At 41.0% G+C, this 70535-nt stretch overlaps 5 protein-coding genes across 13 annotated transcripts; 3 read left to right on the top strand and 2 right to left on the bottom strand.

Annotated features, from left to right (window-relative positions):
- Nucleotides 1-4599: 4599 nt before the first annotated feature.
- On the bottom strand, nucleotides 4600-56651 carry LOC133883231 (protein REVEILLE 6-like). Of its 4 annotated transcripts, XM_062322480.1 has the most exons (10): nucleotides 56647-56651; nucleotides 10336-10729; nucleotides 9225-9282; nucleotides 8963-9086; nucleotides 8717-8887; nucleotides 8525-8629; nucleotides 7315-7424; nucleotides 6638-6697; nucleotides 5087-5187; nucleotides 4600-5004 (listed from the first exon to the last, which is right to left on the bottom strand). In XM_062322480.1, exons 2-10 carry the CDS (start codon nucleotides 10590-10592, stop codon nucleotides 4989-4991), a joined length of 1002 nt encoding a protein of 333 aa, XP_062178464.1. In that variant the 5' UTR covers nucleotides 10593-10729; nucleotides 56647-56651; the 3' UTR covers nucleotides 4600-4988. The 4 variants fall into 4 exon arrangements, 3 of the variants coding, with proteins under 3 accessions (XP_062178464.1, XP_062178462.1, XP_062178463.1); XR_009902842.1 differs by lacking the exons at nucleotides 6638-6697; nucleotides 56647-56651 and adding an exon at nucleotides 6698-7166; XM_062322478.1 differs by lacking the exon at nucleotides 56647-56651 and having other exon boundaries at nucleotides 8717-8878.
- LOC133883387 (OVARIAN TUMOR DOMAIN-containing deubiquitinating enzyme 11-like) lies at nucleotides 13596-18856 on the top strand. Of its 2 annotated transcripts, none has more exons than XM_062322700.1 (10): nucleotides 13596-13750; nucleotides 14710-14972; nucleotides 16388-16461; nucleotides 16636-16690; nucleotides 16993-17067; nucleotides 17180-17253; nucleotides 17362-17410; nucleotides 17830-17914; nucleotides 18164-18220; nucleotides 18366-18856. In XM_062322700.1, exons 2-10 carry the CDS (start codon nucleotides 14802-14804, stop codon nucleotides 18407-18409), a joined length of 684 nt encoding a protein of 227 aa, XP_062178684.1. In that variant the 5' UTR covers nucleotides 13596-13750; nucleotides 14710-14801; the 3' UTR covers nucleotides 18410-18856. The 2 variants fall into 2 exon arrangements, with proteins under 2 accessions (XP_062178684.1, XP_062178685.1); XM_062322701.1 differs by having other exon boundaries at nucleotides 13602-13750; nucleotides 14757-14972.
- Nucleotides 21707-24727, bottom strand: LOC133930494 (protein JASON-like). Of its 2 annotated transcripts, XM_062377151.1 has the most exons (8): nucleotides 24564-24727; nucleotides 24427-24481; nucleotides 24242-24318; nucleotides 23309-23379; nucleotides 23156-23223; nucleotides 22407-23050; nucleotides 22232-22314; nucleotides 21707-22071 (listed from the first exon to the last, which is right to left on the bottom strand). In XM_062377151.1, the coding sequence occupies exons 1-8, from the start codon at nucleotides 24672-24674 to the stop codon at nucleotides 22023-22025; spliced, it is 1158 nt and encodes a 385-aa protein (XP_062233135.1). In that variant the 5' UTR covers nucleotides 24675-24727; the 3' UTR covers nucleotides 21707-22022. The 2 variants fall into 2 exon arrangements, with proteins under 2 accessions (XP_062233135.1, XP_062233134.1); XM_062377150.1 differs by having other exon boundaries at nucleotides 22407-23223.
- On the top strand, nucleotides 41994-44967 carry LOC133883424 (myb family transcription factor MPH1-like). The gene is made up of 5 exons (XM_062322752.1): nucleotides 41994-42346; nucleotides 43231-43307; nucleotides 43448-43650; nucleotides 43765-43849; nucleotides 44195-44967. The coding sequence occupies exons 1-5, from the start codon at nucleotides 42217-42219 to the stop codon at nucleotides 44456-44458; spliced, it is 759 nt and encodes a 252-aa protein (XP_062178736.1). The 5' UTR covers nucleotides 41994-42216; the 3' UTR covers nucleotides 44459-44967.
- LOC133883232 (peptidyl-prolyl cis-trans isomerase CYP59-like) lies at nucleotides 49570-55175 on the top strand. Of its 4 annotated transcripts, none has more exons than XM_062322482.1 (14): nucleotides 49570-49804; nucleotides 50503-50607; nucleotides 50907-51024; nucleotides 51130-51180; nucleotides 51276-51367; nucleotides 51476-51575; nucleotides 52082-52201; nucleotides 52299-52376; nucleotides 52461-52507; nucleotides 52596-52651; nucleotides 53217-53257; nucleotides 54049-54154; nucleotides 54297-54429; nucleotides 54511-55175. In XM_062322482.1, exons 1-14 carry the CDS (start codon nucleotides 49707-49709, stop codon nucleotides 55040-55042), a joined length of 1677 nt encoding a protein of 558 aa, XP_062178466.1. In that variant the 5' UTR covers nucleotides 49570-49706; the 3' UTR covers nucleotides 55043-55175. The 4 variants fall into 4 exon arrangements, with proteins under 4 accessions (XP_062178466.1, XP_062178465.1, XP_062178468.1 ...); XM_062322481.1 differs by having other exon boundaries at nucleotides 51276-51366; nucleotides 51472-51575; XM_062322484.1 differs by having other exon boundaries at nucleotides 51276-51366; nucleotides 51472-51575; nucleotides 54297-54410; nucleotides 54511-54658.
- Nucleotides 56652-70535: the final 13884 nt, after the last annotated feature.

A 70535-nucleotide genomic window follows, 5' to 3' on the forward strand; every position in this document is an offset into this window, starting at 1 on the left:
ATCTCATAGAAGCACCTAGAGCCAATATTCTTACCGATCTAATTATGTCTAAGATGTCAATTCTCAACAATGGAATAACCTTTGTCACAAATCTGCTACAAATCGACTCCAAGGGGATAAATATCATTTTTGGAATGAATTGGCTTGCCAAGAATAAGGACGTTATTGATTGTGCTCGGAGGACTATCACACTTGATGAACTATCTGGCACCCAAGTCCATCTGAAGTTTAAGAAAGTTGATCCTTGTCTTAATGCTCTGAAGGTTGTCACCACCATGGATCTCCTGAATATTCTCGTTGTGTGTGAGTTTCTTGATGTCTTTTCGAAAGAATAGCCGAAAATATCACCCGACCGAGAAGTGGAATTCTCTATTGAGCTTTTGTCTGGAACAACCTCAATTTCAAAGAGGTCTTACTGGATGCCTCCTAATGAGTTGGCAGAGATGAAGAAGCAAATTCAGGAGTTGCTCTCAAAGGGTTTCATTCGCCAGAGCTCCTCACCGTGGAGATGTTTGATGCTCTTTGTAAAGAAGAATGATTAAACTCTACAAATGTGTGTTGATTACCATTGGTTGAATGAGGTCACTGTCAAGAACAAGTATCTGCTCCCTCGGATTGATATTTTGTTCGATCAATTAACCGGTGTTCGGGTTTTCTCCAATATTGATTTGAGATTGGGCTACCACCAAATAAAGATCCGACCGGATGACATTCCAAAGACGGCTTTCTCTATTTGTTATGGGCTCTACGAGTATATCGTTATGTCTTTCACCTGCATTCTTCATGTATTTGATGAACGCGATCTTCATGGAAGATCTCGACAAGTTTGTTGTGGTTTTCATTGATGATATTCTCATATACTCTAAGACTGAAGAAGAACATTCTAAGCACCTCCGAGTTGTTCTTGGCCAACTTTGAGTTTTGGCTCAAAGAGGTTGCTTTTTTAGTCATATCCTATTCAAGAACAGTGTTGTCATTGACCCGAGTATAGTACAAGAGGTTCTCAACTGGGTTCAACCCAAGAGTGTCATCGGCATCATGAGTTTTCTTGGACTTGTGGAGAACTTCTCTAAGACCTCTAAGCCCATGAGCTTTTGAAAAAAGGAAGTGTATTCAAGTGATCAAATGAATGTGAGTCAGCTTTCCAAACCTTGAAGAACCTGCTCATGACCACTCTTGTTCTTGCTCAGCTTGAAGTTGACAAAGGTTTTAACATCTATTGCGATACTTCCCGCGTAGGCCTCGGATGTTTCCTCATGCAAGAAGGTCGAGTTGTTGCCTATGCTTCATACCAATTGAATTGTCATGAAGAGAACTACCCAACTCACGACTTAGACCTTGCAACAGTTGTGCACGCTTTTAAGATTTGCCGTCACTATCTGTTGGGTAATCTTTGTCATATCTATATAGATCACAAGAGTCTCAAATATATCTTTACTCAAGCAATCTTGAATATAAGACAGAAAAGATGGTTCGAGCTGATCAAAGACTATGAGCTGGAAGTTCATTGTCATCCCAGTAAAGCGAATGTTATCGCCGATGTACTGAGCCAAAAGGCTCGATTCTCACTCAAGCCTAGAGTTATCACGCTTTGTGATGATTTCTGAAGGTTTGAACTTGAGATGGTTTTAGAGGGATTTCTTGCTAACCTGGAGATCAGAACCATCCTCCTGGATCAAATCAAAGAAGCTCAAAGAGACGAAAAGGGCATGGCCCAAATTCGAAATAAATGAAGGAAGGCAAGGCTACCTATTTTTCTGAAGATAATCAAGGCATCTTGTGGTTTGGAAAGAGGCTAGTGGTTCCGAGGGTTGATGCATTGAGAAAAAAGATTCTGAATGAAGCTCATGATTCTTTGTTATCTATTCATCCGGGGAGTACCAAGATGTACCAAGATCTCAAGCCAAGATTTTGGTGGACCTGCATAAAGCGTGAAATCACTTAACATGTAGCTGAGTGTGATGTTTGCCGGAGAGTGAAAGCTGAAGATCTCAAGCCAACCGGTACACTCTAGCCCTTGCATCTTCCCTCCTGGAAGTAGGACGAGATCAGTATGAATTTCATTATCAGATTACCTATGACCTCTTAAGGGTGTGACTCGATCTGGGTCATTATGGATCGATTAACCAAGTCAGCTTATTTCTTTCCCATCAAGACCATATACTCGGTCAAGCAGTATGCGGAGCTATACCTCACTCGAGTTGTTTTCCTTCATGGAATTCTGAAGAATACTGTCTCTGATAGAGGCACCCAGTTCACCTCTCATTTCTGGAAGAGTCTTCATGAAGCCATGGGAACTAAACTCTTTCATAGTACCGTCTACCATCATCAAACCGATTGTCAAACAGAGAGGGTGAATCAAATCCTAGAAAACGTTTTGCAAGCTTGTGCTCTCACATATGGGAAGAAGTGAGAGATTTGCTTTCCATTTGCAGAGTTCTCATACAACAACAGTTATCAATCGAGCATTAAAATGTCATCATTCAAAACTCTCTATGGCCGAAGGCACCAAACTCCGTTGAATTGGTTTGAGTCCGATAAAAAAGCTTTTCTAGACCCAGATTTGATCAAAGAGGTTGAAGAGCATGTTCTAACTATTCGCAAGTGCCTTCTCACGACTCAATCTCGTCAGAAGAGCCATGCGGATCACTGCTGACGAGAACTTATGTTCACTATTGGGGTTTCGTCTATCTCAAAGTGTCTCCTCTCAAGAGGATTCGACGCTTTCAAGTCAAAGGAAAGTTAGCATATTAATATGTGGGACCTTTATAAATCATCGCTCGGCAAGAAGAGGTGGCCTATCAGTTGGACTTACCTCTATCCCTCTTCGCCGTTCACAATGTGTTCCACGTTTCGCAATTAAAGAAAATATCTTCGAGTCCCAACCGAAGTCTTTGATGTTGCAAACCAATATTTGCAGCCAGATCTGGATCTCTCTTATTGCGAGCGACCCATACGAATTTTGGATGAAGCGAAATGCAAAACCCGATGTCACTCTATCAAGTTTGTTAAAGTGCAATGGAGCAATCGCTCGGAAGATGAGGCTACTTGGAGTGCGATGATCGAATCCGCTCTGATTTTCTCGATCTTTCTGAAAACTCATGAGTACCGTTTCAACTATGCATATGTTGAGCATCTCACATGTCTATAGTTCATTATCATGTTGATCAAAAACTTTGTTCACAAAGGAAACTACTTAGAAACTATTTCAGTCGGAAAATACACTCCTGGTGGTCCAACCACGTCTCCACCAGTCTGACCTCCAGAAGTGTTCAGAACCCATTTCACTCTCTGTTCCCGGGCGATCTGACCACCCCAGCCTCACGGTCCGACAGTTAGAGCCAAAAAAATCTCGATATGATTTGCAGTCTAATCGTCGTACCTGTGGTCCAACTGTGCCATGGTCTGACCGGGCTTAGCTCCGGTCTGACTTCCAGTGCACGTGAAGGTCTGATGGTCATCTTTTCGTCCTGTCTATGAAAATCGACATAACTTTTTCCAATTATGGAAAATTCCACTGCACTTCATCGCCATCACCTTCTCCCTGAGTTTGCTGAATCTCAGGACAAAATTCTTTTAAGGGGAGAAGGTTTGTCACATCCTAAGGCATTAATTACATAATTAAATATACATAATTATTATGGTATTATGTTTTACATGTATAATTATTATTTTAAACGTTCAATCGGATGTCAAAGGTTTTGCGTTTTTGGAACCTTTATGCATTTTCCCCGTCTCAATGTGAGCATATTTCTGATTAATTATTGTGGTCATGATTATATAAATAATTGACTTAATTATTAATTAGAGTAGTATTTAGATGTTTTCTCATACTATGCAAATTTAGATGTTTTCTCATACTACGCGATTCACTGGATAATACATTTTGGATTATAGGCCTGTGAAATTAAGATCAATGACCAGTACTAATCGTTCCACTTCGTGAGATTCTAGTATATATATATTATTCTAGTCTGATCGAGTGGATACAAATATACATATGCAACCTGATTCGGGATTTGAGCTTTCCTCCATAGTCTAGCATGATGGATATAAAATCTGCATCTACTCGCACAGACAAACTCACTTATCAGTATCATAAAATTATTTGTACGTAAACAATTAATCATAATCTCAACACTTATATCCATTTATACAACCTCAGATTTAATCAACCAAATAGAATCACAGCTCAACCTTTTATACATACAATCAACAAACATTCTCCTCAAACTACATATATACGATCTATACAGACCAAACCCATATAAACAACCAATCACACCACAGACTTTTCGACAGACCCAAGGAATGGCGTCCGGACTCGCTTATCGGCAGATCTGCAGAATGCGCACAGATTCTGAATTCTTATCGGGCTTACGGAATCCAAATGCCACCAACAAGACCAGCAACGCGTGCGGCTGTAACTTCCAAACCCAGCTATAGATATTAAAAAAACCAAGTATGGCGTTAACCGATTAACATTTCTCAACAAATCGATCCATAATCAAGATAACAATGTATGCAACTTCCTTCGAGAAAAGAAAAAAAGTTTTACACAAATCCACAATTGAAAAACTCTGGTCTACAAAGATCCACTATTGAAAAACTCTTCATTCCCGTCCTTGTTTATTTAGTATATCTTGTCTTAATCAAAGACTCCCAGTACCTCAAGCATTACATGATCAGACATATTTACATACACGCATACACTGACGTGTACAAAAACACATCGATCTAGGCCCCACACGAGGAAAAAAAATTGCACGAGCACACAAATCTGGCTATCTACATGAACATGATGGGCAAAACTAGCCTAGGGTTAGACCATTATTGGAAGCTATACAGATGTCACTGCCACAACACGTTTCTAGCATTTATAAACTGTCATACCAGTCGTCCGCAACTCCAGTACAGGGAGCACACAAGAACGTCTCGTGGTCTCGTGGAAACAACTGAAGCTTCGACTGCAAACGGGCAGTGTTCTCTCATTCACTTGTTACCCTGGAAATTGCAAATTGACCTAGTCAAGATGCAGTATATCAGGTCATAAGCACATGAACAGGGAGAGTGACTGAAGGTTTACATGAACGGGAGATGGCAACTCTGAGGAGATCCAAGATTTTCCATGCCTTCAGATTTAATGTGGTCCCCACGACCATAGCTATATGATGATAACAACCTCCGCTGCAATCGGAGAGTGAATCAGTCAGGATTTCAGAAAACAGCGGTAGAACAAATCAAGTACTATCACAAAGAGTCATGTAAAACAGAAGTTATGCCCCTTATCAACATCAGAAATGCTCCCCTTCACACGTCCGATCGAATGGACGGCGCACTCAACCTACAGTATCATTGGGCCGGCCAAAAATATTTTCGCATCTCCAATATTTCAGATGTTCAAATTTAATGTTTCAGACGTTATAAAAATTTATTGTCATAGTTATTTCCGTACATTACATCCCGAAAATCTCTTGCGTATAGGCCCGGACCTGAAAAAATTATCCATTCGAGTTAATTACTATATATCTCCAATGTTTCAGCCGTTCAAATTTAATGTTTCAAACGTTATGAAAATTTGTTACAGAAGTTCTTCGAGAATGTTGCATCCCGGAATCTCTCATGTACAGATCCGGACCCGAAAAATTTATCCATTCGAGTTAATTCCTATATTTTCGCATCTCTAATGTTTCAGACGTTCAAATTGAATATTTCAGACGTTATGGAATTTTGTTGCAGAAGTTATTTTCGTATGTTGCATCTCGGAATATAAGAATTAACTCAAATGGATAATTTTTTCGGGTCCGGATCTGTATACTTTTTTGGTGCTTTTTTTTTTTATGTTGAGAATGTTGATTTCAAATGTTGCAGACGTTAGTCTTTGATGTTGCGATGAGCATTGCAACATCCGATATATCGGACGTCCGGGCGCTAGCTTTGCCGTATCACATAGGTATGCATTATAAGCTATCTATAGAACCACAGTAATAACTGTTTTGAAGTTATTTACTATACAGGGAAAAATATTTCATATATGGTTAGTATGATCAACTCAACAATGGAAAGCTTGAAAAAGATTAATGCGGTTCAGTTCATGCTAGGGGAGGGAGGATAATTTATCACAGCTGAAGCTTTCACCTCTAAGAAATAAACTTGCAATTACGGAGTACAATCTAGATCACACTGACAATAACCAAACTATAAAGATAACTATTGGTGATTGAAAATTTTACATACTAACACGATTGTTTTTAACAAAATCATTAACTGTGCACTAGCCAAAAAGGCCATGTTATGTCAGACATAATTGTTATGAAGCACATGCTGCAATTTCAAGTAGTTCAAGAGTAACATAACAGTGATCACAACGGCTGGAACACAATCTGAAAGAACTACATTATCATCAGCAATGTTTTAAAAAGTGCTAGGTGCTGGGGGGACAGCGGGGTGACACCTAGCACGTAATCGCTGCCTAGGTGGGCTATGTGACCGTACTGGACAAAATTATGGTGAACCTAATGATAGTATAATACAAAAATTGGAAATATCATTCATAACATGCTTACACAACTAGAAGCTGCTAGAGTTTCAAGAGGAATGTGAGAGGATCAGAGGAAAGAAGAAACAAATAACTTACATGTTCCTCAAAATCAGGACATGTAAGGTTTGTCGATAGATTTCTCATAAGCAGTAGTACCTGTAGATCAGTCAATCCGACCAATGTTCATTGTAAGTCACAAATCACATTTGCATGGGCCAATACTAATAAAGTTAAGGAAATCAATCAAGATTTCACAAATTCTGAAAAATAAATGGAAGAAAACAGAAGAGGAGGCTTAGGGCAATTCAAAGTTAAACAACATAATATCTGAACTTCTTATTGGGAAGAAAAACAAATGGAGTTAAAAAGGCTTGCCGCTTGTTCTATTTTTAAAGATAGCAAGACTCAAGCAGAATTTTGGTGAAACTTAACTAACACCTATCCGACAGGTATGACTGATGGTTAATTATTTTTATTAAACACTGCTGGATTAAGAATATTTAGAAACTACATCTCAAACTCAAGAATGTATTCAGTTTATCATGTAAATCAAAGGACGTGGCTATTAGAGTCTCCTGTTGAGCCACCAGCTACTTTTAATAAAGACTGAAGACTGTAGTCAAGACTGCAGGAGCAGAAGATAGCAGATAGAGACGATAGTTAGACATAGAAAAGTGTAAACCATTGAAATGGGAGACATGCCAAATGAAAAAGGTAACATGAACATGAAATGAAAAATCAGATTCATGAAGTAGAATTCATAGAGAACATACCGTCTCAACGTCAATTGGATCCATCGCCTTTAACCTCTGCAGTTGCCCACTAGTATCAGGATCAAATATGCTTCCCAGAAAGCTGTATACTCGGGCAAAATCCGGCATGGCTGCATGTGTAATCAGGGAGAAGCTAAAGTTAGGATACACTTGCAGAGCAAAAAATGCATTCACACCAATATATCTACTCTAAATATATGACGACGATATATAACTAAGATACAAGGTGATCACGTTTCATAAAATTGTTAGGAACCAACGAAAGGTCCCTACTGGAAGATATTCAGGGATTATAAAATGATTTTTTTATGTTGTCCTGTGTAACCAAAAGGTCAGGCTGTCTAAACTCCAGTTCTCTATTTGAGATGACGCACTCGGACATAATTATAAGCCTGTGAGGGCTATGTTCTCAGTTGCACATACAATGTGCAAATGACAACTCAGGTCCTCAGGGATTTCTCCTTCAAAATCATGTTTTTTCTCTAAAAACCACATGCAAGAAGATCACATCAAATATTCCCTAGGGAAATAAACTTGATGACCTAAAATTATGTTTTTCTCTAAAAACCCACACGCAAGATCACAGAAAAATATTTCTAGGGAAATAGACTTAAAGAGTCAGAATATGAACCCAATCCCAAATAATGTAGTGTGCTACCTAGTATGATGTGCATGTCAGGAACTCAGGATGACTATAATGGCATAATGCTGCTGCCATTAAACAGTAGTGCCCTCACAGATTTACTATTCCTATAGTGGAACAGGGAAGAACACTACATATCTCTTACAACAGAGAGCATAGAGCACTAGGGGACCTCAGCAGGGTTGCCGATTACTTCATAGTATTATAAAAAAGCATGCAATTAAGCCCTCACACCATAGCGCCATGCCGGCATCTTAATCTAGAAATGGCTTGAATGAGAAGAGATTATCAACGCATATTAATTTGACAAACTTAATTTCCATTGGCCATAGAAGATTCACTCTTCCAACTGCCCAACATAGATGATCAATTACAAAAGAGATGCCCTTGTAGAACTCAATATTAACCAAGTGCAACATAATTTAATTTAATCTGATGGGAGAAAGGAAAATGCTGTTGGCAATGGTTTCTATTTTTTGTAAGACCATAACACCTAGGCCACGACTACAACAGTTGCAAAGGTAGATTTGCAGAGTATATGCTGCGGAAGCCAGAAATAAGTCTCACCACGGAGTGGTGGAACCGCATTTTCTTGCTCAACTCCTTCAGAAGTTTGCCATGTCCCGGATGGGCCCTCTATGCTACTAGAGCAGTTATTTGTTGCAACAGCACCTGTGCCACTCAGTATGTGAAAATTTAGAACCTCCTTCACAAATCATTAATTTTCTATGCAGGCTGCGACGTGGTAAAATAACAGACCTTGCACATGACTTGCACTGAACGGCTGCACAAGAGCATTGTCCCGGGAAGGCACCACTGCATCTGCATTTGTGTTTCTAACAACAGTAGATGTATCCATACACACAACAGAGCCTTGCTCCCTCAGAGCAGGGAGTTGTTGGGAGAAAACAGCTTGAGAAACTGCAGGAGCTAAATAAATTCTGGTTACCACTCGTCAACTAGAAAAAGTTCATGCTAATGAGTAGGCTGTTGAACAATACAAACCATTTTTAGAAGCCTTCTGTGGATATGGATGAGCTGCCTTTCGCTTTGGCCGGGGTGGGGGCAGATGCTCACCTGTACCATTCTTCTGAACCTTCAAAAAGTACTTCTGTGCATGGCTTCTTATCTGTCAAATAAACATTTTTATAGATTGAACACATTATAATCCGCACATTGTCTACCATCTAACTATGGAATGACTCAAGTCAAAGCATCATAGGCACTTCGAGAACTAGTGTTTAAGTTAGGTGGCAATGGACCGTACCTGTATGACAGTCTTTGAGCCAACATATGCTTCAATCTTTTTCCAATCACGATCAAAACTACAGCAATAAAAAGGCTGAGGTAAGTATGTCGATCATCCTAGCTCTCACACAAAACATTCCCAACGTGTAGTCGCTTTTTTTTTGGGAAAACCAAAGTATACTTAATTCACAGTAGCATTACTTAGGAAAAAGATATAAATATTCAAATCAACCATCCATGTTCGGTTTCTTGGCAAGTGGAAAAGAAAGCCTTGCTAGTGGTCAGTGGAGGAGAGCTAATTTGGCTCTCAATCAAAAGTAATGAAATCGTTGCTCACCTTGCCCAAAAGCAAGGCTAGATGGCTAGGCAAGGGAACCAAACATGCACGCTCCCTCCTAGCCTTGCTAGGCAAGATTAGGCAAAGGATCCAAATATACTGATAATATGTAGCTTGAAAGTTCAGAAGCAAGATCAGAATTACAAGATCATACCATGCTCAACAAGTTCACAAAAAATATTTCACTGAAATCTTTGCTAAGGCATAAGAATAATGTTTTTGCTCAGACAAAACTTGTAGTCCTAAATATAGAAAATGGTATTTGAGTAACTTTCTTAGACAGGCAGAAGCAGCAAGCAACTTAACATTAAACCTAGTTACAAGATTAGCTACATAGCTCTAGTGTTACACATACGCCCACAGATAACAAGTTACCTCCCAAACTTTTTTTAATGGAAGAGTTCCTTCCCACTTATAATCATATAGTACGAGTTTAAACAACTAAAAAAAGCCAGCATAAAATACCTTAGCAAAATTACGGGAACCCTAAAAAGTCACATTTTTTCAACAAACTGGAATCAAACCCAATCACACAATCCCATTGTTATACCAACCATCGAACTCGACCCAACAGGCATAAACGATGCGGAATTGATCACCTCCGCCTACAAACGCCTCCTAAACTATCTGGAATTAGCATTTGCAGGACCCGCCGCACACAACAAATCCAACTGCACAACGGCACAGGCGGCGCACAGAGGAAAAAAAAACACACCAATCTCCACTAACACTATCGTAAACACCTCTAATTTCTCCCAAATCAGAGACGGGGAGGGTGGAATCGGGCACTCACAGCTGCAGCGCCTCGAGGAACTTGTCGTGCTCCGGCTCCGTCCAGCTCTCCCGCGACTTGGTGATGGTGTACGGCTTCCTGGCCTTCCTGGCCTCCTCCCCCTCCGCCGGCGCCGGCACCGCCATCGGCGGCGGCGCCATCACGACCGCCCCCTGCGTCCGCTGCTGCTTCCCGCCTCCCCCGCCACCATCCCCGCCTCCGCCCGCGACGGCGGCGGCATGGTCGAGCGGGTTGGGCGTCGTGCTCATCGAAACCATCAGCCGGGGGGCGCGTCTCTCGGTGGCTCGGTGTGGGCTAGGGTTTCGCCTTCTCTGTCTTCTCTCCCTCGGGTGCGAGTTGAGTTGGCGGCTTGCGGCTTGCGAGGTTGTGAGGTGAGACTGCGAGGAGAGGAGAGGTGTCGAGGCGAAATGGGACCGCGCGCTGCGCGAAGTTTCTTTACGCTTCGGGGCGGTTCGCCCCTGGCCACAAGCGCCGCGTGAGGCTGGCAAATGGGGTCCACATGCCAGTGTCCCAGGTGGCTCGCAACTCTGACGGGTAGGTGCCCCGGGAGCGGAAGTTGGTTGGGTTCCGTGTCGGCCTCCCATGATGGGTCGTCGCCCTCGCCCCACGGGGCACGCCCCTCGCGTTTCCTGATCTGCCGCTGCCGTGGACTAGTGGCGTCTGGCGTGTGGTTCAGGGGGCTCAACGCCCTGCCCTCGGCGGTGCTCCACCGAGAGGAGGGAGAGATAGGAAAGAGAAACGAGGGAGAAGAAGAGTGAGGCTGAGGAGCAAGGAAGAGAGAGTCTCTGTAAGATCATCTCCAACGGTTTTTCTTAAGGGACCAAAATCCCTTCACGACGGGATTTTCGTTCCCTTCAACGCTCCAACGGTTTCTCTTTACGGTTCTCGTCACGACGGGATTTTCAGAGTCATTCCCTTCAGGACGGGATTCTCTCTCCTTTCCCTTCGCGATTCCCCTCGAGGAGAAGCTGTTGGAGATGAGAGGAAATAAAAGAAATGAGAACGGGGAAAGGAATCAGGAAAGGAACGAAATGAAGGAAATATGGTTGGAGATGGTCTAACAATTCATCCTGCATCCACTACTATGTGCTGTGATAGTAGTGATATGACTTGATATCATATTTCTCTTTGCAACTACCGGTTCAAGCTGGAGATGAGGGAAAAGAGTGTCAAAACAAGACCACAGTTCACCTGAAGGGGCATCCGGTTCCTAATGTTGACAGTTTTTGCTTTCTTTCCAAAAATGCCGACTGCAGTCACCTCGTCGTAAGAGCAATTGCGAAAGGATTATGGGTGGAAGTGTCTGAGAAGTTCAAATAGTTCATGCACAATCACATGCTATGACTGACCATCCGTTAGAGTAGCTTGCATGAGAATGAGGCGACATGTTCATGTGCTTCATTTGCTTGGCAACTACTACTATATGAGCAAGTTATACCTGCTCTGGCAATGAATTGCCAGGTAACACTGAGATCTGCATTACGTATTGTTCAGGAGGGACTGTTTATCGGATGTCAGCCAACGTAACCACGTAGTCAGTCAATCGATGGGCGATGGCTTCTACACATTGCTGTACCACACTGCTCACGGAAAGCTAGCAGGACTTCAGTTGCTGGGCGTTGCCGTCGGGCCACCGGCTGTTAAGTTTTGCATCCTTGCTGTTGCTAGACAGCTCCAGAAAAGTACTGACAAATCATGTCGGAAGCTTGCTCAAAAAGCAATGAAGTTGATTGCTCCAGGTCGATCCGTTTACTGTCGGATCAGCTTGGAGAGAGAGAGAGAGATGCAAGTGGTGAAAGCCTGAAAAGGAAGACAGACGAAAGCTGCCGCTTACATCCTAATCCCAAGAATAAATTATCGGTGTGGTGCTGAGGCCTGAGCAGATAAAGGGTGCTCTGTCGACGCAGGCACGGTGAAATGCTCGTGCGGTGAAGGTCAGGTTTGGGATAAGCACGGGAACGCTTCCGGGTTTGGCTCCCAGAAGCAGGCAACAGTTTTCTGCATTTTTAATTGCCGGTTTGCAGGTTTGGTGGTCGACCCACAGGAAATGGGTCACAAAAAAGCATCTTTTTGGGCTTTGGCCACTCTTGCTCCAGTCCTAGAGAATGTTTGTTATTGCGGACTGGTCCCTGTAAGTCATATCAAGATAAAGATTATATTACCGATTTAGGACCCGTTTGGAACTTATAAATTCCAAAAAAAAATTGCAGGAGTTTCATATGAAATGTTCTAAATGGATTAGCTTCATGTGGGTGTTTTTGATTGTCAATATCTATTAGGGATCCTTTGGACTGTAGGATTCTTCCTAGGAATTCGGGGATTCCAATTCTTATAAACTTTTTCACATAATGGTTATTTTGAAACAAAGTAATGAACCTGCCAATATCCTATGGAATGCACTTCTACGTGCCAATTCTGTAAAAAAACCTACAATTGTGCTCAAACCTCATTTTTATAAGTCCAATACACTCTCTCTCTCTTCTTTCATCCAAAATTCTTGCGTCATTTTGGGTGGTTCTGGTGGACCATTCAAATACGATACCTTAGCATCCCCGTGTTTTGAAGTCCCAAGGATTCTATAGCATGGGCGTCACATTCCTACCTTTCTTTTTTCTATTCCTATGTTTTCTACTTTCTTTTTTCTATACCTACGTTTTCTAATCCCTATACCGGAGAGGCCCAAAATACATTTTGAATTAAACACCTTAATTATACCCAAAATGATTTGAACAAGTATAGCTTGACGAAGTATTTAATAACAATATGGCTATAACCTAACATGATCGTACCCATTTTGAGCTAGTTGGTATATGTGCAATTGGGTTTCATATCCTCGCACATTCTAGCACCTAGTTATTTTATGGTTGTGTGGCATGATGCGCTTTTTTGGCACCAAAAATGGCCGCAACAAGCTATACTACTCTTGGTAAGAAATTGTGTCTCTGAGTCTATGATGAGATGCCATTGTGCTACAATCTATGGATTGTCTAAATTACGACGGTGGACTAAATAACTGCGTAAAAAAATCAATTTTGTCTAACATAATTGTAGCAAAATTTGAGAAGTAGCCAAATCATACCCTAAGAAACTTGGACCCAACCTTAAACTGACACACGCTAGGTTCTATGTGTCGTGCTTGGGCCTGACTTTGTTAAATTTCGTTAGCTTTTCGTAAATCATGGAGGATGGAGCTGTAGTGGATTTGCATATTGAAATTCTTCGCACCGATGGGTTCTTTTGGAAATATGGCGGACTCTTTGGGAAGGTCTATAATTTTCGCAAAAATAAGCTCGACAGGAAAAAGAAAAGAAAGGCGACGTTCCTCTTTCCTCGTTCTCGCGTCCGACAGTGAGAGTGAGCAGCTGAATTCGAGCGCCGCTCGCCGCGCGCACCACGGCCCCGATCCGACAAGCTAGTAAGTTCCCCTTCTCACTTCGATCAGTTCATCCTATTCGCGAGCTGGGGTTTTCGCGATCACGATTGCGCTCCATGAGCGGCGTGCGTCCTTCCGTCCAACTAGTGAAGTTCTGCTTCTTCCCTGGTTCTTGGATGGCTTCTTCACTTGATTGTAGCGCTTGATAATTTTCTTTCTGATTAATAGCTCCCATCCCTCAACTTCTGATTTGCCCAATTTTGACTGAAGAGTAAATATGGCCATATAGTTGGTTCTGAGTTCTGACTGACATATAGGGGGAAAACATTTTTTAGATTGATTAACCCAAGATCCGATAGTCGATTGGTGAAACAAATTTTGGAGCTAATTATTTACGCTGGTGAGGCTACTGGGTGAAAAAGATTGGTTCTTTGATCCTGAAATGCTAGGATGACTGAAATTTAGCTTCTTTGGAGCTATTTATTTCTTTTCTCATTTGTTTATTCGTTGGCTGATCAGTTCGGTTCCTTTGAAAAAAGCATTTCTTGAATGTTTCTTCAATCCTTTAAAAGAAAATAGTTTAGTTATTGTTATTGGTTATGGAGTAAAGAAGTTTTGGGAGCTGGAAATGTCTGATATTATGAAAGAGGAATTACTGTGAAAACATACACACTTATGAGTGTGTTGAGGGGACCCTCCTTTGCTATACTGCTCTATTGTTTGCTTCTTGTTGGAATTGAATATAGTATCTGGAGCAATCCTATGCGTTACCCATGGGATATAAGGACATGGAGGAATGGTTACGATCTGCATAAGTTTCTTTCTTGTATTATAAGTAGTACGGATTCTTTGATAACGTTTGATGTAATTCCCATTTCCTGGTAGAAATCATGCAAACAGTGAAATTTTCTGATGTGCAATGCTAGGAAAATGAGCTTGTTGGTTGCTACTTATTGCTTTGAAAGCTGTGTGTATAATTTCTTTCTATCGTGTGAATGCAGGTTGCCTGACTCTTACAATAATCTATTGTTACTTACTTTCTTTGAAGACTATCGTTGGTCTGAGATCTTGTCAATGTTCATTTGGAGATAGCATGTCCGGACAACAGGATCATGTTAGTAAAAGCTCTAGCTCTAGCATCAGCAGCAGTACTCAGGAGAGCGAGGAGGAAGTAAGTATAACTATTGGTAGCCTCTTAGCCCAAGCAAAGAGCAACAGTGGACACAAACTTGGGAATCGCCTGTCCCATTTGGATTCCATCCCGGTAATCAAGAGTCCATCAATGTTTATTTCTCTATACGGTTTTGCTTCTATTTGCTGTTCCTGAACTTTCCTTCTAGCTGTGCTAGAACTGCATCTATGAATTGTCTACTACAACAACAACAACAACAACAATATTTGTCCCAGGCAAGTTGGGGTAGGCTAGAGATGAAACCCATAAGATCCAACTAAAAAGATAATGAGAAAACAATAATGATAATAAAGGTACTGGTAATAGTAAAAAAATAAAAGTAATAACGGTACAAAGAGACTAATGCATAAGTTATGATTCTGGTGGATTGCTAACTTCCACACGTTTCTATCCATAGATAGTTCTTTAGGGGATATTCTATTCCTTCAAGTATCTTTTTACAGACTCCTCCCATATTAAGATTGGTCGACTCCTGCCTCTCTTTGTATTATCAGCGCGTCTCAGTATCCCGCTATGCACAGGTGACTCTGAATGCTTCTGTTGGATATGTCCAAACTATAGTTTGACAAGCTTTTCTTCAACTGATGCTACCCCTACCCTATCACGTATATCATTATTTCGGATTCGATCCTTTCTTGTATGGCCACAAATCTATCACAACATACGCGTCTCTGCTACACTTAACTGTTGGATATGTCGTCTTTTAGTTGGCCAATATTCGGCACTATACAACATCACGGATCAAATCGTCGTCCTATAGAACTTACCTTTCAACTTTTGTGGCACTCTCTTGTCATAGAGGATACCAGAAGCTTGGCCATTTCATCCATCCGGCTTTGATTCTATGACTAATATCTTCATCAATATCACCATCCCTCTGTAGCATCGATCCCAAATATTGAAATGTATCTTTCTTGGGAACTACCTTTCCACCGAGACTAACATCTTCTCCCTCATGTCTAGTAGCACCGAAATTGCACTTCATATACTCCGCTTTGATTCTATGAATTGTCTCTCAACCGAATATAACTCTCTTTTGGTGATTTATTACTCAACCTCTAGCTGATGTATTACTCATACTACCTCGATTGTTTTTTATAAGGTCCACATGCATTGCAAGAGTTAAAAACATTGTAAATCTGATCAACACTTTGTCAAACAATGTACATGTTGATGACACAAAAGTGGTACTCTTAATTTTTTTTTTCTGAAAGTATTTTCATTTTATCATGATTTTGTAGTTCACGACAATGTATCATGAACCACAATTCAGTTTTGATGTTCGTTCAATATTGGAGATTGTGCCAAGTCAGTTTGCGTCTGCTCATTACATTTGTAATGGATTAATAACTAACATTAGCAATTTATCTAATTTTGAATTGTGCATTTTTAAATCAAAGAATAATGCTGTAAAGTTCTTAGCTTTCAAATAGTAGGTTTTCTCCTAAGTTTTATGATCAAGTTACTAACACCCTCCTTTATGGCAGCACATTCCCCGAGTTAATGGGAAAATCCCTAATGTTGATAATGCAACCTTGGATCATGAAAGATTGCTGGAAAGGTGAAAATCAGATCTCTCTCTCTCTCTCTCTCTCTCTCTCTCTCTCTCTCTCACACACACACACACACACACACACACACAGAGGTAGATTTTGCTAGAATGAGCCTTATAGAAGTACAAATGTTATTGCACTATCTTTTTTAGTTAATTTACCATTACCTTCTCTTATGTCAGGCTGGGCAATTACGGTTTGGCTGAGTTTCAAATAGAGGGAGATGGCAATTGTCAGGTTTGTTTTACAATAATTAGCTGAAACTACCGTTCCATTTATAGAAGACATTATGCCACATCATTACCACTGTTTCAGACTACTATTTCGAGACTGCCAGCTTGTTTGTGATTCAATGTTGTAAAAGACTATTACCATTATCTCATAATAAATATTAATTGGCCTCCATCAATTGAGCGTGAAGCTATTTAGCAACTCACGCATCCTCTTTAACAAATGAACAGGATTACACTTGGCTTCGTTACTTCTTTAGTCTGTTCCCTTAATTTTACGTTTTTTTTCTTAATGCCATACTGTTACAGTTCCGAGCTTTGGCGGACCAGATATTTCACAACCCTGACTATCACAAACATGTCCGAAAGGCAGTCATGAAACAGGTAGATTTTTTGCCTTCACTGGTAGACTTCCTTTGGTAAATAATTACCACACTACATACTCGATCATCTAGTTTCACGATATGTAAATGTGCTGGAACTCCCTGTTTTTCAGCTGAAGGAATTCAGAAAACAGTATGAAGGCCATGTACCAATGGAATATAAGGTGTACTTGAAGAAAATGAAAAGGTTCCGACTGAACACAGATCTGAGTTGCGTATCATGCTCATTATCCAGAGAGATAACGCTCAATTTTTTGAGTTACTAATTCATATGTTCGTATGTATTTTTCTGCAGATCTGGGGAATGGGGTGATCATCTGACCTTACAAGCGGCTGCAGACCGGGTAACATAGCACTTCCTTTTTCAAGATGGGTGATTGGTTTCTTTGAGTAAAACTTTTACACTGCAGTTTCTTCTGCATAAATTTTCTTGTGGTTTTACTAATTCTGAATTTATCTTAAAATATATAATTGTTTTGAGGAGGTTGGCCTTGTTACAGTAATAGTATGTCTCACTAATAAAAATGGTTGGTATTGGTACCATTGGTGCACTTTTGAGGAGGTTAGCATTGCGTTGTCAAAGATGCCTGAAATTATTGTCTTGAGTCGTACACTATGAAGTTTGGCATTATCTCATAGTTGATCACTCATGTTTTTCTCACGCATCAATGTCTCATCAGCACTCAATGTTACAGTATCAGTATGTCTCATGTCTGTAAGTTGTCTAACACCTCTTTTCTTTTGTATCTCTAATTGCTCACAGTTTGGTGCCAAAATTTGTCTGCTGACATCATTTAGAGACACTTGCTTAATTGAAATAGTCCCCAGGGATCTGACTCCCACGAGAGGTGAGAGCTTGGAACTTGGAAGCTGTGCTGCTCCATTGAACATATATTTGGTTTTGTCAAGTTTTTATCTCATGAAAGCCTACTAGGCTCTTTTACTTCACACCCAAAAAGAAAATTACTTCCCAAAGCCTACTATGCTCTTGAGATAATCCTGCATTCGGAAAAAAAGAGAGTTTTCCGTTGTCGTGACATTGTCCATAGGTTCCGGATTAAATATGACATCTAATCCTTAAATGTACGCATTTGCAGAGATTTGGCTAAGCTTCTGGTGTGAAGTGCACTATAATTCCTTATATGCAATTGACGGTGAGTGTTTTTCCCCTAGACCTGTTGAGCCACCAATTTTCATTTACAAGTTTACATCATCAAATTTAACAATACCTACTTCTATGTTTCTGTATTTTTCGGTCGCTGTTTAGTTCTAACTGAGTTCCTTCTCTGCACACCGCAGATCTCCTGACTCGCAAAACCAAGAAGAAGCACTGGCTGTTCTAGGGTGGTTCTGACGCATCTCCGAGTAGCCGCTGTCCGTTTCGTTCCCAGTCGGTGCAGTGCAGCCCCGTAGTAGTACTTACCGTCATGATCAAACGTTGTACTAGCATCCTAAGCTGAGTACATGTAGGCTTACTCTCTTATGTACAGTCAGCGTAAATCTTGTAAAACTTCTCGAGAAACAGAACATGGAGCTGCACGACTTTCAGATCCATGAGCCTTATGTTCCTTCTACACGGCGACGCAGTTTTGCCTTTGCAGTGTACATTATGTTGTTATGATCTCTTCAGGTGATTGCTTAGTAAGCACCCTGACAGTGCTTGGCTAGGTTATTCTGTATAAGAGTCACATTGTAAGACGTACTGATGCTACTAAGGTGCCATTTGGCCCTCTTTTGAAGCGGCGCTCCTTTTGCCGGAGTGGAATAAAACTGCCGAGCATCTTGGGTTCCGAAGCCCGGCTCATCTATAGCGCAAAATGAACCGCGAGAGAGAGACACCTAGTTTAGAGATCTGCTAAACCGGAGCCGGGGATGAGCTATATTTGCAATAGCATACTTGGAGAGCGTAGAACACAAGAAAGGAGCTGCAAATCTCGCAGCATGTCCACTTTTTTTTTCTTTTTTCTTGATTTTTTAAAAGAAAAACTTACGGCATGCATGTGTGCTGACTTTTTTTCGAGGAAGGAGCATGTGTTCAGATTATTATTATTATTTTCAAAAAAATTATAAAAATCCACTTGTATGATAAGAGGTTCTCATTTATCCATTCATAATAACTTTAAGTTTAGTCTTACATTGCAAATTAAAAGTGTTTTTAAATACCTCTTAGATCCATATGTCACTTTGACCGTTACACATTTGCGTCACATGATCATGGATCCTGCTGCGTGATCAACATTGGCTCATCCAGTGTAGCGGGTGTGTGGATTGGCTCATCACCATAGCTCTCATGGCTTACCTCCACTGCATCGCTCCCCTTTCAACTCCCGAGCTCGTCGCCACAGTGCCCCTTTGCCCAACGCTGATCTGCCTAGCGTTGAATTGGCCAGCACATGGATAAGGACGATATTTATATGAAAATTGTAGCTCTTAACGAGATCTACAAGTTTGTAGTTGGTATTTTTTATATTTGAAGTTATTAATATGTTCAAATAATTAATTAAAGTTTCAGCCAACATATTAGGCATTCGTAAGTTTACCGATTTCATTCTATATAACTCCTTTTATGGGAGTATATTACTGATTTGCTTGATAAATTTATAATATAGTTGAGTTTTAGATACATGGAATGGTCGAACAATCTTAACATATGTGATATGTATGGTAGTTGTTTTTACTCAATATCCGAATAAATATTCGTGACCGACATTATCTGCATATGACTTGTCACATATTCGCATCCGTATATGTATCTGACACAATCCGTGCTCGGCTCCGATTCCAATAAAAAAATGTGAGATCGGATACAGGATGACAATATCCGTCCGTATCTGATCCGATTACACCCCTAGTGTCTAGTTTTACACTTCAAATTTATAGTGCACAATAATGACAGGTAAATTGCTTCAGGTATGAGGTACAAAGTTATTGTTACAAGGTAAACACCTGGTTCAGTGTAGCTATTGGACGTCCTTGTACCTTTATGAGATGCTCAAGCTCCGAGTACCGTTCCTGCACAATAACTGGCAGGAGAGATCGCCTATGTAGGGATACTCGAAGCAAACTTAGTTTTGTCAACGAAGGACAACTGCTACTAATATCCGAAGAGAGCATCTCTTATCTCAACAGTCGGCTAAGTTCAAGTTTGCAATCTTTGATCCCTCTTTTCCCTCAAAAAAGGAACCAAAATTCCTCTATTCTGTTCTCTTTTTTACTACAAAAGGATCAACATGCCTCTGATTACTCGTGGAACCAATCTGTTAAGATAAACATCCATCAGGAGGATAACTGGGTGGTGTCGACTGTTAGAGGAGAGAATAGACTATAGATTGGAGAGCTAGGATATTAGAAGAGACTAAAGAAGAAAACCGAGAACTAGATTAATTCTTCTTACTTGATTACAATGATGCACGGCTATCCTTTTATATAGATAGAGGAGATTACAATCCAAATCCTAACTTACCTAATTTATCTCTAGCTAAATTGAAAACTAATCAAACTCTATCTCTTAATCTAAATCAAATTTAACTTCTACCAAACTTATCTAAACTGAATATCTCCTACCAAACTAATATTCTAATTAAAGATAAGCCTTGATCTCCTACCATAACATCTACAAAACTTCCGCTATAGCACCGCTGGGACTGTTCACTCGCGGGAACAATAATTCCTGTCTGTGAACAGTAATATCTGCACATAACACAACCAGTATAAGTCTTGAGATGCAGATTTCTTGACATAATCAGTACATAATGTGTAGTTGCACACCATTTTCTTGGATAATCTTATTAGGACAACTCACATTGTAGTCACACTTTCCAGGCAATGGAAATGGTAAGCAGCGGGTGGTTGTTGATGCAATGAGATTTCGTCCGAACATTGTTATCTCTGGGGCAACACCATACAATGAGGATAACTGGAAAAGGCTTCACATTGGGGAGGCCTATTTTACTGTAAGTGTTTTTGCCCCTTCGGATTCCATTGTCAGAAGGGACTTTTTGATCATTTGTGTGGCTCTCGAGTTATTAAGGTTATAATAGCAAAGGTAAAATTAGCTTATGGACATATTTGCAGAGACATACTACATAATCGATAATTCGCTGATGTACACTGTAAAAATAATGCTAATTTGCCAGACCACACTCAGACGATTAAAATATTATCATTGCAAGATTTAGGAGATAGGAGAGTGAAAAGTCCTACTTACCATTTGACAGAGAGAAGAGGAGTGAGAAATAGATGAGAAGTGATGGGGAGGGCACTAACGGGCAGTTGATTCTAAGGGCAGTAAGATATTTTACACTCATCTTTCTCCTAAAATTCAAAATAATAAAATTTTAATCAGCGCAATATTCTCTAGAAATGACCACTATTTTCCAGGGTGTATCAAGAAAATATCGATGTTGCCGTGTTTCTCGGTAAATGATGGTGTCCAAGGGCTAATTTTGCCAATAGTAAAATCACAAAAGACTAATCTCCTTCGTAAATAACTCCTAAGACCAGCTTTTCGGACATATTTGGCTCGTTTGCTGATTTCTGAATCACTTTCATTTCCCGAAACTGTCGATGTGCAGTCCATGGGAGGATGCAACCGTTGTCAGATGATCAACCTATATCAGAACTCAGGGCAGGTGATCAAGTCGAAGGAACCACTGGCAACTTTAGCATCGTATAGACGACAAAAGGTGGGTTCGTGTGCTAGCTCGTCTTGATTTTTCAGCAGTTGATGTTCGTAGCAGATATAGTCTATTGCCTATACCATTTGTACATAGCATCGCATCCCACAAACAGGAAACAGAGACAAGCTCAGCGACAGGTATACGGCGGTACGAGAGATACCAAGTTTTCTTCAGATCCACCTCGTGCAAATGCCACCGAGATTCACAATGTGCAGCTTCAAGGGTTGACGACAAATTTCTCAGCAGTTGGGCTGAAAAATTTCTGCCACGCCACTCACTATTTGGCTTTCTCCTCAAGATGGAACAACTTCCCACGGACAACGTTACTGCGTTCAACACATGATATTATGATTAGTCGTACTTACAGCGGGTTTTAGAGTAAATAGCATGATGCATAAGAAGGAGGTGCATAAACAAATTTGGGTTATGTGCACGGCACGTCAATTGACAAGGAGACTTTTCGTGAATGTATAGTCAGGAATAAACCTTGGTGGGTGCAGTTCTTCCTCAGATAAAACCTTCAGCAGTCTTTTCTCAAATGGTGTAGTGTGCCAGCTGACCTTTTGGTCCTAAAAGCATCCATATCTTAGAACAGTATAGCGCAAAAAACCACGTGTTTAAAACAAAAAAACTAGACAAGTTATAAGTGACAAATGCATACTTCTTTGTATCTGGTGGTTGTGTTCGGAATACCATTGCCATCCCATGTTTTGGGCAACCTAGGAGTCGGGTTCTCAACATCCCATTTCAGATCAGAAGCCATGAAGACAGGTCTCTCGGTTAGAAGGTTGCACTCATCATACGATTGATCACCCGCTGCACACTTGACATCACCTTGATTCTCAACATCTGAGGATGAAGGTTTCAACCAGTGAGACAGACTCAATGCAGCATGCTTTTCATTTGAGTTGGATTTTGATAATTCTCCATCATCCAATAGGTCTACACTGCCAACCTGACACTTTGTCTCCTCCAGAGAGGGTGCTTCTTTTACATGGTATGAAGCATTATCATCAGGAGAAGAAAATGAGGGAGATTTGGACAATCCTTGTTTAGCCACCGAAGGTGAAGATATTTGCTTTGGCTTCTTGATAAAATCTGCCCCCAAGTTTCTCCTTTTTGGAGGATTGGATGATGACAATGGTGAAAAATCTTCTGCCAGTTCCATCCGCTGAGGGCTGTTCTCAATGGGTCTCAGGACAGGGTAGATGAATTGTTTCCGGGTCCGCACACGCTTTGCAGACATAGAAGCCCCTCTATGTGAAGTATAAATTGTTCCGGGAGTCTGCATATCATCCCTGATAACTGAAGGAGTTGGAAAGGGTGAACCATTGCGATCAAGCAGCTTGTGCTTCATGTTCTGAAATGGGGTATTTTCCAGGAAAGCTGAATGAGGAACTGGTTCAACACCTGGAATATGATGTGTATATTCGATGTTCAGTTCAGGCCTCAGAGTATGATGCTCCTCGCATTTGCAGCTGTATGGTACAGTAGGTGTCAAATTATTATCACATGATAATGTCCAAAGAATTTCAGACACATGAAAATGGGGGCATTTCTTACCCTTCAGATGAATTAGCTTCAAATAGCGATGTACAGTTTGTTGCTGGTGCATTGATGGGCATGTTATCACACTGCAATTCAAATATGAAGGTTTCAGATGATCGAATTAATAAGAATAAGGTTTTGGGAAGTGCACTCCCACCTCATTAGCATTTTCCAAACTGATTTCTTGTGATTCATTTCGAAGTTCAGCTGGGGTTTCAGATATCGTGCCACATAACACGAGGTAATTTGCTTGGGTAGAGTTAAGAGTACCTTAAAAGTTTGACTTAGAAGAGATTCAACTTGTAACGCAGAAGATGAAAATTAGTAAGACAGTACACGTAGGAAAAAATATAGCACCAGCGAACTTTTGAATTAACTAGCATGGAAAATTTGGTCATCCATATGAACAAAGCTTAGAACATAAAAAAGTATTATCGTAAAGTACAAAGTTAACCGTTCTCCTTAAAAAAAAATCAAAATCACTTATAATAAGCTACGAGCTACACGGCACTTGAGAACCCTTCCTTATAAGACAGACCTTACTACAACATATCAATGATTGCTCTAACCCTGTCAAAAAAAGAAGGGAATGCTCTAACCATTTAGAACACCACTTCAAGAGATTTCAGAACCACACTGGTCTTGTCATAACATAAAAGTACAGCTAATCAGCACCTACGTTTTCACAGTTAACACTTGTAAAAGAATACTTTGTGAAGCAACTTTAGACCAACAACCAGTAGAAAACTATCTACATCTGCAGCACGCACATCACAATCACCGGCCTTGTAGTTTGTAGAAAGCTAAAAATATTTTGCAAACAATAGGAAGTTCAACTTGCAACTAGAATGTGGCAGTAGCCACGTGTTTCAATAACTGCGCGACGATCTCAACCCACTTGAGCAAAAATGGAACATCATTGAGCAGCAATCTGGCACGCACGCATACCTGGAATCTAAGCTCCTCCTCATCAATGCCGGCACCATCGGCCAAATCCTCACACGATCTTCCACTCCTTCCTAGCCCTTCCACAATTCAACAGTGATACATAAACACAGAACACCCAAGCTAACCAAAACTACACCGCAAATCCGATCCAGAAAACCGAAAAATAATCAAATGCAAAGCACTACCTTGCTCACCATCCCAGAGCACCTCCCCGACCCGATCCCTGTGCACGAGCGCATCCTACACGAAGGCACCAAAACGATTACCATCTCTATCCAAACCGATCGTCGCGAAGGAGGCGGGAGGGTGGGGGTTTCCTTACGCTGCGGCCGGAGCCTGGGTGGGTGCGGAACAAGGATCGGAAGCAGCCCACGAGGACGGCGTAGAGGAAGGCCACCGCCACCCTCGCGATCGCCGCGGCGCACCGGCACATCGCGGGTCGCGCGCCCGCGGCGAGCGCGCTGCGGGGGCTTAGGGTTTAGCGGCTCAGCGCCTGCGGGGACTGGGGAGCGAGGCGTGGGGAGCGTTTGAAATGGGAGGGGAAGCGGCGAGGTGGGGAGAGTGGAGGAAGGGAGATGGGCTGGGCTTTGGTTGCTTCGGCCTGGTGCGTTCATGGGCTAATTTTTGGGTGTTTCGAGCTGGTATGTTCATGGGCTGATTTTTTGGGTGTTTCGGCCTGGTTGTGATACAGGACTCTCTTTTTCCAATTTGGGTCTCCTTTTGTTCTTTTTTTTAGAGGAGGGCCTGCTTTATTTATGAGTTGGTATTTGTATTCATGATTTTTTTATTCGAAAATAAAATATTACAAAAACAATTTTTTTAAATAGATGCCTATTTTTACAATTTTTGGATATTCTAAATACATAATGTAAAATATTATGTGGAACACCTAGGTTTACGAAGAATATGGCTAGTTCTGCATGTTTTTTCCAAATGGATGCCTATTTTGTAATTTTTGGATATTCGAAGTATAAAAATAAAAAAAAATCTTTTGATAGGTTATGAAGGAACACCTATGCTTACGAAGAATATGGGCCTTGTAATTTATTTTGGTAGGCCTAACTTAGTAGGCCTCTATTTGGAGCAAGTTGCACGAGTCCAGGACACGATTCGTTGGATTGGATCCTTGGCAAATCGCAGTGGGAAAAGGGATCGCTTTACTTTATTCCGGCCGCAAGAATTGGGCGCTGCGTAGAAAATTCTTTTCGCCGCGCCGATTTCCTGGATCTCCGCGACACGCTAGGCTAAGGCTTGGCACCGCCTCCTTGACAGGCGGAGCCGCGCGAGACGAAGAAAACAGCAGCATACGCGGCAGCGGAACGATCAATCAAAACACCGCATCCGCATGAAGGAACACCTTGCCAATCGCTCAATCCTACTGCAGCAAACCAAAGAACACGCCGCCTAGTACGCGCGCGTCACAGTGCAAGTCGGGACGGGAAAATTCAAGTAGCATTTACGCACGCGTGATACCGTTTATTTATATTAATATTCATGCTAAAAAATTAGATGAAAAAAATCATAATCTCTACTATTTAAAAAATATGTACTGCAATATATCTTCACGCATAGTTTGTTCATGTCCCTGTTCCGCTCGAACATAATCCCATTCCTCCTCATCCCGTGTGCGTCGACAGGTGGGCCTCCAAACTGCATGACCGTGTCCACCCCCACACCCGTCCCCATAGCGTCTCTGCCCCCACCCTCACCCAGAGCAGTCTTAAGAAGAAGGTGAATTAGGATGCTTAGAATATATTCGGCTTCAAAAACTATACAAGATAAATTTATATCAATTTTTATCTAAATATGCTCTAAGTTTATCTAATGTGTCTAATCTACCGTCCAAAAGATTTGCAACCTATAGTCAATCATAGCAAACTACTCTAGGAAGTTAAATGCGTAAAGATAGATTGCAAGTATGTAAACACGGAAACGTAAATAAGGTAGAGAAAGTAAACTCGGCACAAAAGATTTTTATCACATGATATCGATGGCATAAACGTCACCCTTAATCCATATTGAAGCTCCACCAAAGATATACTCCTGATCACCAAGACTCTTTCGATCACAGCTCTTGAGCCACCAAATCACAAAGATAATGCCTCAATCCGGATGAGCCACCAATCCACAAATGTAAGGTCTCGCCACTAGCCTCTCTTTTAGTCAATTGTTGTCATCTTCATTTAAGAGCTTGAGTCACCAAGGAAAAGATCTCCGTGTCCCCATACACGTGTCTTATCGCCGCTCCACACCAAATGGGAGGGTCAACAAGCTTGAACAACTATGGCTCAAGGTGTCGATAAGTCACCAAGACTCTAAAGCACTGATGTACCACCCGCTACAAGTTAGGATTACTCTTTGATCCACTCTCTAGGCAGGAATCATCTAGCGACACTCATGAATCATGTGCTTAATTGCCTTGGATAATTACATTAAGCACTTTGGTAGCTTAGATGTCTTCTTAAGTGTCTATGTATTTCTCTGTACTTCAACACCTTCAAATGACCAAGTGGAGTGGTATTTACAGCCTTAAATCTGCCAACTAGTCGTTGCCCCAACGGCTCAACTTTATGTTAACACCAGATAATCTGGTGAAAACAATGGTACAAACACCAGACCATCCGATGTGTTCATCAGTAGAAAATAGCAGTTGGACTCCCACTCAAAGTCATTGTGAACACCGGACACTTCGATGTATACTTCATTTGCATCACAGAACTATCCGGTGAGTTATCCTGAGCCAATCCACGGCTTCACAACATCCCCGTGTAAAATGCTCTGGTGTAAGCATTCGATATTCATCTCATTCACACCGGACCATCCGGTGAGTTGAACATTCTCTTCTTTTTCCTAAAAATTCTCCCGTTGCAACTATCTCTGTGATCACCGGACTATCCAGTGAGTTGTTCTTCAATCTTTAATAGTTGCAACCTTCTCTAGTAGAAATACTCCGGTGTGTATCCTCGTCTGATCAACAGATCATCCGGTGGATTGTTTCATTTTACCTTTTGAGCAGAAATACTCCGGTGAGTACTCGGGCTCAGCATCCGATGAGGTATTTCTCCTTTGCTGAAAATACTCCTATGAGTATATTCTTCAGTGCACTAGACTATTCTGGGATTTCTCCAATTCAACTAAATTTTATATCGGCTACGATAATTTCTTTATGTATTGCATCTACGAGGCTTACTAAAACATATACTTAACAAATATATTAATCTTCTTGATTATATTATTATTAATAATTAAAATCATAATTATGATCTAATAGGACTATTTTCACTATACAAGCATAACCAAATTTATGCCAACCAAATTTAACTCAAATCTAACAGTATCAACGACTCAACACAAACCAAGACGCATCTCAAACTTATTTCTCACTTAGGTTCGTTTGTTATGACAAAATACTCCCCTATATCTTTTGTTGAGTTATGGTACCGAAAGCTTTTGCTGCAATTAATAAAGATCCAACGAAATAGATACCACAGTACAGCACAGACATGCAGGGTTTTTTTTTTTTTTTTTTTTTTTTTTTTTGAGATTACAAACCTGAACCGCGGGCGGGCTGCGGCATGCAGACATGCAGTTAGGCAGCACAACAACTAGCTACTAAAAATCAACTGGTTCTTAGCTACTGGTAAAAGATTTCTTTTTCATAGTGGCCTCGCGATCGGTGCACAGTACCCCCGGTTCCCTTCAGAGGTCGTCATATCCGGCATCTCGCAACCTCACCGGCCGGAAAAACCCACGCACGGTCCCCATCGCCGTCACAATCCGCGATACTTGAACTGGCAGTGCATTCTACTTCTACACCGTCTTCCGAGACCGACAGCAACCTGGTGCGTCCGGACACGTACTCGCAGTCACAGAGCTGTTAACCCTCCAACCCCGAGAAGAAGAATTCCAATTCCGAGTGTCAAGTGACGATCGGGTGTGCGTGCCATGTAACTCGAGGGGAGGAGAAAGACTCGCCATGCATATCGATCGAGATGGGGAGATCGATGGAGAAGAGGAAGAAGAATTCAACTGTAACTTTGGCCGTACGTCTGGTTGACTTGTTAGCCTCTTCTCCGATCGAATGATGTTCAGATTGGCTTCGAAGTTTTGGTGTCGACTGGATCAGTTGTAGCCACAGGATAGCTGCTTTGACAAATACTAGTAAAAGGCAGATCGAGGGCAATAATTTCTGGGAAGCTTGGAGCGATCGCTGTTGTTAGTTTCAGGTAACTGTCGCAAACACCGGGCGTTGAAAAAAAAATCCTGGTATTTAACGTACTTACGTATACGTCCTATTCACTAGTCCTAGTTCATACGGCAACAAATAGTTGTAAACTTAGTTGATGTCAGGAGGACACGGTACGTACTGTTTTTTTTTTTATACTCCAGCATTTCTAGAAAATGGTAAAAAAGATGTGTCCACACAAGTTTAAAGGGAATTCGCCATCAGCTCATGCGCAAATTCTGTAGCAAAAATAAAGTAGTAAATTTGCTTTTTGCACGGTACACGCATACGAAATCACACGGAAGTACACTGTGTGCAATATTGTGTACAGTACACACGCGGCGGCCGGCGCACAAGTTTTTTGGGGTCTGCGATGCCGGCCGGTACATGAACACATGTATACGACACTGCACACGCGGCTTTAGTTTGTGAGCCAACACTTTTCGGCTTTTGGGTCATGGACAAACCTTTTTCATTCGATTCGGCAGGAGAAAGTCGAGTAGGTGAGAATGTGAGATTGAGATTGAGATTGAGAATTCAGATAGAACACACAACCGGTCAGTACAACGTGTGCACCTAAAAGAAATTAGAAAAAAAGAAGAAGCTGTGATCAAACTCGAACAAAAGTTACGTGTGTGCACGAGCAACCAGCTCAGGATTTTGCACACGCTTCAGCTTTTCGAGCACAAGTTTCTATAAAGGAATTGGAAGACAATCGACGTGCATGCTAACTGCATCGTCTAATCGCTCGAAACGTCGAGCTCGAGAGAAGCTTGCGGTACACGTTTGCAGACTTTGCGAAAAAGCGCGTGACGGCCGAAAAGTATGTATGAGCGGCCGCTGTCACATTGAAAATAACAATGTGAAGTTAACAACTAACTGAATAATCAACATAGAGTGTCTAGCTGATACTCTCTGATTATAAATACATATTGTTTTGAAAAAAAATTAATTAAATTTAAAATTTAAGTAACAATAGTTTTTAAAATATTTAGTTTGAAAATCTTAAAATTATATGTGTAAATTTGTCTTGACTAAACTTTTCATAATATCATAAAATTTAATAAACTTTATAAATATTTTTATAATAAAAAGTGATGAAAGTTATATATTAGAGATTATTTTTTATTTAAAATAACTTGTATTTATAATCGGAGGAAGCGGTGATAAGGTGTGCACCTCATATGCCCAGTTGATAGGGCTTATCCCTATTTGATCGATATATAATATAGCTTTCACTTGCTATAATACTGTTGTTTTCGTCTTGGATAAAAGTATCGTATCTACTCCTCCAAATTCATTCACTTACGTATTGCATACATGTGAACTGACATAGGCACGTCTTCTGTTCATTTGATGCATCGACTTTTGTAGTAATATAATATATGTATTTAGACGGAGGAGTATGACATCTGATTAAAGTTATATATTGAGTACAAATATTTTGAGAAAGTTCTGTGCATGTTGATCTAATTAAGTTTGCACAGTCAGGCATGCATTTACATGGGCCGCGCACCGGGTGGAATGTTGGAACTCCTTTTCTTTATCTTACTTAGAAAAATAAGTAAATTTAGAACTTGTGTTTACATATATGGATATTTTCGTGACCAATTTCTCTGTTCACAAATAAGTATATATCTTTGGCCGTATACGGGCTTCAGAATATTAATTTGATAGTTTGGCCACAAGTTTTTATATTCTAAAACAAAATAAATTCACAATATTATTAAGTATTTTTCAAGATGAATCTGGTCATCATATTGTTTCCATGCAGCCGTACCTGAAGCAAGTTTCACTGCATGAATGGTAAAACAACACTTATCCTTTACTAGAGAAAGCACATGATTAATGCATTATTGATTGGCCAATTGTTCGAACTTAAATTAAAATGACACTCCACCAAACAAATTGATGGGTCAATAAAGGCTTTGTAAACATCCATGAAACTATATACAGTTGAGTTTACAAAAAGTCACAAGTTTACTTCGTCCTACATGTTCAGATCGATGTGGAGATTAATTTGTATTGTAGAGTTAAGAATGTGGTTGTTTGTCACAGCTTGTCACGTGTATACATCTTTAGACATGTGTTTGATTTAGCATTATAATTGTGGCTCATCTAACTTTCTTATTCTCTTATCCCACATGTCATAAACTTATTTTCTGGCTAAACTTTATCACAAGTTGGTGGTTATTTTGTTCTACATACTTTTTATGACAGTCATATTTTGTCAAACCTTAATTGTGGCAAAGTTAGGTGCCAATCAAACAGGTGTTGTAGCTTAAATTTTCAAACATCCATTTCACAATTTTTCTCCATTTCACCGCGCTACTACAGAATTAGTCATAAGTGTCAGCTCATCAGTATAAATTTGGCCAAAATCGACATTGATAAGGTATCATTGCCGGTTCGTAGTAAAGCCAGATATCCACTCATACATTCAGACAAAAATCGACACTGATAACTAGTCACTACCTGTTCGTATTACGAACCGGCAGTAATACTACTCTGGACCCGAAGTTTTATTTCAATGTCGTTTTGGCTCATCAATCTCCGTGTCTGCCGGCTCTCTCTTCCTCATCTCTTTTTGTACTGACGTTCAGCTCTCTCTCCATTTTCTCTCGCTCTCCCCCACCATAGCCGATCCTGCTCCTCTTCCACCCCCACTGTAGCTAGCCACCCCCTTCTCCCTCCCACCGTGGCTGAGCTATGGCCAAGCGTGGCGATTGAGCGGTGGCTGAGGGCCGGCCGAGCGGCAATCAAGTCGCCGCGTTATCTTATATATGTGATGGTGTGGCGGCCTTCGAGCCGCTGCGTTATCGTGTTTTGTAGATGTGCCTGGCAGTGTCCAGTGGCAGCGATGACGGAGTGGCATCCCTGCCGCTAATTCTCCTTTTTTATTCTATAAAAATAGCAACAGTGCCGAGTGGTCAACTGACACTGATAATATCTGACTATCAGTACTGAGTAAAGAGTGTCAGTTGAAAAACCGACAGTAAAACTATTTTTTAACAGTATTGATATGCCCTTTTTTTAATAGTATTGAAAAGATATGTTCATAATAATTGTTCATTGAGAAAACTAATACTGTAGTTACTACTGCATTCCAACTTTCTACCATTATTTTAATATACTGCAGTGAAAAACGCAATTTCGTTTTTTCTTAGATTTTATGCTGCCCTTAATTGGTTGATGCTCATGATCGAAAATGAATGGATAAATAATAAACAAAGAGAGTACAGTATATATGAACCATAACAGGCTGATCATATATCAATCTTCCTTGCAAAATTGTTGTATATATAATGCGCAACCGTTTTATTATTTATGATATAGACACCCACTGTTCGATTTATACAAGCATCGTCTGTAGCAACGTGAAACACGGCAGGAAAGGCAAATATGTGCCGTAAGTCCATAAGAATTAAAGAGGTCGGCACCGTCTTTAAAATGGCATGACGCTGACGGCGCTTGCAGGCAGCTTGCTTCAAATCTCAAGACTTGACTTCTTCAACGATCCCCTTCCACGTTTTCCTTGTGCTCTTAAACCTTTGAATTACTGATATACTACCTAGAGGCTACAGCTCAGGCTTAGATATAGCTAAGGATTAAGAAGAAGAAGACTACTGTAGTACTGTTTCTTAATTAATTTCATAATTAGCCTATGTATAGCACACATGGATATATATCTGATCAGCTCATACAGTAGCTTCAGCAAAGATCCCCATGTCACAAACCAAACCTCTTACGAAACCGTTGCCGATGACATGCTTAAGAAACTTGGGTTTCTTAAGTGTATATCTGATCAGTTCATGAAATCGCTTCAGTAAAGATCCTCATGTCACAAACCAAACCCCAATTGAATTGGAAAGATTTTGTAGGAAAAGCAATACATGTATAGTAGTATGATGTAAAAACCAATTTTTCAGTACGCAGAGAATATTCATGTCTTATATTTCCTACTAACTAAAAATGTTCAATTGGGGTTTGGTTTGTGACATGGGGATCTTTACTGAAGCGAGTTCATACATTGATCAGATATATATCCATGAAACTCGAGTTTCTAAGTATGTCATCGGCAACGGTTTCAAAAAGGGTTTCATTTGAGACATGGGGGATCTTTGCTAAAGCTACTACATGAACTGATCATATATCCATGTCCAAGCTAGAGTTGTTTGACATTTTACGTTATGTTCTGTGTAGTGATCGAGAGAAGTGAGTGATTAGGAGCTTGTACCTAGGTGCGTGTTTGATCCCTGCGTGGATCCCCTCTTCTGATCGTGGATTGTTACTCACGGGTGGAAGAAATATCCACTATGGCAACGACGCTCCGGTCCTCCTCCTCCACTGTTGTGGCACTCAGTTCCTCCTCCTCCACTATGGCGGCGCTCCGACCCTCCGCCTCTTCCTCATCCTCTCCATGGTGAATGTGCATGCCATTCAGTCATATTGTCACACATAATTTACCAGGTTTTAGAAAGAGGTGGACTTTCGGCGTTATGTCTTTAGCACACGAGTGATGGCCACCCGTTCTGTTCCAGTGGCAACGACCGGCGTACCGTGAAATAATTGGACTAATATTTTTCATCCGACTAAGTATGAATATTTTATGAATTTCTGAATATCTCACTAAAAGCATGCAAGCAAACATATTTCAATAGGTTCTTGTTTGAAACCTACTGTATTAGTCCAATTATTACAGTCAGTTTGTGATATGGGCCTACTGTAATATATTACAGTCGGTTCTTACTATAAATCGACTGTAATAGGCCATTTGATGAGCACAAGCATGTGAATGCCCGAAGTTTGCCGATCTCATGGTACTAAATTGCGAGGATATGTCTTCTGAATTTTTTCCCTCAAATAAAACAAGAAGCAACAAACCCTAGTAGCCATAAGCACACAAGCAAACACTACTACCATATTGATTTGTACTAGTAGCTACAAGCATCAAGATATATCAATGCTAGCAACACAAGGATAACAGTACTAGGATAAAAATGGAATCAATGCAAGTAGAAACTTGCCTATTAAACTAGCGGTATGACAAATAGAACCAAATAACATCATTTGATCAATTCCAAGCACAAGCAGTTGTAAGATGGATAGAGGGATTAGTTTACTCAAATAGCAATCTAAAACCCTAGATATTTCTTCCACCTGTGAGTAACAACCCATGATCAGAAGAGGGGATCCACACAGGGATCAAACACACACCCAGGAACAAGCTCCTAATCACACACTTCTCTTGATCCTTGATGAGCGGCAACAACAAGATAAGGAAGAAGGGATCACCTCCTTCTAGGGATTCCTCTAGCATAGCCATGAGTAAAAACATGATAAAAACTAATTTGAGTACAAAGGGTGACGTCCCTAAGCTTTTTTATGCCCCACGGATCTGACAAAACTCATGAAATGATTTGGACTCGACCTAAACTGAATCTGACTCGAACTGATACAAACCATGTCTTGTTTAAGCCATTGTGACCGACACACAACAGATATGATGATGAGGCTAAACCACTGGAAAGGTATCGGAGTAAGCTTTCCAACAAGTACTCATATAGGCCAAACGGACTCCTTATGCGACTAGTGTGATATTTTTAATCCAAGTCTATCTGATCAAATCCGAATCAAACTCAGACTGAACATAACTCGATTTTCATGATGTGCACCCACTAAAACTGACCCAAACTTGGGACTTAACCATAATTGTATTATCAAAGACTCTTCGCTTACACAGAGTTCATGGAGGATTGCTTCTCCACCAGCAGGCTTGATCTGCACGGTTCTTTTCTGTTTCTTTCATTAACAGCACCAATAAAAGTATTGTGCAGCATACCTTCAGCAACATGTCGAACTTTTCCTCCCACACTCTTGCCATATTTCATATCACAAGGAAAAGAACCAAATTGTAAGTATTCAGAGAATTACTAGCTGAAGTATTTACCACTTTGCAAATATTTTTAGAAACACTAGAAGAAATATATTGATGAGTCATGGGTTCATCATCCTCCCCTTCTTTATACAAAACCGTTCTCGGCTTTGATATATTTTCAGCAGATTTGTTCTTAATCAGATCAACTCCTTCAATTATAGTCTGACATGGCATAGCAACAACCATGATTTGCGCATCCTTCTTCGCGTCAACAATGAGGGAACCAATTTCACTAGTAAGAGGTTTCACAAAATTACTAGTTGCAATTTTGTGACCGTTGCAAGCATTTTGAGAAGCAATACTTAAAGAATTTATGTTCATATCATTCTCTCCCCCTAAAGCAAAGTTGTCATCGACTTTGAGGTAATTTCAGCAATCTCTTTTTTCTTGTGAATAGTAGGAAACACCTCAGCCTTAATAGCGCTCTTCAGCATCTGTTTCAACACATGATAAACACCCTTGTGCACAAAAGAATAATTGTTGCAACGACCTTCATGTATAACATTAAGATCAAAATACCACGACCTTCTTAACATCAAATGACATGCACTTACCGGTATCACATCACAGTCCACATTATGAACATAATTTCTAATAGAAAAATTAACTCGGCCCTATGAGTAATTTTCAACGTGTCAGTTTGATTCAACCATTGCATATAAAGCGGAGCAGGAGCCGCCGTGTAGACAAGAATAAAACATGAACCACAACTGAACTAATAGCATTAGTAAAACTACCACAATCAATAATAAGCTTGCAAACCTTGTCTTGAATTTTGCACTTCGAATGAAAGATATTGGAGCACTACCCTTTCACATTAGCAACGGTGCCATCCCGTTGTACTTCTCGAGCCAACATAGATAAGTCATTCAAAGTATCATCATTTGCATCAATTGTGGAGTCACCAAAAGCATGGTCTACAGAATCCATAGTATGCAGTCTTGGTAGAGAAGAAATTTCAGCGCTCCCGTCTATAGTCTTCCCCTCTTCAGTTTAAGGGCACTAGTATATTTCTTTACTTGTTGTCTAGGAGAAGAAAATTTTGCATAAATAATGGTCTTCTCCTTGTTGCAATCACTTCCACTAGATAGAGGCATAACTTGTTGTTTGGGGCCAAGAAAATGCTGACCACCAGTTGCCACATTATTCTTTTCATCATATTTGATTGTAGCATAGTGTTGTTTAGGCACTATAAGCCACCCATCTCCAATAATAGATGCACTATGATGAACGCAAATCCCACTTCTTGGTGCCTAGAAAAGTTTGGCCACAAGCAGCTATGTTCCTCTCCTCAACCTGTTCTTTGGGGACAAGAAAATTTTGAGTACCAACGACTGTCGTGTTCTTTTCACCATGTGTGATCATATCAACTTGTTGTTTAAGCACTTTAGGGCACTCATATCTGATAATAGATGTATTCCATGATGAATGCTTATCCTGCTTGGTGCTTAGAGAAATTTGGCCTCATGTTGCCACTTTCTTCTTTTCATAGACAGACTTCACAATTGGTGGATCATACCGATGTGGTAACACCACCTTCATCTTTGTCCATGTCCTACAAGGATCATCACCTCTTTCAATGTGTCCTTGATGCAGCTTTACCACCACTGCAAAACATGTTTAGAAAAAGTCCACCTCATGAAGTATATCTTCATACATGGTTCCAGTCCACAACCCCATAAGAAATTCTCCATTGCATCTTCCCAATCATAGTATTCAGATGGACAAGTTATTAATAAAGTATTGGCACAAGCTTCATTTCATTGGTGAGACTATAGTATTCATCATCATAAAGCCGAAGCAAACTAAACAATACGACAATGAGAAGATTTGGTAACAATGTCATGAGCAACCTGAATCTGATACCACTTAATGAGCACATGCATCCAAATGCCCAAAGTTTGCCGATCTTTCACGATACTAAATTGCGAGGACATGCCTTCTAAATTTTTTTGTCAAATAAAATAACAAGCAACAAACCATAGCAGCCACAAGTACCAAGATATATCAATAGCAGCAACACAAGGATGGCAGTACTAGGATAACAACGAAATCAACGCAAGTAGCAAACTCGCTAATTAAAGTAAGATGGATAGATGGCAGTACTAGGATAACAACGAAATCAACGCAAGTAGCAAACTCGCTAATTAAAGTAGGATAACACAGTATGACAGACAGAACCAGATAACACTGTTTAATTAATTCCAAACACAAACAACAATAAGATGGATCGGCTTACTCAGATAGCAATCTAAAATCCTAGATATTTCTTCCACCTGTGAGTAGCAACCCATGATCAGAAGCAGATGATCCACATAGGGATCAAACACACACCCAAGAATAAGCTCCTGATCACACACTCCTCTCAATCCTTGAGGAACAGCAACATCAAGATAAGAAAGAAGGGATCACCTTCTTTTAGGGATTCCTCTAGGCATAGCCACGAGCAAAAACACGATAAAAACTAATCTGAGTATAAGGGGTGACGCAGCTGGGCTTTTATATGCCCCACGAATCTGACCTAACTCATAAAACAACGTGGACTCGACCTAAACTGAATCTGACTAGAAACTGACTCGGACTGACACAAACCACATCTTGTTTAAGCCATTGCGACCGGCACACGACAGATATGATGATGTGGCTGGACCCATTGGAAAGGTCTCAGAGTAAGCTTTCTAGTAAGTACTCATATAGCCTAAACAAACTCCATATGGGACTGCTGTGACATTTTTAATCCGAGTCTATTTGGCCAAATCCGAATCGAACTCAACTGGCCAAATCCAAATTGAGCTCAAACTGAACCTAGCTCGATTTTCCATGATGTGCACCAACTCAAATTGACCCAAACTTGGGACTTAACCAGAATTGTATTATCAAAGACTCTTTGCTTACACAGAGTTCATGGAGGATTACTTCTCCACTAGCAGGCTTGATCTGCACGGCTCTTTTCTGTTTTCTTACATGTAACAACACCAATAAACGTATTGTGCAACATGTCAAACTTTTCCTCCCACACTCTTGCCATGTTTCACATCACAAGGAAAAAAACCAAATTGTAAAGTATTCAGAGAATTACAGCTGAATTATCTACCACTTTGCAAATATTTTCATAAACACTAGAAGAAATACATTGATGAGCCATGGGTTCATCAATTATATATCATCCTCGGTTCTTAGCCTGATGACTAATTTTAGTTGATCTGAGCTATTAAGTTGACTGTAATAGTTTTATTATAGTTGATTCCAAAAATCCAAATGTAATACGTCCCTGGAAAAATATTTATGTAGTAGTGTGTGTACCGTGACACTTGATTTTTTTTATTTTTATTTTTTGCCGAGAACACGGAAAAGGTTTGCGCGTACGTGTGTCGACCACACCGGAACTTTGTCTACGTGCACACGTACGTATGTTTACATCTGTGTGGTGCATATTTTTCCCTTGTCGCAACGTCGACGTACGTCCTTACGTTTTGAGTGGTTGAGACTGTTCGTTCTTGTTGTTGCAATGGTCTCGAGGCTGGAATTCTTTGTCTTGCGTACGTACGTAAGTAGGAGTACGTACATGCATGTTGCTACCATGCATACATGTGGAATTCAAACTGTCATTGCTGAGGCGACAAGTGTACATATATGTCGACCATCTCGGCAACAACTTGTGGCGAAGCTCCTTACGATAAGGTTACCATCCCATCTCGAATGTAAGCCTACACATCTAATAGATAGCTATATATAGAATATAGGTTAGCCATGAGTTCTATATGGACAAAACTTCCTACTACAATGAGGATCACCGACGTCTGCCTTGGCTTATGCTCTAATACTATCTTTAATGATTTTTTTAACTAGAATCTTCTTATGATAGGATTTTCGTTTCTTTCAACGCTCTAATGATTTTTTTTATGGTTATGGTCAAAAAAGGATTTCAAAGGTCATTCTATTTGGGACGAGATTCTCTCTCTTTTCTCTTCACGATTCCCCTCGAAGAGAAGTTGTTGGAGATAAGAGAAAATAAAGAGAATGAGAATGAGGAAAGGAATCGAGAAGGGAATAAAATGAAGAAAATATGATTAAAGATGGTCTAAGTAAAATACTAAAACCTAAATTGATTTGCAAAAATAAAAACAGTGTAGCAGTTCCAAGAAAATCTGAAAAAATAGGAGTAGATGTATGGGAGAAGGATCTTTTTTAGAACACTAAAAAGGTTTGAATTCAAATTCGGTCAACCCTTGAGCTGAATTTAGTAGGTGGTTAAAATCCTTAAAGCACTATTGTAGAAACCCTTAATATTGCCGGCTCCAAACCCCCCTTTACTATCGGTTTTGGAGCCGGCCATGGACAGCGGACAATGATAGTTCCAGATTATCACTGTCGGTCTGAGAACCAGCAGTGAAAAGTTATCACTACTAGCTGAAGGCTTCAGCCGGCAGTGATTGTTAGTCCCTATTCAACATGTTTGAGGTCGAAAAAAGTAAAAAATATTTTTTCCGACCAGAGGCACCCGATCGACTACTGTTCATCCACCCTCGACTAGAAGCTCGAGAATCGATCACTGATCACTCGCTATTTTTTCACGTGAGTTCCAGGACTCGAACTCATGATCTAGATCAGAATCTTTGCGCGTGTGACCTCTCTAATCATATCACCTCTCATTCATTCTTGAGTACAATAGTAAAATCAATCATTTTGATATCTGCTCATCGAACGTTTGAATATCTATTTACGTATCTAAATGATCTTAAATGAAAAGGTTATTAACTATAAAGTTATACATATCGTCGAGTTCTACAATATTAATTTAAAGTTTATCTTCGTACGACTCAGTATGAAAAAGTTCATGTCTAATTTATGCAGTATTTGACCTCTACTTTCGAAACTAATGACGAGACACATAAAAAAATATCTATCTTTAGACCAGTACCTTCCTTGACCCTCAAAAAAGGCTCAGAAGATCTTCGATAGGACCTCTGAGATTTTTGGGCGAAAACTGACCTTCTCCAATTTACCTGATAATTTTTAGAGACATAGTGCTACATCTGAAAGTCAGTGTTACGCAGATGTTTCAGCAATCTGAGTTACCAAACTCGCAATAAAAATATTTAAATTTTGCAGTTTTTAACTTTGTGATCTTGTGTGTGGCTTTTTCAATGATTTATATTAGTTTTACACTGGATCTAAGCCAAAAGTTTGTGGCCAAGTTTGTGGCTCCCTTTGTATTATTTTTAGACATTTATTTGTGTATCTATATGGTGTTAAATAAAAAATAATCAACTATAAAGTTGTATCTCATCGAGAGCTATAATTTTCATATAAAATTTGTCTTCATACGATTTCATTTGAAAAAGTTATGACTTTTTTAAGATTAGTTGTCATCCACCACGGCTAAAACTGTCTTAAGATTATTTGGGCATTTAAATGACCTTAAATTAAAAAAATTTCAATTACAAAGTTGTGGATCTCTGAGGACTATAATTTTCATGTAAAGTTTTTCACTATCTAACTTTATATGAAAAAATTATGAATTTTTTAAGATATGCTATCATTCATTATTACTATCGGCTTCTCACACGAGCCGATAGTAATACCTATTATCACTGCCGGTTCATAACATGAACCAACAATGATACTTGATGAACTATCACTACTGGTTTGTGATTAGAACCGGAAGTGATAGTTCAGGTATCACTGCCGGTTAGTGCTCTCATCCGGCAGTGAAGCATCACTACCGGCTAAAGCCTTCAACCGATGGTGATGTCCTTCATCATTGTCGGTTCATAAGCTATATTAGATGATTCTTCCCGCACAACTTTTGAACCAGCTTTTGATCCCCTATCATTGTCAGCCCATTAGGTATTGGCAGTAATAAGCTGACATATATAACCGGTTCTGTAGTAGTGAAGGAATAGTGAATGAAATGTGGAAAAACTAATGTTTGTCCAATCATTTATCCTTAATTTGTGTGTGTATATATATACCTTGTAAATGTGATGAGAGTTTTGATCTCAAAACTTCCTAGAGCTGTAGAAGATCTCTCATCCTACATTTGTCAATTATTTCTTTTACTATTTATGGAAAACTTCAATGAAAATTTCAGCAAGTTCACATTCAAACGGGGTTAAATAAAAGTTATATTAATAAGAAATATCTTAAGATTTGTTATGTGAAATTTTCATGGCATATTCATCAAACTTTTCCTAGGTCATACATATGCACATATATACACCCACGCTTACTCTCTGATCTTCCTGATCTTCCTCTATCTATCTATCTATCTATCTATCTATCTATCTATCTATCTATCTATCTATCTATCTATCTATCTATCTATCTATTTCTCTCTCTCACACACATACATATATGTGTGTGAAATGATTTATCTTTTGAGTAAAAATCCCCCGGCTACTAGGAAAAGTCCCAGCAGGGGCAAGAATTTCAAAAGACCGTGTCCTTGTCCCTATCCATGAATTGAAGTGAACCGAGGATGCTTCCATGAATCTGGATTGGGTGCAACTTTTCTCTCCACCTCTTTTTTGCCTACGACAAGAATGTGGCCCAAAGTCCACAATTCATTTCCCGTACGTAGAGAATGCCTGGCCGTACTCGTTCTATCATTTTCTCTTGATGTCACTGGTGTAATGTTGATAGGTAATGGCGAACTGCTACCTTGACTTCATAAGCATTTTATCTTGCAAGGTTCCAATGCCAGCCACAGAACCCCTCATCGGTAACGCCAGTGACGCAATATGATTTTGCCAAGTCATATAAGTGTTAATTTCCGTGTATAAATCAACATAGCTAGCTATAGGTAGGCACAAATTCTCTGGCTAGCTATATATCATGTGGCTTGTGCTTGCCGTGAAAATTCCGTTCCAAATATCTCCTATAGCCTCTTTCCATTATAAGATAAATATGTTGGCAATTTGAACTCTATCGCTAACAAGCAGTGAAAATCGAATTTTCCAAGAGATATGCCCATTTCTACATGCTTTCATACACGCTTTTGACATTGAAGCGTACGGTGCTAGCCACTTGCTGGACATGCAATACCTATCACATTCGTTTCCCATTCCTTCGGGAAATCCAGGGCCAAGAGTTGAATTGACCTTCAAATATTTAATCTTGACGTCTACTTCTGAATTAAAATCCATATAATCTAGTACATATCTATAAGAGAAAAACGTACGTACATATTACTCCACACACCACTAGTTTTCTCGAATAATTTTTGTCAAACCTGCTACCCACTTAGACAGGGACTGTCAATTAATGTCTGCGTTGAATAACTGGAGTAAACAACGAAAATATCAAGGCATTTCTTTTTTGTCAAACAAAAGAACTGTTCATCTCAAAAATACGGTAGACTGTTCACAAGTCATTTCAGGCCGTAGACCCAGACAAACTAATCAATAGAACTAGCTCCATATGAAATTGCAAGCACTACTTGAATTATACTTCGCTGTCTCATGAACATGGACAGCCCAGCTTTTCTTAAACTGGGGCTACCTTATACTAATTTTCTTCTCAGTGCTACCCTTTTAGAGAGCTAAGTGAACATGTTTGACTGGACTAGGTCAGAAACGTCAGCCTTCTCCCTCTCTTTTTCTCTCTCTTCCATCTCCTTCTTCACATTCCATCGGCCATATATAGTATATATGTGCACTACTGTAGGCAGCAAACAAGTACTTCAATACTACGAGGTGTTCATCATCATTTAGCCAAAGTCTGAACATATATAACTAGACAACTCGTTGTTTCATATTAGAAGCTAGAGCTTGAGGGAAGCAGCTGGGAATAGAGGTGAAGAGAGAGGCCATGAGAATGAGAGGGTTTGAAAGGAAAGGAATCCGGCGGTACAACCGGTCGGAGGTGCCGCGGATGAGGTGGACGGAGGAGCTGCACCGGCAGTTCGTCGAGGCCGTCGAGTGCCTCGGTGGCCAGGACGGTGAGTTTCGGAACACCTTCGCCACCACATGTATGCATGAAACATGGACTAGCTAGGATCGATGTTAATTACTTGCATGCATGCTTTGATTTGCTTTGGATCCATATATATAGTTTCCTTTTCTTTTCTCGAAGGTAACGGAATAAGGTATAGCTTCTTTAATTATTTGTGGTTTCAAGGTTTCGATCTCCTTAGTTTATTTGTAGGTTGGGCAGGAGTTTGTTGATGGAGTCCACCGGGGAAAGGAAAAGAAAAATACTATTTGCAAGCTTGCATGATGAACATACATGAGATAGTTTTCCCCTTCTCTTTGGGATAATATGTAGTTCATACGGTGCTTCAAATGTTTCTACAGCCAGTGGCTAATCTTGAGAATTAACGCACATGATATAAATTATACAAATTTTAGTAAGTTAATTATGAACATTAAATTTAATTTCATTAGTTGATAAGTTAAACAACTTTCAACCCGATTAATTATATCTCTCTTTTATTTCTTATCAAATCTAAGTATCTGTTTTCTTTTGAAATTTTCCTCCCAGATATATCTTTTTGATTGCATGCACTCATGTTCATTATTATATATTCTAGTACATAAAGTAGCTAACGAGTGTCTTCACAAAAATGCACATAGTTGCGTCAGAAAACACTTTATTTAGATATGGATCTACGGATATTACTGACACTATTCATCATGAGATACACACACAACTAAGTACTATATTTTTTTCAGATCATACGATTACATGATATGGAATAACAACATAGATTGACACATTATTTGCACTCATATATATCCATCGCGTCAGAATTTATTTTGGAGAGATCCTTGTTCAGAGAATTAATTAGTATGGTGTTGAGATATCATTTTCTTTGTCCTTCAGAAGCAACTCCGAAGCGAATTCTTCAGTTGATGGGCGTGAAAGGAGTTAGCATATCCCATATCAAGAGCCATCTTCAGGTACTTTTATAGACATGTTTTCCTTGTATCTACCAGAATATTACTAGTATATATAGCAAGTTTCTTTTCCAGCTTCTTATGCTAATTCTAGCTATTTGAACAATGACACAACGTTTGTTTCTTTAAAAAAAATCGACCAGATGTACAGAAGTTCTACCAACAGCAGCACCCATCCGGCCAGCCTCCAGAAATTGACAGAAACCACAACAAGCAACAGCAAGCGCGTGTTTGTGAACCGTGAAGATCACTGCGTTTATGCGTCACAGGATGGAAACGTGACAGCTTCAGACAAGAACATTTACACCATGTTCCGTAGTTGCAGCCAGTCATCACCATACGGAATGTGAGTGTGAAGCGCCAACAAATTAATTACTTCTAAATATTCTAAATGAACAGCAGACTCGTTCAGTTCGGGTGTTTAAGTTTTTTTTAAATGAACTTTGATTTGTACTTGCAGACCATCGCTAGGGGAAGTATACAGAAGCTGGGAACAAAATAGAGGGCGTGTTCCTTGGGACTCCAACGTGCTGACAAGAGAAAAGGTATACGACTTTTTTTTCCTATGTATGGAGATGTAGAAAACTATGAACTGATGCAGACAAATTTACTCGAGTAATGCATATATCTTACATGCATGTACCATTCCCTAGAAAGTTCATTTTGGTTATATGCAGGTGGCAGGTTGCCAAACTGCCAAACTCCCATACTGCCGTGTATTGACTGTGCATGCCTTGCATGGTCCAAACCCTTGAGCTAGACAAAAATGTCTCTGAAATTGCATATTAATTTGTATGGCGGAATGCTTCCAGAGTTGTAGTACTATTAGCAAGGTTAACGTTGATGCCTTTCATACTTAATTGTCACACCTCACCCTGCTTATGTTTCAGGCGTTTCGGCCAAGTCACACTTCCAACAAGAGGCCTGCGAAGGAAACGGGCTGCGACCTGACGCTGTCGATCGGCCTGTGGGAGGACGCGAGCAGCGACGCCGACGGCTCGAGCACGATCAGCGAGGAGCACGCCGCACCGCCGAGGGACGAGGCGTTCGGCTCGTCTCCGGCAGCAGGCGCTCACTCTGACGCAACAGTGAAGGAGGAGAACAAGCCCGCACTGAACCTGGACCTGACCATCTCGTCGTCTTGGCTCGCCTGAGTCCTAACGCCGGTGCTGTGCATGGCAGCACACGTACGAACGCTCGTGTACAGTTATATGGACGCGTGCGGAGCAGGAGCAGCAGACTCAGACTGTGTGATCAGGCTTCAGGCGTTGTATGTTATGGCGTCGTAGTATCGCTAGGTTGCTCGGATTTTCGTGTCCTCTGCTTTGCCATTCCATTCTAGTTCTTTTAGCTTTGTATATTTTTTTGGTCTGCTCGATTAGAGATGAGGCTTCAGACGAGGATGGGTGAGGAATTTTGTCTCTCATTTGTATTTCTTTCCTCCGGAGAGGGCGCTGTACACCTGAGTTTCTCACCTGTCATCGTCTGAGAAGTTTTATTTCTGATCGATTTGTCTCGAACCTTAGTATGGCGTATGGATCAGTGGATGTTATTAGCGGTATCTATTTCAGTGAATGGTTAGGGCAGATATACCGACATTGCTCACTAGCTGTTTTGTCAATTTATTGCTCTAAGTTACTCACTTTTTTCTTATATTATATCATATCAGTTCGCCTATTGTTTGGATCTGCTACTAGGCATTCACTGCCGATTACAAACTGCCATTCGCTGCCGGTTTTAGAACAAGCAGCAACTAGCAGTGAAAGTCACACTTCAATTAAGATAAAAAAAAAGATCCTAGGAGAAAAAAAAGATTTTGGGAGCAAAAAAAAAAAATGATTCTAGGAGTAAAAGAAAAGAAACGAACCGGCTCGAAATTGAGCCAGCTCGGCTACCGCCACTGCTAGCACGCTCCGCCGCCGCTACCGCGCTAGCTCGGCCTTGCTCTACCCTACACAAGAACGACGGCACCAAACTGCAGCCACATCACTGACGATGCCACGCTGAAGATCTCGGCGGCCACGGTGAGCATCCTTGGGCCTGCCGTGCTCCACGCCCTCAAGGTGGACAAAGATTGAGTCGCCGCCAATGAGCACAGTGGGGAGGTCAGCGAGGAACCGCCGTACAATGGGTCTGTCAAGCTAAAGTGCTACGAGGCAGGACTGCATCCCGTCCAAAACTCCGGCTTGACGCCGGGGAAAGCCTAGGGCACACCGAGGAAGGGGTTCTTAGACTGAGGGTCGAGGTCCCGTAACAGTGCTTGATAGCGAGCCAGGCGCGGCACCAACTTGCCCGAATGGAGAACTCCTGGAGCGGCGATGACAGCGACGCACACCTGGGCAAGGCGAAGACGACCTTGGAGGCGACCGAGCAGTAAGGTGACTTGTACTAGAGGTCGCCAACCTTGGAAGTTTCGTGAGATTTGAGGGAGGGGCTCGATTTGGGGGGAGGAAAAGAGATAAGAGATAGAGATGAGCGGCTGCTAATGAAGGAAAAGAGATAAGAGAGAGAACAAGCTAGGCTGCTAGCGAGTAAGAACTCTCAGTATAAGCCAAAACCAGAGTGCATCAATTTTTTGGGTCCGCTCCAAGATTCACTGCCAGTTGGTATTAACAACCGGTTGTTTTCTAGAACCGGCAGTGATACCGATTTTTTTTACAAACCAGCAGTGATACTATTATCATTGTCATTTTTTGACGATCTGACAGTGATGGGATGGTATTTATGAGCATTTTTTTATAGTAGTGACGAGCGCATTCACCTCGAATATGTGTTTTTATCAACTCTTAGATTTTCTTTTTGTACATTTGAGAAATAAAGTATCACCTTTGGCCCAATTTACTTGTCTTTTAATAAAGGACGACGTAGATATGGTCTCCTGTGAACACAATCTTTGACCATTATTTGCACATTGCTTGGTAATGAACTAGCTAGTGTTATGGCATGTACAATAGTTCATGTAAGCTGTCTCATACTGGTTGTTGGCGATCCTTACGCCATGTAAATAGATATCCACAAGTGCACATGGTTGGTTGTAGCATTTTATCTTAGAGTATTTCAGGGTATTGTATTTCCTCAAGGAAACAGATGAGATAGGAATATCAAATTAATAAGTATCTAATTATTACCGGATTTTCCAACACTGGAGTTTTAGAGAAGTTATGTTGTCTGCCGCATACTACCAAAGATGCTGCAGGACATTTGACACAACCAAGGTTGGATCTAGTGCCATATAAAACCCAAAAAGGTTCACCGTGATCATAGCTACGGCATCGCCAAAATATTAACTATCTACCATACATCATCTCATGAACATTGGGTTCGTTAAATATGTGCTTCGGGGCACAGATCAGATCCATTTCAAAGACTTCCACTGCCATCTGGTCACCTACTAAGTAATCCAAAGGTAGTTAATTTCACGATAGCAGCTTAAGAAGCATGGTGTGTTGACACCTTTTCCTCATCTCCACGACTAAATCCTGTCACCTATGGCCTAGACACCATGCCTATGCATATGACTAATGATCTGATAAAATATATGACGATCTAGCAAAGTAACTAGACTAAGCAATGTGGTTTAATATTGCAAAACTAGTTCATGAAACATGCATAAATTAATTTACCCAAAATGAAATGGCATATAAATAGAAAGAATATACAATAGAAAGGTATTACTAAGACAAAGTAGAAGAGGAGCCGACTCTTTGTAGAGAAGAACTTCACTAAAGTTGGTAGAGCGCCGGTATTACGACCTCCATGCTGCTAAATTTTTCTCTCTTTCTCTCTACTCTCTTCTCCTAGTCTAATACCTAGGTACTAACTCTCCCGACATCCCCTACACTACACATTGGAGTTGCACAAGAGGCTTCATTTCACCTTGGAAGTGGTGGTAATGAAATTGGATGATTGAGAGGGGGGGCCGGGGGGGGGGATATCAATGTGGCTAGCACATCTTACCACATACGCAAATATATTTACGGTGCATGGAAAATTGTAAAATGATCTATGGGAGGAAGAATGCGCACCTATGCGAACGGCGGGGACGACATCATGAGCTTCGTTCTCGATCGGGAGGAGCGGTCCTCGACAGGCACAAAAGTATCCAAGGTGATGATCCGCGCGATGGAGTCGGTGCACGGTGGTGGACGACATTGGCTAGTGCTGGACGTGCGTGGAAGAAGAGGCTGCACTTAGCTTGACAGTGGCGGACGCAGAATGGAGTATTGGTGAGTGTCTTCTTCTTCCTCCTCTCCCTCTTTTTCTCCCTCTTCTCTCTCCTTCATCTACATCGAGGAGCACCAGCAAGCCCCCTACCCCTGTTGGATCTGCCCCTGTGGCCTAATATATGAGCTCCACGTAAGGGTCCTCTTGATGCTCCAAATCCAAGTGTACAATGCAACATGGAGAGAAACTTTCGACGAGCACATAAAGAGGATACGGTAAGAGAGCTTCCAACTAGGATCAAATTCACTTCGATATATTGCTGTTTCTAGAGTCAAGTGGCGTATAATGTTGCGTTCCTGATAGGTCTTAATAAGCTTATGTCGTATCCATATCACAGGCCAATACTTTATGCTATTTGTGGAAGAAGACATCCCTTATTACTCAGTGTGTCAATACGTTGACAAGGGTGGTTAGATAGCTCCCTAACTGAATGTTGTTCCTACTTCCTAGAGACTCAAGTATCAATGATCGAGCTATTTTTCTCAATTGCTTTCAGAGCATCCTACAGTTCGATTAACATAAGAGAAGCATCAGCCAAAAACAGCAAGTCTGCAACTGTGAATAAACTCTAGCTTAAACTTCTTCTAACTGTAGTTGTTAACACTGAAATCCTATATAAAGTTCAAAAGTATAATCCTTCACATCTTAAAGCAGATGAAGATACACGGAACAGGGTACTGAACTACCAAAGTATCAGTAAAAGAAAATGGTATACCTTACCGATTGCAAATCTGTAACCTTGTATAAACTATAGCATTACCTGCTATTGGAGTTGGTAGTAACTGTAGTTAAAATTAAAATACCTTATACCTATGAAAACGGACTGCTGATGTATGACTTAATAAGTTCAATCACGATGGGGTTGAATCAGCTGAAAAGCATATGTTGTCAAAATTGTGAATATACAAATTAATTTTTGAGGGCAAAGTGAGAATTATGCAATGAAGCTGGTGTTCTAAGCAACTATTTCTGAACAGAATATTTTTTAGAACAAACAAAATGCTGGAAATGAGAAAGCATTTGTAAAAAGCCCAGGCCAGGTCCGGGCCTGACCTTATGGGCTAACAACTGGACAGCCCAGGCCCGATAGCATTGACATGCGGGCCTAGTTATAGTATACACAGCTCAAATACCCAAATCCCAACCGCTCGGCCCCTCCACACCGGCTGCCCGCCGAGTCCCAAAGCTCCACCGGGCCTGCCTCGCCTTAGGCTAATCCGTGTCGAAACTGAAGTTTTTTTATTTTTATATTTTCTAACTTGAATAATTAATTAAATAGACTATAGATAAAAAGATTTATAATAATAGACGTATACTGCTCTCGTAAGCATGTCACAGTGGTACGGTCAGGTCTTACCGTCCTCTCATTGGCCAGTTAGACCTTACCTGTCATAAACAGTGCCTCCGTGATGAATAGCACTCAACGTTCAATTTTCCTTTATATCTTCTCTGTTTAAAACAGTAGTCTTCTGTTACTTAAAAATTCTAGAATTTTTTGTATGTATTCCATAATTCATGTGCAACCTATTTTAATTAAATTCATCTAAAAAATATGTGTATAATTTAAACTAAAATTCTTAAAAAAGTCTATTTTTATAACTTCTAGCAATTTTTAGGACATCAAATAAATTCTTAAAAATCTGAAATAATTCACTAATATTTTTCTTATGTAATGGAATAATTTCTAAAAATGATCTGGAATAATTTCTTATGTGATGGAATAATTCACTAGGTTATATATTTGAATTCAAATTGAGTTAAAAGAAGAATATCACATAAAATTATAAAAATACATATAAATTGAGCACTACAAAGAAACTTATTTTTTCACCATATAATCTAGTGCTGAAAATAATTTTAGAAATTATTTTATCATATATGAAGAATATTAGTGATTTTTTCAGATTTTTGGAATTTATTTAATACCTTAACAATTACTAAAAGTTATAAAAGTAGATTTTTTTTAAATATGCAGGACGGTAGGTGTCTATTATTATAAATCTCTATTTATTTAATTATTTAAGTTAAAAAATGTAAAAAAATTTATCGAAACTGCGTTCCGACGACTCGCCGCAGCCGCCTCGGCCGACCACCGCTCTATTCCGTGCTCTGCCGCGTCTCCCCCCAGGTACTGTTCCGCCGCCGGGGAGAGGTGGGGGGAATTAGAAAGCTTCGGAGATGTCGGTGCTTATCGTGACCAGTGTGGGGGATATCTCAGTGGATCTCCACGCCGACCTTTGCCCCCTCACCGCCAAAAACTTCCTCAAGCTCTGCAAGTAAGCACCACCCGACCTGCGGCCTAGGGCTTGTTCTGTGTCCGGGTTCGTTTGAGTAGTTTGGGCAACACCGAGCGATTGAGTGGGCAGATTTGGCGTTGTGGGAGCGCTACTGGTTTCATTCTATTCTAGGGTTGCACGGGGTTTAGATTGGCTTCCACTTGATGGAGCTACTTGCCTGTGGTTCTCCTTGATCTATTGCTGATTTACCTCTAGTTTCACTGTATTCGTATTTTCAAACGTTATTTAGTTCCTGGAAGTCATGTTTATTCGCTTTGGAGGGTTGGTATTAGAAATTTCGACTTTGTTGTATCGCAGCCTTACTTAGTTACATCTTGTAAGGACGAATTGAAGTTAGGGCGATTCAACTAGTGCTCCTGTATAGAGCTAATAGAACCACGTCGATGATTTTAGGGGCAATCAAAGGATTGCTTTTTTACGCTTAGAGTCCTTGCTATTGATTTCCATGACATCCTGGGAATTAAATTTAGCTTCTACTGCGGTGCCCATGTTTTATTCCATCCTATCTTCAATTTGTGACATTGGTGAAGTACTGAAGTGTTTCAAATGGGGAAAAATAGGAAGATCATAAATCTGGCTGCTTATCGTAGAATTGACAATACGCGTTCATGAATGTGAGATGATTATTTAAGATAACTAGGATACTTATTCTCTGGTTTTATGCTTTGACTGACCAGAATGAAGTACTACAATGGGTGTCTATTCCACAAGGTGGAGAAGGATTTCTTGGCACAAACTGGTGATCCAACTGGAACTGGCACTGATGGTGATTCGGTATACAAGTAAGCAAGTCCTTTATTGAACTCTCGAAATCCGTCTTATTTCATGCCAGTTACTTCCCATCTTAAGTTCCATGTCCCTGTTGTGTTTGTCGAGTTGCTGAGCTCTGAACCATGTAATTTGGTGTCCTGCATCATAGATTAACCAGCATCTTCAATTGTTACAATACATGGATAGTTTTAATTTAATAGAGCCTTTCTTGTCTACTTGTTTCTTCTTCCTATGTGGACAAAAATGATTGCTAAGGGTATCCTGACATGTTGTCAAATATATACCTGAAAACTATATCTTGTTTCTTCAGATTTCTTTATGGTGATCAAGCTCGTTTTTTTGATGATGAGATCCATCCAGAGTTGAGGCATTCAAAAACTGGAACTGTTGCTATGGCAAGTGCTGGTGAAAACTGCAATGCCTCACAGGTGCAATGAATACCCAACTGTTTTAATTATTAATACTTGATGTTCATTTTTCAGGATCCCGTTGCTTGTTTTGACCTTACATTTATGTTTTTTTTCTTGCGTTAGTTCTACATTACCTTGCGGGATGACGTGGACTACCTTGATGATAAACACACTGTGAGTAGTACCTTATTTTATTAACTGATGGATTTTTTTTATGAACAGAATTCCGTTATCTGCAATTATTCATCTGTCTGTTTTGTCAACCATAGGTGTTTGGGATGGTCGCTGAAGGTTTTGATACACTGACGAAGATAAATGAAGCTTATGTTGATGATAAAGGAAGACCATTCAAGGACATAAGGTGGAATATTGATTGATGCTTTAGTTACAACATACATATCGAAGTTCACTTCATTTTTGTTACTTTTCTTTCCTGGTTACTGACCTTTGGGAATATAATTGTTGGCAGGATTAAACATACATATGTCTTGGATGATCCTTTCGATGATCCTCCTCAGCTTGCTGAACTTATTCCTGAGAATTCTCCCACAGGAAAGCCACGTGATGAGGTAGTTCAAATATTTTAACCGTATTCATTTCAGTAATATGAGATGATGAGTCGAAATTCACCAATCTTAATTAGAGGTCACACCTCTCATTCCCCCCTTTTTTGGCTTCTTTTCCTTTTTAGCATACCATTAGGAGGTGTGTTGTCAATCAAGAATTGTTACTTATTTATCCATGTACCTATTTTGACTTTTGATTTGAAATTTCAGTCGTAACAGACTGGCAATTACTGCATTTATTTTGTTTTCAACTATTTCCCTTTATTTATGTGTGTGCCTGTTTAGAATTTTGATTTAAAATTTCGTCCGTGGCAGTTTTGAGTTTGCATTCATTTCATTTAGGATTGAAATATCTCCCCTTGTTCTCCCCTTGTTCTCCTGTATACCCATTGTGCTATAAATTGTGCATGTTTCATCAGCCCTATAAAAGAGGCCATGTCTTAAATGTCATAGCAGTCCTGTCAACATGAATATGCCATGATATTTTCTTTTTCGCTGTGAACGCACAGATTGCAGAAGAGCGCTTAGAGGATAGTTGGGTCCCTTTGGATGAAACAGTGGCTCCTGAAGAACTTGAGGAGATGATCCGCTCTAAAGAAGCACATACAAATGCAGTAATCCTTGAGAGCGTAAGTCCTGGTGCCAAATCAAAGTTGGCAGCTTATTCATTAGTAATTTAGTACTGATTTCATGTTTATGACTGTTTAATACCTTTTGTTTGTGCAGGTGGGAGATATTCCAGATGCGGAGATGAAACCGCCAGACAATGTCTTATTTGTTTGCAAACTTAACCCAGTAACACAGGTTAGTATTAGTTCCTTATTGCTTGCCTTTAAGTGTTAACAATTTTGCTCAATAAGTAATGGCGTAACTTTTATTATATTGCAGGATGAAGATCTATATACAATTTTTTCTCGTTTTGGAACTGTGACATCGTGAGTGCCTTTTTGAACTCTAATTAATGGGTGCATCTCCTTGTTCATTCTTGTCTTTCAATTTCATATTCTTAATTCTTGCTTGCAGAGCGGAAATAATTCGTGACTACAAGACTGAAGATAGCTTATGTTATGCTTTTATTGGTATTTTCGTACGTTCATCCCTAGAAAACTTCATACTATGTTCAAATACTTTGAAAAGCATTGGAGTGTTAAAGTACCATTTTGCTATTTGGCTAAAGCATCCTTGTTCCAGTTTGTTCATTGTACAGTTGCATGGGATTAGGTAGCTGCCCCAGGCATTTGTCATCTATTTTGTCAACTGTGTTGCACATGTATGTGTTAAGCCTCTTAGGTCTGTTATTCTATGAATAGGCAACAAGTATTGCTGATTGCATAATGGCCAAATAGAAGTTGAAAGAACCGTAAATAGTAAACAGGAAAAAAAAACTAGTTACTTGTACATCCTCTAAAGTGTTGTTTATTTTCTGTTTTTTCAAGAAAATAATCTTAGTCTTCATTGCTTGCTTCTTAGGAGTAGAAACCTCCCATTGTTTTCTCGGAGTTCCAATTGGTATAGTGAGAGTCTGTGAGAGCCATATATGTGGTGTTAATTTCTGTGAATGAAGTTGTTCTTCCTGGATTAATTATACATAGCTGAGTAGCCTAATGTGGCATGCTAACAATTTCTCTTTATGTCTTTTGTCAGAATTTGAGACAAAGGAGGCTTGTGAACGTGCATATTTCAAGGTCAGTATCTTGTATTCCCATGTGACTGTGTGTTTACTTTGGTACTTAGCATTTGTTTGCTGGCATACTTTGTTGAATACTCCCTCCAATCCCAAATATAAGTCTATTTAGGTTCGTCTTAAGTCAAATATTTTTTAGCTTTGACCATCAATAGCTAAAAAATCATATAGATTGACAACATAAGGTTGATGTTATTAGATTCATCATTCATCATGAAAAATACTTTCATAATATAAATCTTTTTCTATTTGAAATAATATATTTTCATAGATATAGTCAAAGTGCCATATTGGAGACCGCGCCAATGTCCTAATGGACTTATATTTAGGATCAGAGGGAGTACTCTGCATTAGTGAATGCCACATTTTTCTTGGTGCTTTGATAGAATTTTGCCTTAGGTTTGTTTATGCCCAACAATGACATTTTTTTAAGCAAAAGGTAGAGGATTCTCTACCTTATAGTTTCATTGATTTTAGTTAGCCCTGTACAAGCAGTGGAACAAACTAAGAAAAGAACAGACTAACAAAGCAGAAGCAACCTGAAATTGTCGCGAAAAGAAGATACAGAAGAAAAATGGGAAAACGAAAATTTGAAAAAAATGAAAACAGGAATAACTGTGAACTGAAGAAAGAGGGAAACAAAACAAAGAGCTTGAAAGACTACTCAGTGAACTTCTGCGCGTAGAGGAATGTCTTGGTTTTTGTATCTAACAATGACTATTGATTCTCATTTGGTATTTCCTTCGCGAATAATCCCAAGAGAGCATTGCTTACACAGTGGTTTGGTTGTAGATGGACAATTGTCTGATTGATGACCGGAGGATCCATGTTGATTTTAGTCAGAGTGTTTCAAAGCTGTGGGGTCAGTTCAGACAAAGCAAAAGAAATGCAAAGAAAGGTAAAAGGTCTTAAACCATATTTTTCTTTCTCCATTATCTTGTTATACCATTCTGTATCTATTGATAGTTATGTCGTCTTTAGTTTCTCATCCAACCATTCTCTTGATAAAGATTATATGATATCACTCTTCCTCATTGCAGATGGGTGCTTCAAGTGTGGTGCCCCTGATCACCTAGCCAAAGATTGTGACCAAGGTGGTGACCAGAAAAACAAAGGCCCAAATTATGTTCTGAAAGATGAAAACACACAGCGTGGTGGGAATCACCGTCGATGGTCGCTCTCTGTCCTTTCTCCTTGTGCACAATATTCGTTGAACATTAACTCATGCTTTGGTAGTCCACTATCATTTTGCAGCTATGATCTAGTCTTTGACGAAGACGGTGCTGATTACTCTGACAAGAAAGGCCACGAAAATCATCACAGAAGAAAAAATCAAAGACTAGATGATCGAAGATCAGAGCTACCACCTCGTGGTGATCGTGATAAGAATAACCATGAGAGAACTCTCAGTGATGAGAAAGAAATTAGGCGTGGTAAAGATGACGATAGGAACCTAGGTCGGAAACATGATGACTACCACAGTTACAGTAGATCTGGTGATCGAAGCTCTGGTAGATACGATGATCGTGATTATAGCAAGCACCATAGCAAGAGCAGAAACGGGGAGGACGAGGAAGATCACAGACGAAGGGATAGATCTGATGGTGAGCGGCGCCATAGAGATGATGGCCATGAAAAGAGTGATCGCCACAAAAGAGATGAAGTTGGCCACAGGAAAAGGAGCCCAGATAGTAGACATAGAAGAGATGAGGGTGGACACCGTGAGAGAAATCAACACTCTGATGATAGGTCCTATAAGGAGAGAAGGCACAGAGATGGTAGATAGATTTCTGTATGACTGTCAGTTCTGTGTTGCCTGCGTTCCACTAATGTCGCTACAAGTCAATCCCAAAATTTTTGTTTAGTCAATGTAGCAGCTTGAATGACAATGAATTGTAACGTACAGATCTGTTTCAGTCTTTCCTGTGTTCTGCAACGTTTGCTGGATATTTTGTATTTGCGCGGACTCCAAACTGCTGATTGACATGACATACCAATGTCGTTTATCTCTCATATTTTTCTCATCCAGATTGGTTAACCCTTCATCTGCGTCCTGATCATTTTGTTTTCTGCATGATGGAATTTGAGCTGCAGGGCTGCATTCACTTCACTCATACTGTATGTTGCATCGAGTTTTATTGGGCTGCATATCAAGGCCGGACTTACAGAGCCTCCTTTTCCTGTGTTCTGTGGCCCACGCGCGAGTGTTTGTAAAGCACCACAACTGGGTGAAAGGAACGTCTTAAAAAAATAAAGTATTAAATTCCAGTCCCTAATCTTGTTGGAGGATTAAATTGTAGTCACATATATAGTTCGATCCATTCCTACTTATAAAAATATATTTAATCTTTTATTATTTTGTTTTTCATACCTAGATACCTAATATTTATCTTTTATATATTTTAAAAATACATTTAATCTTCTATTATTTATCTTTCATATCTACACATTTAATATTTGTATTATATATATTTACCGTTGGATTTCTGTAGAGGGTGTGCCGCATTTCGTATTTCACCTACAACGATGGATTTTTGGAGAGAGTGCACTACCACTCGAACATCACCTCTGCCTCCGTCTACCATAGAGGTCACCTCCGTCATACTATCTTTACACTAAGGTACTATACGAAAATTATTTTTATCCTTTTATAAATCGGTCACCATCTTGATCCTCCTCATAACATTGTTATAGACGATCAGGTATGAATGATATGGTCTCCTCCACCTTCCAGTCCAGGTACTCATCATTCTTCCCCCTCATGAAATTACACAATCATGTTGTGAATTTTACGGATGCAAATATCACTTTTGTTATGCTATATTCTTTTTTATTTCTTCAAATTGCTATATTCTAGACTTTTTTATTTCTTCAAATTATTATATTCTAGATTCATGTCCAGTTACTAGTTATACATAAAAGCTTCCTAATCCTATAACAGACCTTTTGTTCCTCCTTGCAATTATCATTTTATTAACCTTTTGAAACGTTTTATCACCCTATGCGAGCCCAATTTAAGGTCCGCAACCTAGCAGTCGACCCTCTGTGTCGGCCCAAATTGGCCCATGCTGAGCAGAGCGCAGGAAACAGCTTTGCCGAGTTTTTTATTTTTTATTTTTTATATTAAATATTTAAATAAATAGATTTCTGATGGCAAGATTTATAGAAATAGACAACTACCGCTCTTTGAAAGAACTGTAGCCCTTTCTGAGGGCGATAAGGGGTGGCGGTGCCACCGTGCCATCCTTACCGCCCTCTAAGAGAGCGGTTAGCCCCCTTAGCGTTCTCTCAGGGGTGGTTAGGGGCCGCCTCCGCTCCTCTCCACCACTATATAATGACCAAAATTCAGGAAAACGTCTCATTTTAATCTGGAAAAAAAAGAGAGGAGAGGAGAGGAGAGGAGAGGAGAGGAGAGGAAAGGGAGGTAGCACGGTGAAGCCCTACTTGTTTTGATCTGCGGATTTTGGATCTCTCTTTCCGATAATCTTTTAGATTTATGTTTTTATTAGTAATTAAAGGGCCACTAGATCTAGGGTTTAGCAGCATAACAGTAGTTATATTATATACGACCTAGGGTTTAGAAATATAGGATATGTTGTATTTTGTAGTATATTGTAAAGATTAATTACGACATGATAGGATAGCCATCAGATGCATAGTAGTATTTAGAGTATGGTAGTTTTGAATATCTAGATTTTACAGAATAATAATATAAGTAATAATTATAGCTAATTAGAAACTTTATTAAATAGACGGATGATTAATTAGTTTAATTTAGTTAGTTTGCTTAGGAGCAATATTAAATAAATCTATTATTAGGTGATCATCGGTGTCGGTAATATTGTTAGAGTTTCGATAATCAGAAATATAATTTCCGGTATTAACATTGGATATATTTTTGGATGTTTCCAGGGATGTCAAATAAATTATATTTTCAGATATATTATGGTGAAGGTCAGATTAGTTATGATCCTAAAGGTGTAGATCTCTCTGGATTTCAGCATGTCGTTAAGAGACTTAGTAGAGCCAATGAGAGAACCATAGTGGGCATATACAAGTGGCTGATGCACCATTTTCATCTGGATCCTCAGCAACATGAGCTTAAGCTGAGAGCTGTGCTAAGTCGTGCTAATCAGGAGTACTTTGGGGAGCTCGTCCCGATTAATGCGACACCTACTTAGAGGTAATATGTAGATATATCATGTGAACGTGGTCTCCCTCTTGTGTTGCTAGCTGAGACATACCAAAAGGATCCAACCGAGATAAACTATGTGGAAGTAGTAGCAGGAACAAGTCAGGCAACGGTGGATGAAGCAGACCCGGCAAATGCTGGGGATGAGCAAGATATGGGATGTGTGTGAGATGCAACTGAGGGATGTAGCCGACGAGGGGGAGCATATCCCTAACATAATTGAAGAGATGGAGATGGAAGATCAAGAGCTGGAGGAAGCTATTGCCGATGAGGATTCATTCGACGAGGAGGGAAATGCTCCTGTTCCTACAGAGTGGAGGAATCAGAAATTTTTTAAGCTAGTGGTCAATGAGGCTCATCGGACATTGTGGGAATATCATGAGAACAAGGTGTCCCAGGGTGTTATGTACCCTAGCAGTTAAATTCTGGTCGTTGTCTCTTCGAAGGCAGCTCAAGGTTGTGAAGTCGAGTAAAAAGGAGTACGACGTCAAGTGTTTGGTGCATGATTGTCCTTGGTGGGTGCACGCATTTAAGGGAAAGTGAGTTGATACTGGGAGTGCTTATTAGTCAGGGAGCATAATTGTCACATTGAGTTAATAGAGTTCTTCCACTGGAATCTGTCATCTGTTTTGTTGCCAATATTATGTACGGGGAGATTATGGACAACCTGGAGTATGAGTTATGATCAATAATATGTGCTATTGAGGAATGGTTTCAGTACACAATAAACTACGCCAAGGCATGGAAGGCGAAACAGAAGGCTATTGAGATGAGGTGTGTGACATATGGAGATTTATATGACAATCTACCGTGTCAATTAGCCACAATACGTGCAAGAAACCCTGGAAGTTACTATAACATCAAGCATTACCCCTCGACTGATGTGAAGTACAGTGGTAAGCGAGTATTGCAGCGTGCTTTCTTTGCATTTGCGGTAACCATCAAAGTATTTAGGCATTGTCGACCCATCATTTGCTTGGACGGGACGTTCCTCACTGGGAAGTATAAAAGACAGATATTGTCTGCAATTGGGGTAGACGAGAACAACCAATTCCTGCCACTGAGGTTTGCCTTCGTGGAGAGTGAGAACGGGGACAACTAGTATTGGTTCTTTGAGCGGGTGAATCATGCTATTGTTCTGGACTGGCCAGATATTTGTTTGATTCATGATAGACATGCAGGGATATTGCAGGCTTTTCTAGATATGCAATATGGCAGTGTTCGATGCTGTGTTACAGCAAAGTGATTCGACTTGAAGAGAAGGTGGTGCATGAGGCATATAGGTGAAAACTTTTACAGACAATTCAAAAACAATGACTTGATGAATCTTTTCAAGAAATTGTGCAGTTAAAACTAGCAGAGAAAGTTCAATGACCTATGGGCAAGACTAGACGAACTAATCATGAAGCAGAGAACTGAGTTAGAAGCCACAAGAGATGAAACGATTACTCTTGGACCACTCCCAACATATACTCCCCAGATAGTAAGGAGGTCAGGGTCAGCTATCCAGAACTTTTCGCAGTGGATACAAAAAAGAGCCAATAGAGAAATGATCTTTGATGTACGACATTGGAGGGGCAAGGTATGGGATAATGACAACTAATCTTGTTGAGATCTACAACTGGATCATGCGGGGTATGAGGTCCCTCCTACTTGTTGGAATTGTAGAATGTATTATGCATGGGATTTGCAGATATTTTATTGATTGCTACACAGCTGCTTCGAAGGCAATGGAAGATAACCGTATGTTGTATAGATCGATGCTACGTGAGTACATGGAGAATGTCACAAATAAGGCATGTATGCACTGCGCCAATCAGGAGGGAACTGCGAAGCATAGGTTCAGTGTCTTGTGCCGTGATAAGGGTTGTAGGGGTGGCAGACATGAGCGCTATGTGCAAGAGTGCGCGCTTAGGATTAGAACTAGCATATATACGTGCCAGAAGCCACAATTGCTACACAGGTCATGTACACACGTCATAGATGCATGTGGGGAGCACAATATGCTATCCAGGTAATATGTTTCTAAGTACTTTATGAAGGATCAGATACTGAACATATGGAACCATGAGTTATATGGCTACGACATTATTGATACGTTTACAAGTAATCCAGGTCCCTCACGAATCTATGTGCCAGACTTTGAGAGGATGAAACACACCAGGACGTCGATAAACTTGACGGATTCGAAACGATATGGATGAATCCGAGGCGGGTCCAAGGGTGAAGCAATACAGCAAGTGCGATGAAACAGGTCACACATACAAGTATTGTCCGAAAAATATACCTGTTGTGTAGGTAGGGTCATGACGACAGTTAAGTATAAATGTATTTAGCGTATCTTGATGTTATATTTATAATGTATTCGCCTTAGTTATCTACGTTGCATTTGGACCTACATTTGTATTTGATTGTGTAACTACATGTTGTAATATATTCATGTAACTTTGTGTACGTGTATGTTATATGCTGTTTACGTAACTGTGTGTATATTTTTATGTAACATACTGTTTATATTATTCATGTATATTTGGTTTCAATGTATATGTGGTTTCAGTGTATATTATTCTTGTCTACATGTTGTAATATATTCATGTATATTTGGTTTCAATACAGATATGGCGCACCCACCGACCCCCGAGCTTCTTGACCCTGCAGTGGACAAGAAGCAATACAACTTCTTGTCTGTCATTCATCAGACGGAGTTAGGGTTTTTCCGACCACGTGGCCCTAGTGAGCTACTTACGGTCAAAGGTCGTTGGAAGCACCAGTATGTCGCTAATTAGTTACGTATGTGCCAGTTTATTTATTTACTACATGCCCTACATTTACTTTATATTCCAAATGGTGAAAGTTGGCAGCATTAGGACTCCTACCGCTATGTTGTTTGGTAGAGGCTCGAGCGACAGAGATCCCCAAAGCAGCGACGAGACGATTCTATTTTGACCGCTCGCTGATCGCTACACTGGTTGATCGGTGGAGGCATGAGACCCACACTTTCCACCTCCCCTACGGCGAGATGGCTCCGACGTTGCAGGACGTAGCCTACCTGTTAGGCTTACCTTGCGTCGGAGCTGGCGTTGGAGTCATCGATGTGGATGCAGACTGGATGAACGTCATGCATCAGCAGTTCACCCCTATTCAACGGACGGACGACGCACCCACCTACGTGCACGAGTTCCTGTCGGATCCGCAAGAACCCACGAAGAAGTGGATCCTCCAATTCCAGGTACCTTACAATTTACCTTCCCATTTACTTTACAATTTCAAAGATATTTTATTCATCATCATTTGCATTACTTTAGCCTGCATACATCCATCCGAAGGCTGGCTTGTACTCGGTCTCGAGGCACTTGGAGGCCTACCTGCTTTGGTTGTTTGGCTAGTTATGTTCACCAATGGCCAAGGCCACCTGGTCTCGAGGCACTTGCAGGTGCGGAGCCCGATAATGTCCCCCAATTGAGTTGGGCCTCTGTTGTTCTTGCTGCGACGTATCGGGCCTTGTGCGACGCGTGCACGAAGAAGGAGCCACTAGCCATATTTGCTTGGTGCCCACTACTGTTGCAGCTTTCTTTCTAGAAGTTCATGATAGGGCGACCCATTGTGGACCAGTCTATGTACCCTGAGGAATGGTACGATGAACCTGATGAGGACAGGCCCACCATGGTCCGGCTGTGGTGTCGACGCCGGTTTCGTATGAAATATAGTTATGCTTCACTTGCCTCATGTTTTAGTTCTGGTTTTTTTACTATTTTTCTCCACAGCCACACTGGGCGTACAAGCAGGCTCACAACGCATACAGGCTTTTTAGGTCACAATTTAACCATCTGTGTCCAGACGACGTAGTCTGGACCCCCTACGCCCACTTGTTCATCCAAGCCCATGCGCTTGTCGGTCTATCTCCATTGTGTAGCCACGACGAGGAGTACTAGCTTACGAAGAAGCCGCTCGTCTTCAACATCTATGTCGAGGAGTACTAACCCCACCGTGTGATGAGGCAGTTCGGACGCTTCTAGGCTTTCCCCCTCGTCAACGTTCGCATGGTTTCGGCCACGTCCACAGGTAACTAAAATCAAATAAATAATTCATAGCATTCGTCTCATTGATAGTTTATTTAACGTGGTTGACTTGCAGGTATACATGAAAGGGACAGTTGGGTGGCAACCTCTGGGCAGATCGCTTGGCACCATACGTCTCGGCGTGGTCCCATGCCCTTGAGGATGTCGTCGATGAGCCTCGTCCTTTCGCCGCACCGAGCTTCGAGGAGTACCTGTGGTAGTACGTCCCACGTACACGTACATGGGTCACCTACACCCTAGATACTGTCCGGCAACACATCGCGTCGACTATGGAGGCCTACCAGGGCCATTGGGATGAGGATACTGCATTAGCGGTATGTGTAATTAATGTCTCATTAATTAATCATATAATCCCATAAGAACCACTATAAACTGAATTCTCATTTCATGTTTGTTTCAATACGCCGATATCATTTACAATATCCATAAGGACGCGACTGGAACCATGGACCACCTCAGACAAGGGGTGCAGCTTAGTGCGACAGATGTAACGGGGTTTGTGAAAGGACAATGATGTCGCCTAGAGGGGGGTGAATAGGCGTTTTTGCAAAAAATCGTCCCCTTTTACCGTTGGCCTAAACTTTCAGCGGAATATAAACTAATGGATTTTTCACAAAGAAAAACCTAAATATAATAGGCTCAACTAGTGCACAATCACTCTAAATAAGTGTGGAAATTACAATCCTAAGGTGATAAAAATTACTCAAATCTAGCGAAAGATATGCAATAAGACTCAAATTGAAAAAGGCTAAAAATACTGTTTATATGCCTAAAATTACTGTTCATCCGGATACTCCAGTGAAGACCGGAGTCTCCGGGTTGTACAGGTCCGGAATCTGCGGTAAAGTCCGGATTCTCCGGATTCTGTACAGAACTGAGCCCAAAACTGAATATAATGGATTAGTAAAGAGTTCTAGCTCAAACCAAGATTTGTTTCCTGAAGTTCGGATTCACCACCGTGAATCCTACGTCTCCGTTGAGGAAGCTCCAACGAGTCGGGTCTCTTTCAACCGCTTTCCTCGATCCACTCTTGATTTCTTCCCTTGCAGAGGCGAAATCGAGCTCTTCACAAACTTCCGCGGGAACCCACAACCTTGGGTGCTCGTCGACAACGCCTAGCCACCTAGGAGGCTTCACCTCCAAGAGTAACAAACACGACGATGAACTTCTTGCCGAAAAATCAAGTGCTCAAGATTGGATTTTAGCTCACTTGCACTTAATCTTCCAATATCTCAACCTAACTCACTTTTCTTCTCAAATCACACACTAGAATGGAGTGGGAGAGGTTCTTTTGGCTCTAAAAATGTGTTCTTTCGTGCCCTTTGTAGCAGCCCCAAAGGATAGGGGTGAGTGGGGTATAAATAGCCCACTTCAAAGAACTAGCCGTTACTGTTCTGACACACCTACCCCAGAGTATCCGGTGAACACCGGAGTATCCGGTCTCAATTTCAAAATGGCGTCAGAACGGTCACATAACTGTGTCAGAACTAGCCGTTATGCTCTTTTCTGGACTTACCGGAGTATCCGGCCTACACCGGAGTCTCCGGTCGACACTTAACACAGAAAACAGCCCCGGAGACTTCCCGAGTCTCCGACCACTCCAGGTACCGGAGTATCCGGACTTCACCGGAGTCTCCGGCCACAGCACAGCTAACCTCCGAAAAACAGCGATAACTTTTGATCCCGGAGTTCAATTTCGTCGATTTTGGACTCTATGGAAAGCTTATTCAGAGGGCTACACATATCAACTGAGTTGATGACCTAAAACATATAGGATCAAATTAGGAACACTCCAAAACCCATTTTGGATACTTTCACACTTTCCGCTCCGGACTCTAAAAAAGAAATTCTCACTTTGGGTTGGGTTGGGAACTCTTGAGCACTGAGACACGATAATTAGCTCACGTTGCATCCCTCTTAATAGAGCAGCATACCTATACTCAAATTCAAAGATAAAACTCGTTTAAACCAATTTGAGCCTTTTGAATACTTTCAAGTACCGCTTCTTACTTTCTAACCTTTGAGGGTTGCCAACTTCCATAAAATCTTCGCTCCATCTATTCTTGATTCCTCATGTGATTGATACGAATCACTCATAGCTTCTCATGGCCTTGTACGGTCCATTGGCGCAAAGCTTCACTCGCTCTTCACCATCGCCTTGGTTCTTCGGCGTCAAGTCATTTGCTTGCCCTTCACCACGGATGGTCCATCGCAGCCAAGTCTTATTTGCCCTTCACCGTCTTGCCATAGAAAATCACTTTGTATTTGACATCTTCAATAAATTCATTTTATCAAATATAGAGTCCACTCTTGTTCTTCACTCTTGGCATATATGATTTCAATTCAACTTATGCCTTCTTATGGATCCTAACCCCAACTCACTCTTAAGCACAAAGCACATGGGTTAGTCCATAAGTAACTTATTAGCCTTCATGAATATTGTCAAATCTTCATATAGAACCTAACCCCACTCATTCTTAAACACATAGCACATGGGTTAATCCATAAAACTCTATTGACAAGTCATACCTTTAGTTACTTGATCTCCACAAGTAACTTAGCCTTCAAGCTTATTACTAATCTTATTTAGCTTCTTCTTCTTCTTATGAGTATCACTAAAATCTCAATAACTTTTGATGCAATTCTTTGAACTCATGGAATTTCTCAAAGAATCCATGCTTCATCATTTATGCATCTCCTATGGAATAACCTAATAGCAATTCTCAATATGATTGTTAGTCCATAGGCATTATCATCACTTACCCGAGCATCACCTAGAGCTCATTCATCTTGATGCATTTTCAATCTCCCCATTTACCTAGAGCTCATGCATATCTCTCATCCATTACCTAGAGCTCATGCATATCTTTCATCCATGAATCTCCTATGGAACAACCTATTAACAAATTCAACACCATTGTTAGTCCATAGGTATTGTCATTAATTACCAAAACCACACATAGGGGCTAGATGCACTTTCAGTTTGTTAAGCGGGTTTTTGACAAGACTGCGTGGGCCCTGAAGCTTACCTCTTGCTGATTCACCGCATACGTCGCCGGTGCTCCTGCCAGGTCAAGTGGGGTCCACATAGAGTCATCCAGGAGGTCTGATGTGCAACAATGTCCACCGGGACCGACATTCACACCACCACCTGGACCACGCCCTCCATGCCCGGACACAACAGGTACACATTTTTCATACGCACGGCGGTTAGCGATATTTTTTTTGTTACTGATGCATTAATTTCAAACAAATATTAGGTGCACCTACATACGTCTTGACACTGCCACCTAGACCATGCCTAGTGCCGACACCCTCACCGCTTGTAGGCCTCTCAGGTAATGGGCGATAATAAATTACCGTATTCAATATATTCGATAATATATCTAATATATTCCACAGGTTACTACGGTGATGAAATCAGGCCGTCTTCATCCGCACCTCGACCGTTCGCACATCCACCGTTCGGAGCTCCACCATTCGCACCCTACTACGACACTCACGCATGGCCATTTACTGCTGCACCTGCATACCATACAGATACAATATTAAATTTTATACAACTACTTTCATTTGCACATTTATTGTATCTAATAAATTTATCTGTTCGTAGGCCCCTCGAGTGAGTACAAATGGACGACGATGGAACATTCGCAGTCGTCATACCCGAGTCAGAAGGATGAGCCTGGGCCAGACCCCCCGTTTGACCTCGTGAGGGACTTCTACGGGGCCACACCGGACTATGATGTCATCGCGCAGTTCGAGCTACCCAGTGCTCCACTTTGGACGCAGCACACACAGGAAAAGGCCTCGACACCTTTGATCCTTCCTAGGCCTACCAGGCAAGTTGGTTCACCGGATGCCCTGACCTACTCTAGGGGCCAGTGAGGGCGAACCAGCAGTGGCAGCTCCGGGACCATGATGGTGGGAACGACCGATCGCAGCGGGGGAGACAGCAATATGATTGCACCTTTGCTTTTGTAACTTATATGTCTGTTTCATGATGCATCTTCGATTTGCGAACTACTCATACATATTCGGACGTGTGTACTTTCTATGGTCTGTTTACCATGTCATAACTGCATTTCTTAATCCAACGTGATTGCATGCTAGTTGCATTTCTTAATCCAACGTGATCACACACTACTTTCTATCATCCTCGGCTTTGTATGAACCGTTCATGACAGAGCTAGAAAAGCATTTCTTACAAAGCTACTTATACACGAAGTGACCACACGACGCCTCTATCGGGAGTCTGGCTTTAGACATGAAGTGACCACACGACTCAGCTTTAATCATGAAATGATAACACCTCTGTCCTGATGTAAGCTGTAGACACGAAGTGACCACACGACTAAGTTTTAACCATGACATGACAACACCTCTGTCCTGACGTAATCTGTAGATACGAAGTGACCACACGACTCAGTTTAACCATGAAATGACAACACCTCTATCCTGACGCAGGTTGTCGACAAGAAGTGACCACACGGGAGAGCTTTAACTATAAATTAAATGACAACACATCTATCTTGATACAGGGAAGCTCTGCCCAACATCAATGCCACAACTTTTCCATTCTTTAACAGGGAATCCAATGCTCCAACACCCCGCCAAACCCATGCACTCAGTCCATGTACCAGCCCTCGGCCACCATAAATTACCCCACCTTCATCCATAGATAAACCATTTATTCCTTAGCTCTCTCAACTGAATGTCTTCCTCAGCTCCACCAAGCCTATCCAATAAATATGGGGGATTTTCATCTCCTAAGGGGTCTAACCACCGATGTGCTTCCGTGATGACCTTTGTAGGCTTCGCGAGTCCCAAGACATCTCCTACACCCATGGCATACGCTTCTTCATGCGTGCCAATTACCAATACGACATGACTCAACATAGATCGTATGAGTATCCACCGGTATAGCGATATAGATCAGTCATGTGGCACTTTCCACATCTTGTTCTCGATTTCACGCACTGTTTTACTAATCTCACATCTTGTTTTATTTGTCCAGTCTCATCTACCTATCTGTGATTTTAGTGAATGGCTTGACATGGAGCAAAATGAAGACTAGAAGCGGTGGGTCGACATGAGCATGCAGTGGAGGAGGGAAGCGTACGCACGCCGGGAGTACGAGCAACAACAGGAAGAACTACGGCTGAAGTGACAGGAATAGGAGTGCATGAGGAAGGCAGCGTAGGACCATACATCGGCTCAAGCCCGTGAAGCTGAAAGGGCAAGGAAGCGGGAAATGGCCCGTCACGCTAAGGCGGCTGGCCCCGATGCCCTGAGAAAGAGCAAATATCCTAGGTGCACTTAGTAGAGAGCATCTAATGTAACCCGGCATATTTTTACTCCCTAAGGCATGTTAGGATTAGCAGCGGCACACTATTAAGTTGGTCTTTAGGCGTACCGTACATGCCACCATTTGTTGTTGTCGTGTCTTTATGGTTGGGGTCTCATGTAATGTTTGTCACCGTATGTCCAATATAATGTTTTGTCATCGTATGTAACCTCCGTTTCGGATAATATACTAAGAGTGCTTCACATCTACAATTGTTCAGAAAATTAGATTTTGTATCATCCCAACAATACGTCACTAAAAAATTACTCATACAATTTTACATAAAATACATAAACAAATACCGACAAATTTACATCGATCCATAATTTTCAAAAAGTAACTACTCTGTGATGCCATTTTGGCCACCTTTTGACCGTTTCGATCCAAAATTTCCAAAGCAGGCTCCGCTCGGGTTGTGGTGCGTGGCGAACCCGACGGTGGCGAGCGTGGTGGTGCAGACGACGATGGACTACGCGTGCGGGTCGGTGCCGACTGCGACATGGCCGCGCCCTACGGGCCGTGCTACCTGCCTGTCACGTTGATGGCGCACGCCTCCTATGCCTTCAACAGCTACTGGCAGCACACCAAGGTCTCCGACGGCACTTGCGACTTCGCCGGCGCCGCCATGCTCGTCACTAGAGACCCCAATAAGCCTCGCACACGTTCACATCACAACGTGCTTGCGTGCGCGTGTCCTTGCACTGTTACGAATTTAAAGACTGTTTTGACATGTGCGCCGAGGCCTGCAAACTATTTAGTCCCAAGAAAGATGGCGGGATTGGATCTCTATGCTTTTCTGCTACCTCAACTTCACACGTGCTTGTCAACGGTAACCCAACTGCCCCAATCGCTCATGGGTGTGGCCTTAGGCAAGGCGAGCCGCTGTCCCCACTATTTTTGTCCTAGCAATTGACCCCTTGTAGCGCCTTTTGGAGCTCGCAACAGAGTCTGACGTCCTAAGCCCACTGAATGGGCGTACCCCACGGATGCGAATCTCGATGTACACTGATGATGCAACGCTGTTTGTTAACCCAACGAAAGAGGACGTCTCAGCTTTGGCCAACTTGTTGCGCCTTTTCGGAGAGGCCACGGGGCTTCACACAAATATCAACAAATCTTTGGTTGCCCCAATCAGATGCGAGGCTTTGGATCTTGATCACATCCTTGAGGCTTTTCCGGCCAAACGCTCGCATTTTCCGATCAAATTTCTTGGCCTGCCTTTGGCCATTAGAAGGCTTCGTCTCATTAACTTCCAACCACTGGTGGATAAGGCGATCGCCAACTTCTCGAAGTGGAAGGGACGGTTGCTTGCTCCTTCTGGCCGCTTAACCCTTGTCAAAGCGGTGCTAACGTCGCAGCCAATACACTTCCTATCTGTTTTGCGGGCTCCAAAGCAAGTCCTTAAGGAGATTGGCAACAAGCGCAGGCAATTCTTATGGATCGGAACTGAGGCACTCATTGGGGGAAAGTGCAAGGTCAATTGGAAGCTTGTCACCCAGCCCACGGCTAAGGGAGGGCTAGGTATCTTGCACCTAGGAAACTTCGCATGGGCACTGCGCTTTTGTTGGCTCTGGTAGGAAAAGCAGGCCTTGCACAAACCTTGGGTCGGAACGGAGCTACCGTGTAGCGAAATAGACAGGAAACTATTTGCAACGTCAACCATTATAACCCTTGGCGATGGCGCCGGTACATCTTTCTGGCAGGACGAGTGGCTGCAGGGACGATGACCCAAGGACATAGCACTGGTCGTCTTCGCCCTCGCCACGAAAAAGAAGAGAACGGTCCAGGATGCCCTCACTGCCAACGCCTGGGCTTGTGATATAAACCTATCATCTCCCAACATCATGGGCCGTTGCATTGCAGAGCTGGTAAAACTTTGGACACTAATTCACCAAGTACAGTTGCAGCCAGACCTACCTGATGCCACAACCTGGAAGTTCGTGGAACATGGGGAATACAGTGCCTCTTTGACCTACCATGCGCAACTCCTCGGCGTCGCGAACACTAACTACAACACCTTGATCTGGAAAGTGTGAGCGCTGCCAAAATGCAAATTTTTCTCTTGGCTAGCCGTCCAGAACCGTTTATGGATGTCTGATAAGTTGGCGGCTCGTGGGTGCCAAAATAACACATTCTGCCCTCTATGCAGACACACACCTGAAACTGCGCACCATCTCTTTATGGAGTGCAAATATACACATTGAATTTGGGAGGAGGTTGCGGAATGTCTTTCACAACCTTTTTTACGGCCCACTTCTTGGAGTCACTTTGACTCCGTCCACCAATGGTGAACATCTTTGACGAATATGAAAGACGCGCCGAGGAGAGGACTTAGGACCGCCATCATCCTCGTGTGCTAGGAGATTTGAAAGGAGAGAAACGGGTGATTTTTTTTAGCACAAAGAGTCGTATGTAAATTTGCTGCTCTCCAAGATCAAAGAGGAAGCTAGGACCTGGATCATTATAGGGGCGAGGCGCCTAGAACGCATTGTATCACGAGAGTAGCCTCTTGTTTCGGCCGCAAGGCCACTATGTTCTTTCGGCCTGTCGAGCTTTTATTCCTCTTTTTAATATAATCGACAGCTCTCCTGCCGGTTCGTTTAAAAAAAGTAAGGATGTTCACGTGTGCCTGAATGAATTACTCATGGGTGTCTCAGGCCCATTTGAAAAATGTGTCGTGTGTGTTTTGGTTCACAATTTTTTTAGATTTTTAATCGTATGGATAAATTTTAAAATATTTTACATGCTGGTTTCGTTCTGTTTCTGCAGATTTTTTTTTTTGACTCTTCGCCACTGAATACAGCTGTAGTATCTGAACATGAACGCGCACGCACTCACCCCTCACACACGCACCCACTCCACGCACACCTAACGCACGCACATGCTAGCCCACTTCTGCAGGTTATGATGATTGCCTGTACGTGTACATGTGATCTGTACGGAGTTCGTCAGAAACATTTTTTTGCAATATCCTTGTGATATGGAGTCGCCACCTGTCCTCTGAATATAAACGTACATATTGTTTTTTGGCCTGCCTGTAATGTCATGAGCTGAACATTTGCTTTACTATTATGCTATTTTGCAAGAAAACGAATCGGACTAATGTCATGTCATTTATTAATGGTGAAGTTGCAAAGATCTTGGGAAACAATGAATCCGGCTACATTAGGAGGATATTTTGGGATTTTAGACAACAGACACCGCCGTATTTGCAAAAATAGACAATATATTGACGTATTTACAAATTTAGCATCCGTATTCGGAACCTCAAACGCCGAAAACTGACTTTCGATAACTCAGAATCCGAAAACAGCCCGGCCCCATAATTTTCGGCAATTCAATTACCGAATACGGCACTGTTCACCGTATTCGACAACTCAGTTGCCGAAAACACTGTAAACAGTGCCGTATTCGGCAACTGAGTTGCCGAATACGGCCTCTGCATGCGCCGGCGCCCGGAAGAAGCTAGCAAGCAAAAGTGTATAAAAGTGCATGTTTTTTATTTAATTCACGATTTTTTTTGAAAATACAAAAATAGTTCAAAAATTCTAAATGTTTTCATGATCAAACTAGAGATCGCCAGCAACCCATTTTAATTAGTTTGGTCCAAAAAGCCTGAGCCAATATTTAATTAAAATTCTCCAAATAAGTCAACTTTTAT

Source organism: Phragmites australis, chromosome 10, assembly GCF_958298935.1.
Source record: "Phragmites australis chromosome 10, lpPhrAust1.1, whole genome shotgun sequence".
Taxonomy (NCBI): Eukaryota; Viridiplantae; Streptophyta; class Magnoliopsida; order Poales; family Poaceae; genus Phragmites; species Phragmites australis.

What these genes read in the sequence shown, in the direction of transcription:
- LOC133883231 (XM_062322480.1), bottom strand. Translation starts at nt 10,592, where the DNA reads ATGGTTTCGATGAGCACGACGCCCAACCCGCTCGACCATGCCGCCGCC. An exon ending in ATCCAATTGACGTTGAGACG is followed by an intron (nt 6,698 to 7,314) that starts GTATGTTCTCTA and finishes ACTGATCTACAG; the next exon opens with GTACTACTGCTTATGAGAAA. An exon ending in GTCCTGATTTTGAGGAACAT is followed by an intron (nt 5,188 to 6,637) that starts GTAAGTTATTTG and finishes CTCCGATTGCAG; the next exon opens with CGGAGGTTGTTATCATCATA.
- LOC133883424 (XM_062322752.1), top strand. Translation starts at nt 42,217, where the DNA reads ATGAGAATGAGAGGGTTTGAAAGGAAAGGAATCCGGCGGTACAACCGG. An exon ending in ATATCAAGAGCCATCTTCAG is followed by an intron (nt 43,308 to 43,447) that starts GTACTTTTATAG and finishes AAAATCGACCAG; the next exon opens with ATGTACAGAAGTTCTACCAA. An exon ending in ACGTGCTGACAAGAGAAAAG is followed by an intron (nt 43,850 to 44,194) that starts GTATACGACTTT and finishes CTTATGTTTCAG; the next exon opens with GCGTTTCGGCCAAGTCACAC.
- LOC133883232 (XM_062322481.1), top strand. Translation starts at nt 49,707, where the DNA reads ATGTCGGTGCTTATCGTGACCAGTGTGGGGGATATCTCAGTGGATCTC. An exon ending in GATGGTGATTCGGTATACAA is followed by an intron (nt 50,608 to 50,906) that starts GTAAGCAAGTCC and finishes TTGTTTCTTCAG; the next exon opens with ATTTCTTTATGGTGATCAAG. An exon ending in CTTATGTTATGCTTTTATTG is followed by an intron (nt 52,652 to 53,216) that starts GTATTTTCGTAC and finishes GTCTTTTGTCAG; the next exon opens with AATTTGAGACAAAGGAGGCT.
- LOC133930494 (XM_062377150.1), bottom strand. Translation starts at nt 24,674, where the DNA reads ATGTGCCGGTGCGCCGCGGCGATCGCGAGGGTGGCGGTGGCCTTCCTC. An exon ending in GCTCTGGGATGGTGAGCAAG is followed by an intron (nt 24,319 to 24,426) that starts GTAGTGCTTTGC and finishes GAATTGTGGAAG; the next exon opens with GGCTAGGAAGGAGTGGAAGA. An exon ending in GAAGCTAATTCATCTGAAGG is followed by an intron (nt 23,224 to 23,308) that starts GTAAGAAATGCC and finishes TGTACCATACAG; the next exon opens with CTGCAAATGCGAGGAGCATC.
- LOC133883387 (XM_062322700.1), top strand. Translation starts at nt 14,802, where the DNA reads ATGTCCGGACAACAGGATCATGTTAGTAAAAGCTCTAGCTCTAGCATC. An exon ending in GAAAGGCAGTCATGAAACAG is followed by an intron (nt 17,068 to 17,179) that starts GTAGATTTTTTG and finishes CCTGTTTTTCAG; the next exon opens with CTGAAGGAATTCAGAAAACA. An exon ending in TACTTGAAGAAAATGAAAAG is followed by an intron (nt 17,254 to 17,361) that starts GTTCCGACTGAA and finishes ATTTTTCTGCAG; the next exon opens with ATCTGGGGAATGGGGTGATC.